This window comes from Chelonus insularis, unplaced genomic scaffold, assembly GCF_013357705.1.
Source record: "Chelonus insularis isolate UGA/USDA-ARS -01 unplaced genomic scaffold, ASM1335770v1 contig_44_pilon, whole genome shotgun sequence".
Lineage (NCBI taxonomy): Eukaryota > Metazoa > Arthropoda > Insecta > Hymenoptera > Braconidae > Chelonus > Chelonus insularis.
Genome location: NW_023276585.1, coordinates 872,779 through 944,867, shown reverse-complemented (window position 1 = coordinate 944,867; position 72,089 = coordinate 872,779). Strand labels below are relative to the sequence as shown.

The following is a 72,089-nucleotide window of genomic DNA, read 5'->3' as shown; positions in this document are numbered from 1 at the left end:
TTTTTTTTCTTTGTCATATTTAAAACATAGGATATTTTTAATTTATATTTAATGTTATTTTAATTTTGATCTAATGAATTCAACGCATTGATGCCTTGACACGCACCTTTAGTATGTCTTCCATTCAGCAACACGTGCATGGCTTGAAGGATATTGTAATAAGATCATTAACTAGGGATGTATAAAATTAATGGTGCTTCAAGATACATTTTTTTTTATTTTTCATTCATTTTATACATTAAAAATTCAATTTTTTTTATTATCAAAGAACTACACGTGTCTTTTTTTGTCAACCAGGAAGTGTTGGATCCAGGTAGCGTTGGGGACTGTAAATGTAATTATAAAACACGTGGGAAAATGCATTGATACAAATAGAATAAAATTTTCAGAATGAAAATCCTTTGGGAAAAAGAAACAAAAAGGTTTATCGATGGAATGTAGTCCATCTTTTAGAGATGCGTAAATTTTTTTTTGTTCAATGGATGACGATGAAAGAGGCGAAAAAATTTGACGGAATTGATGACTCCTTTCTTGTGATTTCAATTATAAGGCTTCCAGTACAAATAGACAGTAGGATATACCATAAGTATTTTATAGAATAGCAGATAGAAAACTTACAGTTTTCTTAAGGACACGGATAATCCTTCAGGTAGGTATCAAAATTTAGATTTCAATGTACGGTCTCGAGTATTTGATCACCGTGTACAAGCAAGACATGATTTCAAAGAAGATGAAAAGAATCGAGAAAAAAAGACCAAGATTTGAGAAGAAAAGCTCTAGACCTAACCACCCAGATGTCGAAAATCTCAATATCTTTTTTCACTTATGAACATGGAGTATGTGTAGGAAGGTATATCCAAAGAGATGGTATTATTTAGGTAAGTTCTTAACGGAATTTAAACGCATTGTGGTTATTACTTTATAGATTATATATTTGAAAATTTATTTTTATTTATATAAAAGTTTCAGTAGCACAAATAACAGCAGAAATGATAATACACCCACTAAAAAGTTGATAGTAAATTTCTTTAGAAAAAATATGGATATTTTTTAATGAATGAGTTTGAAAAAAAATGAATAAAAAAAATTTGATTCATCCTATGATTGAAGAAGAAAATACCCAGCTGTCTTTAATCTCAATACAGTTTTCTCTTTGCATATTTTTTTTTATTCTTACTGAGGTGAAGAAAAACTCCAAGGTTCAACTTTTTTATGATTAAACCATATGGACTTAAAAAAAGAGAATACAGTGGGGTCGCATTTTTTGTCACTACCGTCGAGACGACTTTTCAGACAGGTAAAACTTATTCAAGCCTTCAGAAAGAGGATACTTTTTTTGTTGAACTTTCGAGTATTGTATATATGCATTCAATCTTGAAACGAAAAATTTTCGTAGAAGTCTACCTCGAAAAATATTTACTTATGTCGGTAAATATATATTTAAAACGTATAAATATTTTAATTAAAGCAAAATGGAAAGTTTCAGAAGCTAAAAAATACCCAATTTTTATCTATCATCTTATTCTACTTCTTTTCTAGAACATCTAATTTATTAAGTCAAGAACAGAATGATCTTTTCTTCATGGATAAAAGAATGGATGTCATTAAATAATTTAATATCGATACGAGATGAGTTCATCCAATGACATGCATAATAATTTGAGCCATCAATCTTCAATTTCACTATTACTTTAGCACTAGTTTTTCAACTGACATATCCCGCAACTGATGACCTCCTTTTTGTTAACATCCACTAACCTTTCACTTTCCTATACAATCAAGACTGATCTTTATTCTTTGAAGTATTGTCAAAGTTCTGGTTTTCATTTGACGAATGAGATTTAGTGATAGAAACGTATGAATTGAATAGAAAAATAGATGTATTGTTTACACACCTTTTTCTGATACAAATGTTATTGACATGTGATGTGAGTCTTCACTTAGACTTCTAAGTTCAAGAGTTCAAGTTAAAGTGATAAAGTTTGATCAAGTGACCATTAAAAAATATGACTATTCATCAGTATGAAGAAAATCACTGATGGTACCACTTTCAACTCCAAAGTTAAGATATCTACATGAGAACTCCAAAAGTGACACTATCGAGTCTATAGTCATATAAAAATATGTTGTAAACTTAAACGTTTATCACGAATAGTTAGACATATTGTATAAACATAGATACCAATGTAAATACCTTTACGTCGACATGCGGTTATTCTTGTCTCTTTCCCTCAATCTCCTCACGTTATATGCGTCTAGAAAGATATATCTAATGTGTTTGTATAACTGTCCCTCCGTGGGTATTTACTTGGCACGATTGATTCCAACCAGGCTCAATGTTTAGCGCTGTGAATGCGGGATTGTTTATTCAATTAGCTCTTTCAGCTATATCATGAAGATTTCGAAAATGTTTGAAATTTTTATCGGTATCATTCAAATATGACAGACTCAAATCAGGAAAAATGAGGCTAACACAGTTGACTGTTGATTCATTCTTTCTATATCTATTTTTGCCATTTTCACACAGTGTTCTCCATACTCGATTAACTATTATCTCGTAAATATTTACATAATCTCCAGTAAAAAAATAAATACTGATTCTCATATGAATTTTATAAGAATCATATCTGAAATTAGCCATATATAAATCTTATATGAAAATTATAAGAATTATATATGAACAGTATAAAAATCATGTATAAAAAATTTTTTATCTTAATTTTATATGATTAATATCGAATTAATATCAAATTAACTTCATCATAATCATACACGTAATCATATAAAATTTAGATAGAAAAAATATTCATAAATGATTTTTATTCTGTTCGTATATGATTCTAATAATTTTCACCAAAGATTTATATATAGTCAATTTCAGGTAAAATTCGCGTAAGATTTAGTATTTATTTTTTTTTACTAGGGATTATTCTTTTTCTACTTCTACTTTATAAAATAGAAGAAAAAAAAATAAAGTAAAAACTTTTATTGAAAAATTTCGTAGTACAAAAATTTGATGATTGGAAAAATGATGAAACTTGCACGTAATTACTGTCGTTAAAATCACATTAGTAATTATAATTAAACCGAAAATTATCTTCACATTAAATACAAGTGAAATAAATCAATTTATTACTTTTGCCCCAATCAAATTTTTTTTCTTTCTAAAATACTGCGTAGAAAATTTGATTTTCAATCGTTATTTTTTAAATAGACGTTCATTGACATCTATTATTACTTTTACAAGAAATAAATAAACGTGATTAGATAAATATCGAACGCAATTTCGAATGCTCCAAAAATTGATTGAGAATTTAATTCTCAATGCAAATAAAAATAAAATTCCATTAAAACTTAAAAATACATCCAATAAATTATAATTTGAGCTCTCAAGTTATCGGATTGCTTCGATATTTATAAATATTATTAATCTTCTTAATTCAGCATAACCCATCTCTGCAATAACGAACATAAAAAATAACATAATAATAATTTCACGAGTTAAAACAGTAAATCTGTTCCAATAAAGTTTAATTGAATTTAATTTTATATGACAAGTTTAATGCACCTATGATTGTGAGTATGTTAAAGATAGAGATATTTTAAGTAGCTAAGCGCTATGTTTTATCTGAATTTTGCTGATCGACGGATGGCTTTAAACCAGTGATATGCACCATCAGACTATCTATACATATACACTGACGAGGTGGACTCGAAAGCAGTATCAGTCTAGCAAGCTTTTGAATAAATATTGAAGCTGTTCATGAAGCTGCATTGAATTTCATCTCTCTTGCATAATCTAGAGGCAAAATGCTTTCACTGGTGCGCTATTCGCTTTATATTGGTCCGTGGTCGATGAACGATCTGATCTGGAATCCATTTACAACGCTGTGCGTGTGGTTTTCTGCATTATCGCTTATTCGTATATTTTAAAAACTGCATTCTCTCTTTTTGTCTGTAGCTGCAATGAGGTAGTCCACACATCATTTACAGAAAAAAAATCACCACTTCAATACACGCCTTTGATTCCATATAATACACGCAGCTTTTAATTTCGGTTTTTAAAATATTTTGTTTTTTATTTGATCTGGTATTTTTTTTTCTCATGTATCCGTAATATTCATTTGTACTACATTCACAATGAACGTTATTTAAACTGGTATATTAATTAAAAAAGAATATATATTACAACAATTAAAATACACCAACAAATATTCAACTTTTTTTCTATGCTTTTGTATTCGATTTTCAATTATTTTTATCTCAATATTTAACTTGGTTGATGGGAAAAAAGATTGTGATGATGTGTAAAATGAAATGAAATATTTCTTTTTCAATTTTCATCTACAAGGTAGGCATATTTTTTTATCAGCAGAATTTTTTTTGGTTAATTATCGAAAAAAAAAAATCCTCCAAGGGATTGATCTGCTGAACAATAAAGATTTTCATATCACCCTACTGTAATTTGAGGAGAGGGTCGTGAAAGAAGATCTTTCATAGCTTAAAACATAAAAAAGTAAAGAATACAATAAGAACAAACTGGGGAGCATAAATTTAATGCACTAATATATTTGGCTTCAATTTAATAATGAAAAAAAGAAAAACATACAACTGATAATCATTTCTCACTAGTTTTACAAGTTTAAAAATAAATCTCAGTGAGAAAGTTCGAACCTCTCACTTGACATCTCCCTTTCGTAATTTAGAGAAATGGAGCAACAGAAATACAAAATTATGGTTTTCCTTCTTATAACTGAGTAAGCCAGTCAAAATTCACTTGTAATAATAAACAAGTAGGAAAAGTAAAGGTTGAAATCCCTAAAAAAATGGTAAAAAATCGGAAGAAAAATGAAAAAAAAAAACTCGTGAGATGCTTAATATTCTTATGCTCATAAATCAGTTGACATTCCCTTTTCGCACGACGTAATAAAATGCATGTTCTCGGAGGATTAATCGAAGAAAAACATTAGAAAAATTCCTACTGTATGTTCGAGGCTCATAACCATCATAACCAAGTTGTTGCTAAGAAAAGTCACACGTGAATTATGCAAGAGATGAAGAAGCAATCCAACCTATTTGTATTGTATCAATGAAAGAGACATGTGTAGTTATTAATCATCATTCATACTGCAAATATTTATCCATTCCATTTTCATAATAATTGATGATTTATTTATTTATGATTTTTTTTTTTTCAGAATTGTTTGTAGTTTTTTTTTTTGCTTACGTCAAATAGTCTGGAGAGGGATATCTCGGTGTTGGGTGTATGTATGTAAGTACCTCAGTGCTTATAAGTACCCTACTTTACGTCTCATTTACGTTAATTGAATAGTTATAATTTAATAAAATCGATTAGATGATAAAAATAATCCGTTGAACTTTTATTTTTAACATTTAATAACTTCGTTGAAAAAAAATATTATTTTTAATTTTTATACTCTCGTCGAAAAACTGGAAAGTCGTAAAAATAATTATTTAATTTTGGGTCATTTTCGAATAACTGCATCATGGATTTTTGCCAAGAAAAAGATCCGATTTCAACAAATGTAGGAATTTTTCTTAACTTTTTCTCTTAACACATTTTAAATGATTTCTCTACATTAACAATCACTTTTTCATCAATCCAAAAAAACCCTTTCACTAATCATGATGTAAAAATATATTTCAAGAATAATTTAATAAATTAAATCCAAAATTCTATTGTAAATAAATTGAAGGCTATTCCAAGGTCTGAATATGAACACCTCTGTGAATGAAATTACTCAATTCTCTCCGGAAATATTCACAAAAAATTATCTTAAAAATTTCAATCATAAAAGAGTCAATCTATCCATCTGGATATAACTGGAAGGTAATAAAATTCTGTACAAAATCCCTTAAGCTATTCTCAAGTAATTTAAGAAAATGTAAAAATATTTAAAACGGAAGGCTCTAAGTCCAGCCCTCGACGGTCAAACGACTCGCAACTTGTTTTAACTTAATAATTAACTTTTAAATCATTTTGTTCTCCAAGAACTATTCTTATTAGATTGTATATATGCGTAAATCCTGAAGCATGTTGACTGTATTAACATCAGTAATATTCGTTTTGTTTCCCCTATTTTTAACAATAAAAATGAGCTTCTTCCGCAATGATAATTACATAGCACGTAGCCAAATATCACTTATTCACAGATATTCGTATTCATTCATTCGTATTTCTTCGACCGTAGTGTCTATCAAGCAAATTGTCTAAATTAATCTAACATCTAAATGTAGGATAATAAGTGCCTAATAGAGTGGCAGTATGGCCACTAATCGTGATCAACAGGATTTTGTTAATGAGTAACGTCACGCGAACTCAATGTAGATACACTTGGGCTCCGAGAAAATATATAAGTGAATATATGAGGCACAAAGTAAACGCGAATTTGAAGGCAATTTAAATACACAAAGCATTTCATTTTAGTAATAAATACACAGCTTCTTATGGAAATGAACGTGAGAATAAAAAACAATACCTACATCATACTTGATCTTTACCAAAAAATATGTACTTAAAATATTTTAGCTTCAAAAGAAAGATACAAAAAAGCAAAAAAATAAATTGACAAAAGTTTTTTCCCCTTTTTTATTTTTCTATATGCTTGATGTGCACGCGTTTAAGCCGCCTTAAGGCCGAGTAAAAGATCATAAATCTTAATAGTCTCCACGTAGATTTGTCAAGAGTTCAAGGGAATCCTCGTTTCAAACGTGGAAGCAATAAAATAGGTACTGAGAGTAACTACAGATGCCGTTATTGAGATTTTTTGTAACTTTTTTTATTCTATATATACTCATACCTCCTTCTTTTTACTAGTACACTACAAACGGGTAGTCGGATTTCAAAACGTAGCTTGTAATAACAGATTTGGAGAAAAAGAGTCAGCTTGCAATTTCACCAAACAATATGTATACACATTCATACATGTATATAAGTATGAGGTTTGGAAAAGATCTTTTGTGTGCTCTATTTTATTTTTAGGTAGTCCCTATTAAAGAAAAACCATCAATATCTATATTGACATAGGATTTTCCTCAGGGAAAAAATTCCCAAGCTTGTTACATTCAACTCCTATTTTTTTTAGTAGAAAAAGACATATTTGTAATTTTTTATTGTGAAGAAAATGATGAAACTTAGAAAATCAAAAGAAAAAAATGAAATTAATAGTACAAATCGTTTGATTATATTTAAAAATAAATTTTTAATAATAGTAAATGATAGAATTTTCCTAACAATTAGGATTTTACAGTGATTCATTCATAATGTGAGCATAATTAAGGATATGGGAAAATAAAATTACATCAAATTTTTCCCATTGTCTAAAACATCATTTTTTATTAATTATTTATTTAAATAATTAGGAACTTCCTTTCGGCCTAACTTCGTTTTAAAATCAATTGTTATGCTCTGAGTGAAGTTACTTCGTGAAAGTTATGTAATATTTTATGTAATTTATTATTTAAAAAATTCATCATTCTGAATGGGTTTTTATCGCCTAGATCATTCTGATAAGTAATGAGGAAAAACCATCCAATGATTTCAGCACAGAACAGATCAGATTTCTCAACTCTTCCTGATTCATTAAACTTTGTTTTTTCACTTTGATGTTGTTTTCTGAAATTATATTCAACAATTGAATTTTTCACGATATTTAAAGAATTAAAGATGCTCGAAAAAAAGAAGAAAACTATATTTTATGATGATATTATAGAGTAGTATAACACAATGGTGATTTAACATTAAAAAATACTCAAGTTGCCAAACAACTTAGTCCGTAAAATGTAAGCGAGCATAAACTTGGATTGTCTTTGTTTCAAATTACTTTAAGATAATGAAATTCGTTAGTTTCACCAATGCGCTAAAATAAGCTGGCTGTATGGAAAAGGAAATGGAAAAGGGTCAAAGGAGTTTACTTTAAGATGTAAAAGTGTAAAAAAGGTGGGGTAGATGGCCTCGTAAAAATTAGCATATTATTTCAGAGTCAGTGAAAGTTTAGCTGCCAATGAAAAAAAAAACAGAAAAAAATTCATTTCAAGAAAAATATGAATAAAAATTCGTAAATGTCTTTAGAATAATAATTAGTTACTTAATTTAATAAGCAAGTTTTGAAGATTCCAAAATTGACACGTGAATTTTTCTTCTCAAATGTTGATAATAAAATATCTAAGTCACTAATAATTAAAATTTTTCATTCAGAGATTTTTGAAAAATTATTATCGCTGATGATTTTCCTTACATTTTATGTGAATAACTACTTGAATATTTTAATCAATGATATTCCACTTCATTATTATATTCTCTAGCAATTCTCCAACCTGACTTACTCATTTACGCACAAAAACTATAGAATTAGAAGTAGTTATGAAGGAATCGCTTTTATAATTAAAGATAGATATGTGCATAGTGTAAGACAATAAGCATTGCAGAAACCAGAACATCTGGCCGATATTAATACACTTTCACCTACTTAATAAACGTAGTAAGCATACGTCAATCCATTTGTTATTATTACGTACTTGAAAATATATGGATACATGACATACATCGTGTGTTGATACGATCCGTTAAGTCCGTTAGGCGTGCGCGTGTCGTGTGAGCCACGCGTCGATATAGCTGGAACCATGTTCACATCAAGAATCGCAAATTAACTATAAAAGTTTTCTGTTTCTGTAGAATAATGAGGTATGCAAAACATGGGAAGTAGAGTTGAAATATGTATTTGAAGACATCATTGGTTTAATAAATAAAGAAAATATTATTTCGTAAAACATTCGAGAGTTAAATGCATAAATTCAATGATGAGTGAGATAAATGATGTTTGTAACGAAGAAGGACGATGGACATGAGACCGTGACGTTTGCCGTACTAGCGAATAAGAAAATAAATAGAGAGACTGAATTTAATCGTGATTGAATGTGAATACGATGGAAGGGTTACATTAATAATTAATTAATTAATTTTGATGATGAAGATTAAAATTATTTATCTTTTCATGCTCGTAAGCAAAAAATCACTGCAGTGGAAAACTTTTTAATAAATTTTCTTATTAAATATTATGTTTGTTTCATAAATAAAATACATAGTAAATTAATTTTTGAAAAATACTTACTTTATGGTGCATATTTATTTTCATGAATAATAAAATCTAGTTGTTAAGATATTCATTAAGAACCAGTCTTTGATCTGGTTAACAATAAAATCATTAAGTGAAATGTAATGTGCTTAATTTATTAATTTGTTTTTAAAAATTCCATATCTCTTTCATGCAATCTTACAGACATTCTTGTACATTATTAACACTTTCAATCTCTTGTTAAATATTTTTTTATTTCTGTTGGAATTACAAATGTAACTTTTCATTCAATGGGGACTTTAAATTTGAGTAGAATTTAAGTCTAAACAGATGAGTAATTGTATTTGTTGAATTTTCCCAGGGAAAAATCTTTTTTTATTTCCAATCATAAAATTGAAGCTTATATTAGACATGTGGTTTCCAGGTTACAGACTATCCTTTGTTTACTATTAAGTATATGGTAAATGTAAATTTACCATACTTAAGTCTAGCTTAAACTATTTGGTTATAAACATAGTCTTGAGATAACTCTTGATCAGAAAAAATAGATCTTTCGTTTAATAAAATCTATTTTCTGTTTCTTGAATTTTTTACTCTTTTTATCTCATTTCTAATAATTTCACTAAAGATTAAAATTTTTCCATCAAAAAAGACATCTTTGGAATGAATGTTTAAAGACATCTAATTAGTTCCAGGTTATCTTGAGATGAATTAAAAAGTTTCAAATAAAGTTTTTCTCAAAGTATCTGCAGATAAAATTTTCGAAAAAAGTATAGAGAATTTTAAAAGCTCACAGTGACTTAACTAGACTTGCCCTCGGGGTTAAGATGACTCACAACTTGTTTTCTGATAGTTTTCAAAATCATTTTTAGTACAATATTACTGAGATAAGACAGGTAATTACAAGCATGATGAAGTAACTGTTTAAATGTTGCTGTTTTTGACTAGCATCACCTTGATCATGTCTTTTTTACTGTCAAAGTAGATAATCACTAATGCAGTATGCTTTCAAGTTCAAAAAATCATAAAAAAAAATTCATGTCTTTATCAAATAACTAGTGATATTCAAAATGACACCAGTGAAAAAGAAACAAGATCCTGATGAAGACAGAAACTTCAGTGAAAAGTGATATTTTATATACGTCTTTGAAGGTTAATTTAGCAGCTTTATTTCATTAAAGTTTAATTTTGAATAATTTGTAAGATTATAATTATCACTAAATTGAAAATAATTAAAGTTGCATAATATCAACAATAATAATGATATTAAACACTATCGTTTAACTTTACTATTACTATTTCACTTTAACTTCAATTTTGGATTAAATTCATTATTGACTTCAACTTCAACTTCAACTTTAACTAATTCATAACTCAGGAAACTAATCAGAGCTTTACTACTGACATAAATTTATTTCAACTATAGCACCCTCATTTTGAAATACCTTCTATCCCCTGTTGGGTTTAGTAGTGAAGTATGCATATGAGTAGAGATTGCAACAAGTACTTTGGAAAGAAAGCAGAGAGTGTGAAGAAGATTAATGGTAAATAATTCTGAAAACATCTTAATCGATACAAATTTGTAAACTTACGAAGATGAATAACCAATCGATAGATCACAAGATAAGTAAGAGATTATGAAATGATTGAGTGAAGTTTGTAATGAGTGAGCTGACAGAAAAAGCGAAAGTACGTTCAGTTGCATTCAAAATAGATGGAAAGATTTATCGTCCATCTAATTAAACACAACATAATTATATAGAAATAATTTGAAAATAACTGTAATATACATCTACGGTAAATAAGTAATTATAGAGAGATATGAAGAGTCAAGGTAATGTAATGAAATAAGTATATTAAGATTTGCATCTGAGTTTATTAAAAAACAAACTGGTAATGTATCTATTTTAAACTGAATATACTATTAACTAATACAATAAAATATTAATAATAAAGTTTTTAACTTTATATCAAATGTTAAAATTATTGAAACAACGTCATTAAAGCTTACATTTAATCAATTAATATTATTTATTGTCGATTCAATATGGAATACTTTTAATAATTAATTCACTTTGATCACAAAAGCTCATGAGAAATATTCAAAATCAACTTCAAAGTGAGTATTTGGATAAAATAATGAATAATTAATTACAGAGAGGAAAAAATAGAATAATATCAAATTTATTCATCAGTTGAGAATACTTATATAAAAGCTAATAATTAAATAATTGTTCATATATTATGTTCTAGTACATTTAACACGAATGCATTGAATTAATACTTAATGGATGCCATTAACATGTTAAAATATTTAGCATGTTCATTCCACAAAAGCTACGAAATGTTGATCGAATTTATGTAGGGTTAAATGTTGTACTTTCAATAGAAGTGTATTACATATAACAACGAGCAGATGAAACAGAGTGGTCATAAGTGTTCCTCTTTTACGTCCTTCACTTGTAGGAACTACCTCATACTCTACACCATCTATGGACAAACAAGTCGTCTGGATAAGCAGGCACGAGCCTTCATTTACCAACTTCACCAAGCAGGTGAAGCCTACAGCTGCTGGACAGCTGGACCGATATCGGTTGTATGTTCCGTCATCGAAAAGGTGATAACGTGATTTCCGCGGGAGTGATTGTGAATTATAAAACAAGTTTCCTTAAATAGCATACCTTTTATTTTATTTAGAAGAAAGGAATGTATTTGAAAAGTTTCTCGATCAATGAGTAGCAAAAAATAAAATAATTAATCAAATTAGCTGGAATTAATTACACATTTTTTGTTCATTATCTTCTTTTTTTATCGCAGAAATTAATGACTTATTTTGTTCATTAAATAAACTTTATAGATGTGTAGAAAAGAAGTTTTTAACTCAAGCTTTTATATTCCAACTTTGCAAAATGTAACTGTTTATTTGTTTCAACTTGTCATGTGTCTAATGTAATCAATAAAAACCATTCAAAGTAGTAATTCCACGTAATATTGTAATAATCAAACTTTTCAGCAAAATAGAATTTCTTGCATAAAAGTGCAATAGTATGACATATATGATATACATATATAATACAACACTAATAAAAAATAAGCATGAACTGTGTACATACCAATTCATCACACAAAGTAAAGCAATTTCTTAAAAAGCAGTATATTATTTAGCAGCATTTTTTCTTGTAATCAACATGTCAAACATGACCATGAAGATACAGAGATAAGCCATCTCAAACTATAAATTAAACTTTCGAAATACATTGCAAGTAGTTTTTTTTTAAAATAATTTCCCACACCGTTTCTTGCATAATATTTTGAAGCGTCACCTGCTTTGCCTGCGTCTTCTTGACCACATCCTTCCTCTTATGACCACGCTCATTTATACGGTTATATGATATAGTATACATCAAGCACGTATGTGCACAGTATTTCGACAACACAGATAAGATTCAAGAACTGTCTCGTTCACATGAATAAGGGCACGCGAAACGAACGTGGCCTAAACCTCCAATGTTGGATCACCTTTCATATGGTTCTCACAGAGTTCTGGAAGCTCAGGCTGATGACCTTCTCGAGCCCTTCAACAACCGTATCGGCATCAGAGTTCCTTTTCCATCTTCTTCCCGGTGGAAGTGGTTTTTTCGGAAGACTGCATTCGAAAGCAGCCTCAGATCTTGATTCATTGCTTGTTCAAGGATAATGCTTCTTAGTTCTTGGCTCAAGATGAGTCTTCCTGTGGCTGCGGTTTGCATCAGAGATTATGCATCAAGGTTATACGGATATTTCTGTCACAATTTTCAGCATGACCTATCGACTCTTATCGATATCTAATCGATTTTTTACTGTATTCATTATTAGTAATATAATCTATCCTTGACGATTGTTTGCTGCCATAATTTTTGCATTATCTCTATTCAATTATTTAGTGGAAAAAATTCGTGGTGAATTCTGAATTAGTTAGCAGTAGGCGTTCGAAGAATTGATTAATGTTTTATCAAAACTAAGCACGCGCAGTTACCGAAGTCCGAGCACATCAATCGAATGCATGCAAGCGTGGGTGATTTTGATACTACAGAATTTTTTTATCATTCATGCTCTAACATATCAATTATACAATGATAAAGAAATAAAAATAATAAAATATTGTATCGACTTTATCTTACTCTCTCAAGAGTAATATATTACAGGAGGTCAGATCGAAGTAAGCCACGTAAGATTTGCTTATGGAAAAATGATCGCATAATGCATAGATAACGATAAATATTTTATTTAAAGAAAACATACAGTTTATCACTTGGTATTATTCAAACGTTTTTTTTCCTATTTGTTTCATATGCTTAGCTTCAAAATAATCTTTTTTATTCTTTTTCTAATTCATTCGACAATTTCATTGTAATAAACGATTCATTTTTTTGTCAATTTCACATGTAAATCATTATAATCAATTTCTCTTAATATTATTGCTCTTTTATGTATGCAATCAACGATAATTACAGAAGAAAATATGCATAAAAAATCAATCAATAAACGAAAATAAAAATAGGAAATACTGGGGTAGTAAATAGGTGTCCTAAATATATAATATATAAGGACAGTGTCTCCCTATAAATTTCTTTATACCTAAGCAGTGAAATAAGAGGCCCTCATGAAACGAGAGTAATTTTGAAAAATTCTTTCGTTAGCAAAGTTTCATGTCGACAAGAGGAGCGAAGGTTGGACCTAGTAAAAACGTAAAATTCGAGATGCAGTCTCGGATTTCGTGTTTCAAAGGAAGTGGGTTGTCTATCTCTTTCTAACGTTAAACTGCAGTAGTTTCTATACATTCACTGCTTAGTAATATCAATGGTTATTTACGCCGGGAAATCTCGTCTCGAGAATCACGAATGTATTCGCGAAAACGATCGATTCCGAGGTTTTATGCGCGCGACTCTATTGACGCGTTGTGAGTGTTCGGAGCTGCGGTGAAGAGCGAAAGCGAAATAGGTATGATATAGCAACAGTAAGAAAGTAAGTTAACGAGAGGGAGATAAGTTGATACGCGAAACTGGACCAAGATATGAGCTGTCGATCATTTTAGTCGATTTATCGGAGAAGCATCGTTGCAGCTGCGCATCTCAGTAAACTTGGGGCTACGATAAACCGCTCAACTTTTATTATATTCGATAACAAATAATCGTATACCCCAGAACGATTTCCCGCGGGATAACTCTCTATTATTATTGTCGTCTCTTGAGAATGACTCAAATATCTGTGGAATTCCACCCAAATTTTACCACAATATTCTACACAGTTGAATTCATTCTATAGATACATATAATTTATTCTCGCTTATTCTAGTTTTAGTAGAAAGATGGCCTTGGTGAATTTCTATAGTAGTTTTCATCATCTTGTTTACTTATTAAACCAAAATATCTTCAATTTTCATTTTGTTCTTTCATGTTCGATATTCCTTGATATTTTTCTTTATTGAACTGAATTATAAATTGGCTTATAAATATTGACTCTAAATTCACTAGAATTATGAATTATGATCTGCATTCATTCGCATAGTAGCCGTTATATTTTACGATTTATTCTGTGTACTGTCCTGTAAACATTCAGAGTGAAAAGTAAATATAAGATTCGAAGCTGTATACAGCTGTTTTTGAAGATGCTTTATTGTTGCTCGTAACAAACTGATGAGTGCAAATATCATTAAATAATTTCGCATCACTTATATTTGTTTTGATTATAATTTTAAAAAAAAGAAATTCTGTTAAATACGATTTTATTTACTAAAATATTCATTATAATATTGATAGCAATAATTCAGTGTATAATAATTTATTAATATGTTGGCAAATTATATTTACCTTGTGGCCATATTTAATGCAGGTAACATATAATATAACTTGCAGGAAAAAAATCAAGTTCTTTACATATTCCAGAGATTATATTATTAAACAAGTAGATTTATAGATTAAAAATGAATATTTTTTTAATGTGGCTGCATTTATAATTTTTGCAGTTAGAAGAGAAAATATATATAAAAATAGTGGGAGAAAGAGGGAATAAAATAACGATTTCCGGCACTGTCGCCATGCGACCACCAAATTACACGTCAGGTGTCGGGTATTCTTGCATTGAGTTCTCGCATGTCTCTTGAAGAGCATCGCCGACCTGCCAGGGACACGTCAAAAACGTACAAAACTATTGCGATGCGTGTTGCACGTGAAAAGGAAACATTCATGAGTTACATATATATATCCATATGTACATATGTACATGTATATATATATATAATATGTATATATAACAGCACCATTCCGTATGAATGAAAAAATGAAAAGCGAGGACGTCTCTTTTACTTCTCTTATTTCCATCTCTTTTCCACCCTATCATTTCATCCTTTTTTTCACTTTACGTCGTTTCTGTAGCGACTATTACGCTAAATCCTTCGCCAAAAGCAGGACACGTCACTCTCAGTTGGGTTCACGGGCTCAAATATTCTCCCTTTGGTCCACCGGGAATACTGAACGTATTCGCTATAAAGCACTCGAATATATATAAGGTCTACTGGAAATTATCCGGATGCAGCTGCGACTCGTTGGACTTCTATCGTATGAGGATGATTTCCCAGAGCGTCCCTGGAATTCCAACTAACACACGAGTCATCAGAAGCTTCTTTTCCTCTTTATCTTGGACAAATCCGCAGACTCAAGTAAAGACCCCACAAAATATTTTTTGGTAATACGACAAGATGCGATTAATTTCCACCATGTGATGGAAACATTTTCTAGCTAGTCATTCTATGCATTGTGCTCAATGTAAATATTATTAAAGATGATAATGGACATTTCTTATAAGTTGAGATTTCATTTACCCAACATATGGTCCTTTGAAGATTATTTAACAATATAGCGATCTTTGAATATTCACTCTAAACCGCAAGTCACATGGCTTCCGTCCACAGAGGAAATGATATCGTGACTTCTCAAAGTCCATCGATAAATCATTTTTTATTGTATTTTAACAATTGATTTATTTGTTGATAAATTGAATGAAAAAATGTTTAAATTAGAAAGTATTTTATAAAGAAAAAAAAATTGAAATATTTGTTGAGTTTTTTTTAATCATTGAGGAAGAAATTCAATTGATAATAATATATAATTTGGCTTCTCTAGCTACAAAAAATGGGGAATTATTAATAAGATCTAGACTCAAAACTTATTCGAGTAAAAATCAATATCTATGGTAGTCATCAGGACATGGGAATCAAGTGTAAATATTTTATCAAAATCATAGAAAAAGTTAGGAATAAAAAACGGGATTTTTTTCTCCTCTGAGACAACCAATGACAAAAAAAATTAAATTAAAAAGCAATGTTCGTTTTATAAAATACTTTAAAAGGGTGAAAATGTAAAAAATGAAATTTAACAGTTCCCTCCTGATGTTAATAGAGATTTATGATTTTGCATAGACCTAAATGATGCGTAAAATATATCTGGAACAAAATAACATCGAAAATACGAAATGTGTGAGGGTAATTATCTAAAAATGAAAAACCTATAAATCAAACGGACAAGAATGATAATATGTAAGGTTACGTATATATAAGCATGAGGTTAGTGAGAAATTATTGATGATGTTTCAAGTTCAACCCTAATTGAAATAGGTGCATTTGACCCTTTTTTTAGATCATGACTCATGATGGTTGTTTTGGCCGTCGCGAATTAATGTTTTTGTTGGCCGTGGATGGGATAATGATGTATGCAGCTGGTTCTTTGGTCGATGAAAAGTGCCGACAGTGTAAAATTGAGGGGAAATTCGTTGAGATCCTTAGATGGGATCCGGTAAAGAAAGATTTAAAAGGACTCTTTTCTTGAGCAAGCCCATTCGAGCTCTACGTTCCGCACCGGCACGCTTTTCAATATCTTGACGTCCTCAAGGAACAGAAAAAGAAATAGCGGTGCACAGACCAGTGCAATGCAATACACAAATGGCTCGAGCCCTCTCAGCTGCACACTAAAGAGTATTTCGAATAATCGAATTGACATCCGTTCAAATCGTCAGCCATAAAAATTTCCCAATGGAAATTCGCTGGTTGGTCGGAGGCCCATAAAATTCTACGCCCCGGGAAGATCGATCGTTAACGTTCCATCAAAAGAGAAACGGAAATATGTTATGTTGTTTTCCCTTTCTTTCATCATCTTTTCCTACGTTTTTTCTTTATATGTCTACCTATTTTCTATTTATTTATCGGTGATAAACGTCTTACTTCTTTGCTACATTTTGTAATAAACGATAACTAAGGTCCATTCAAAAACTAATTCAACTATGGAAATGACAGCATTTAAATGTGTACAACAGAAATACATAATCTGCAACATGTTTTTTAGATTTTAACGGATTTGTTCTACACGTGGGTAATAATATAAATTTTTGGGTAGAATATCATTTGGATTTTTCTCTTTGGATTATTTTTAGCTCAAGAATTGTGTATACGTAGTAGTTTCTACAAAAAGGCCGATTTTTCCTCTAGGTATATAGACGCTTTTACACATCATTGATTCCAAACTATATCTGGTACTTTATTTTATTGTTCCGGCTCCGTTTGTACAATATTTTTCTACACTTTTATCACATTCACGTTTTTCAACTTTATCAATAATTCATAACTACTGTGAACTGACGTCAACATGTTAAAAATCCTTACTGACTATCAAAATCTGACATTTTTTTTCTTATTTGTGATTTTTTCATTATTAATTCAACAAATCTAAATTTATAATTTACAGTGATAAAAAAAATTTTGTCTTATATTTTAATTAACTTATTGTTTGAATAAAACATGATGTAAAATATTTAAAACAATTTTTTGTAAACGAAATTTTATTAAAACACGAGAATCTTTTTTTGAAGAAATTTGAAAAATGTTTTCTGCTCAAAATTATTATTTATTTTTTTTTGATGAACATAAAACTTTTTTATTTACTTTTTTTTTGTCGAGAATTTACTTTTAATAACATGCATATATTTCTAAACTTTACCAATTACCAACTTTAACAATAATATTTCACAAACTTTTCATTGCAACTCATTTGCTGAACATAAAAAAGCAATAACAAAGTAAAGCTGATTAATTATGCGCTAAAATAAATGAATATTAATTATAAAACAATAACAAAAAAAAAAAAAGAAATTAGTTGAAAAATAATTCAGGATTAAATTACACTGGTAGTTAAGATTAAACATCATTTTGGGAGGGTCAAGTTCTATAGATTGAAAGCAAGAGAAGCCTGTGACCGAGGAAGTAAAAAAAAGAAGGAAAGATAAAGAGTAAATAAGTGGAGGGCAAAAAAGGATATTGTGGAGGCGATGTTGCTAAGGCAGAGGTATAGTTTATTCCATAGGACTATAAGGCATACCATGGCCAGCAACAACGATCCAACCGGCCTTTACAGGTCACACAGCTGATATTTTCGCGTGTTCCTCAACAGATGCCCAGCCACCAACACCCTCGCGGCAACTCGAGCCTTTCGAGATCCCGGGCTTAAGCATGCTTCACAACATTCTCAAGAACAACGGAGACATGAAACGCTAACATGGCAATAAGTACCAGTATAGGTGAGAGAAGGTAATGCAGCTGTTTCTATACAGTATACTTACAGTCTTATTCCAGTACCCGAGTCCAATTGAAAAGATCTTTTTTGGAAAGTGTCTGATATCGATTGACACATGATGAAAAGACGTCAACCGTTGCGTGCTGTATTTATTAAGAATGGAATGTGGAACATGATGCTTTATTCGATCAGAGTTGCTTACTTCAATAAAAATAATAAGCTTGACTTAAATATTGGTGTATATTTCCTTTCTTCAATAATGAATTGACCATCTTCTGCTGTCAAGATCCGGTGTTTTGTTTAATAATTACATTTTCTTTGATGTATGACATGATGTCAGTTGTTTGATACCCTTTTCTATTTAAAGTATGTCTCACCTTTAATCCTTACAGATCCTTCAACTAAATGCGATATGGTCTTCATCCTAAATGTCGTGTTTCCGTAAAGTTTCCTGACTTTGATGGATCTAGTGAATATGAACGAAAAGTGACATCTTTATAATCGCTTTGAATCCACCTCTAGATCGGTGTGGATCAAGCGTGAGTCTGAGACTGTTGGTGGATTGTGTGTATTAGAGAGTCTCGCAGCAGGATCAGCATATGGTGTACGTGAAACAGGACCGCGACTGCCATGGGCACGAGACGGCCCGTACGACCAACATCGTCACCACAAATGCTTTTCTCTACATCCACAAGTATACACTGATGGAGCACAAACATACACGAGACGTACTACTACTGCTGACTCAAAACAACTGGGACTGTGTAATTATGGGTTTCAGGAGAGTTAGAGAGTGGAATAGAAGAAAACGGTGGTAGTTTGGAAATCATCAGCATTTGTACCAGACAGTTTAAATGAAGAAAATAGACAAATGTCCCCATTTTATTTTATTTTAATGATCTGTATTTATTTATATATTTTCAAATGTTTTGGGAAAAGAAAGTCTTTATTTGGAGATTGATTACTACTTCTTTTTTCTCATGGACGTCAAAGCAAATTAAAATATATAATTTAGGATAATTGAAGGAAGTTTCCCATTCTTTTGTGCACTAGTTATGTTTTTTAACAGTTTTTAATATAAAAATTTTCATTGAAATTATTTTAATTAAAAACTTATTGAAATTTGTATGAAATATTAAAGTGAAAAGTTTTAAAGCATTTTTGGGAGTGTAAATGAGTAATTAAACTTTTGAAAAAATATTTAATTATTGAATTAATAAATGAAATATTTCGATACAGTTCAGTGATTTATACAATCATTAAGGGCAGAATCATCATAACCAGAACCATATTGAAATATGTGTATAAAAGTAATTTGTTAAGTTTAATTTATGTTAATTATGTAAGTAGTGTTATAATTATTCACATTAATACTCCATTTAAAAATTTAATTATGAATAAATATATAATTTTTTATCTTGTCCTTAGATTTTATGAATAAATTATTCAAATTAATTTCCGATAAAATTTTGTTTAAAAATATAATCTCGTTTCATTATGATTTTTAAAAATTTATTTAAGGCTATTAAAAAAATACGTCAATTAAAAATTGCAATTTATAACCTGTCGTTCATTTCCTTTTAAAACCCTAAATCGAAATTTTAACTCATAACCTGTCTTTCATTTTCTCTTCGCTCATACACGTGTTATGTGACAATTTCGTCCCTTCACAAAACAATCAAGGCCTTAAAAACGTTTTAAAAATACCCTAAAAACCGTCAAGTACTTTTTTTTTGTTCATAAAAACACTCATAACATAAATTAGAGCGTTAAATTTCTGTAAAACTATTACGAACACAATAATCTACAATATTAATAACGTTCTTGGCATTTTTTGGTACAGACAATTATTATTATTTCACTCGAGCGTGCATGATCGATAGTTGCATGTGATGAGTGGAGAAAAACTTTTATAACGTGATTTTTAGTACAAAAAAAGTGGCTATCAAGTTTTGAAAATCAAGAAAAAAGTATAAAGTCACTTTTAAATTGTACTCTCAATCTCGTGTAAAAATAATCTGATGATGAGTGATGACATTAATTTTTTATTGAATATTCTTTTAAATTTTCCCCGGGATTTTCTATTTCACTTTTTTTCTATTCAAAAAATGTCTAAGGCGTTGTCAATACGTATTCCAGTAGTTGAAAGATGATTTATTATTTTTCTTTTTTTTTCATTTGATAGTAAATACAGTCACACAATAATGTAAGTATAAGTTAGAGATAGTATTCATTAAATTTCTCATTCAGCAGTTATTTTTCCATTTACGTGTGAATGATTGATCTGTGCGCACGTGTGAAGGGAGATGATTCTTGAGAATAAAATCTTGAATCAAGTTTCACGCAAAGCACTGGGAAATGGCTTGGAATACACATAAGGTCAGGACATAAATCTTGTTTACTGGTCAACGTCTATGCTATTATGTAGAGTCAATGGAGTCGAGACTCGAGAGATTTGGGCACCCATAATGAAAAAAAGAGTCACTTTGAGGTAAATTCGAATGTATTTTATTAACTCATGTACTATATATAACATAACGACCTTACTTCATAACAATATCTTTACTGGTCCTCATTCAGGTGAGTTTTCTTGCAGCAGACACCAGAACAAGAACGAAACAAAACATGAAAAATATCATAGATGTTTCACTGCAGGACATTTTTCAATTTTCATCAATGGGTAATCTTTTTTAAAATAGGAAAATCTCTTTTGAGAATATTACAAGAGCTCTAGAAATTTATAATAAACATTTTTAATATTAAGCCAACACTCAGTGTACTCAACGTATTGTTTGCTATCAAAAAGCCTTTAAAAATCGTTAAAATTTTATTTTCGAATCTTTGAACCGGATATTTTCACTACATAAATCTCATTCAAAATTTACTCATTCACAGTTTTTTCTCCATCTTTTCATCTGCCATTTTATTGCATGTGTGTATGTTTTAATAAAGGTTTTCCTGCGAATCAAAAAAAATCTCTTGCATAAAGAGAATTTTCTAGGAAAAATGCTTCGTGCAGTAGCATTAGATAAAATGTATTTTTTAAAATATAATCAATAGAATTTTATATCCTGCATTAATCTCATCCCTTATAAGATGAACATCTTTTTATTCACTTTTGAATGATCATTGTTTATTTTTTTTATTTGTCCTTTAATGTATACAAGTTGTATTTACATTCTCATGTGAGTTTTCCTTTCATATGACGAAGGGTCTCTTCAGGTCGCAGTGTCGTGTCGACATTGAATAGAAACTTTTCGCGACTTATACATACGATAATAGAAATTTTTTTCCTGAATCAAACACCTCTCTGTATAAAGGTTAAGTTAAGAAAATAATTCTGAACATGATGTACTTTTTCTGAGACCAGCTGTGTTGTCAGTTTTTTTGGTAGAAAAAAAATATTTCTTTTGGCAATGATCAAGGACATGAAAGGTGACTCAACGTGTCCTTTTTGTAAAAATACTAGAAGATGACGATGCAAATACTTTTAGACCTCGACGGTGAGCCGAGAAAAACGAAATTTCATGCTTCTTGGGGGTTATCATAATATGTACACACTTTTCTACGGTTTTGAATGAACTGTCAATTTTACACAAAACCAAAAAATCGATTTTTAAATAATATTCAATATAGAAATATTTCTTGCAGTCAATTTGGAGTTTTTTTTGGCTTTGTATTTTACAAAAAAAATATGTAAATGATGTTTTTGTTCAAAATTTGTTCTTTAAATGTTTATTTATGAGTATAAGTTACTCGAGCAAATTTTTCAAGAGTGAATAATTATTTATTCTTTATCGGTTTTTGTATTAATAACAATAGATAATTGTTAAAAACTCTGATTGATTTTTTTGTTTCGAGTCAAAATAAATTTATCTCTATTAATAATTAAAATTGACACACGTATATCAATCATTAAAATCGTATATGTATATGATGTAATTTCATCAATGTTCCATTGCCCAATTACATTTGTTAAGCAATCGGAATATCAAATTAAAGAGCCATTAAATAATTCTGAATTGTCAAATTTTTTGCATAATACTATATGAATACAAATGAGTTTTTCATCTAAAAGATAAGAATTTTCAACAATTTATATGACTGATAAATGGGATGAAGAATGAAGTAGATGAGACGAATAACAGTTTAAATTTATTCCATGTTAGAATATTTCATTCAAACAAAAAAAGTGACTTCATTTTTTGAAATTTAGTTCCAAATAGAAAAATGAAGAAATAATTAATAATGCTTCTTTCTATTTATAATAATCATAATAATAATAAAATATGCAATTCAATGTTGAAAAATCAAAATTACTCTTATATTTCAGGTAAATTGCTTTTTTCATTAGTACTTGACATATCCACAATAATCACAATGTATGATATCAAAGCCAGCGTTCCAGTTCTCTTTGAAAATTCTAATTCATTATTTATGTAGCAACAATTTCACTAAAAGAGCAATTTTGCATATTTCCTTCATTTATAGTGATGTACTTTGTTTAAAAAGAAAAAATAATCACCTGACCTATGACCTGAAAACCAACTATTGATAATCCACAAAAAGACTCGAACAAAAACTGTAGAGAGAAATGAGATGTGAATTTAAATCTTTATCAGATGTGTTTTTTTCACAATCATATATTTGCGTATTATTTATTTAAATATCGGTAAAATGGATCACGTGACTTGTGACCTCGATGAAATGATCGATGATTTAATCTGCAAAGTTATTGCGTAAAAGCCTTTTGCTTTTCAATTGAATTTTCTTATAAATAATGAAAAATGTTACGATTAGTTTATACACCAGATGAACATTTTAAAAATGATCGATAGTAGCAATATCAATATAAGGAGACCGTGGGTCATCGCTCATGAATAATATATGTATTACAGATATTGTCTAATAGAAAATCAAGAATTTTTTGTAATAGATTAAGTTGTTGACATTAGAATTCTATTCAAGTGGTTTCGTAAATTTTTCTCTTATCATATCAGCAAAAGTAACATATCATTTTTCTATCTCTACTTTGTCTTTGTATAATAATATTACATTTGTGTAGTAAAATATTCCAATGATAATCGTCAAGTTTGGAACTAATTTGAAAAGTGATAAAACGCAAATGAATGAAGTAAAAGTTATTTTTATATTAGTTACTTGAAATGTTTTGTTGCTTTTATGTATATTAAAGATATATTGTAGTTAATGACAAATGGCACAAACCACCAAGTGCGTATATATCCACATAAGGTAGAATTTTGTTTTAGCAACATATTTGAAAACATAATAATCTAAGAAATTACAAAAAAAAGTGTAAAAAAATAATGAGTTTCTTGACGAAGGAAAAAAAAGGCTAAATTAAAAAAGCATACGTATAATTTCAAGTTGAAGAAGAAACGGAAAAATATACGAGAGTTGGAGTAAGGATACAGATTGTGAACGTCACGGACGACCGGTGCACCCGCATTTCCAACATACTCGTGGCTTCTCTTGCGCTGGTATGAGGGCTGATATGTTCAAGGCCGAGGACGCGCGAAGTTACGTGCTACACATACTCAAGAGGAAAAGAGAAGAGAGAGTGGTGGAAGAAATAAAAAACAACTTAGCAGCAGCAATGACGAGGACGACAACTTGACGATGACGCTATATCACTGATGTTAACTCAGCCTTAATTCACGTACATTATTTATCGCAAAGAAAATGTTTAGTGGTAATTTCATTCCGAGGAATTGTCTTTAAAGGAGTTTGCGAATACATCATTTATTTAAATGCACTAAAGAATAATCATCTTTTAAATGTAATTGCTAAAAGGAAAAATTAGAAATACTCATTTCATTTATCAACTTAGAAATAAAAAGTTCACGTGAAAAATAAAAATGCTATTGGGGTAGCAGTTTCTCTCGTATAATTGACGAAAAAGGAATCATTTCAAGTGATGGTGGAAAAATTTAATGAGAAACAAAATGCTGTAGTTACCAACCACAAATATTTAAAAATGAAGTCTACAGAAACATTAAATAAATCATAGATATTTTTAGTGACGAATGATCTAGCGATGTTGATGAATTAAAATTAAAATAATAAACTTGAGGAAATATTTTTCAGAAAAGTAGATAAAACAATTACGAACAGAATATTAATAGAATATTGATCTCATAACTATTAAAAATAAAATCAAACAACAAAACCAAAACATCATTAAAAAACTAAATGAGAAACAGAACTATTTAATTACTGACCGAAAATAATGTGCCCAAAATAAGAAACAACACATTCATTAACATAAAAATAATAGTAATAACATGACGAGAAATATATGATTAAAAATGAATTTATAATGATTAAACTAAAAGGAAGTATAGAAAAAAACATAGAATGATAAAGGTCAATTACTAATTTATGGAGTAAAAAGATAAAAAAAGATGAGGTTTACAAGATGATAATTGAATTAAAAAAGGAAATTGGAAGTAGTGCATGACATTGCATGGCAGTTGCATGAAGTGTTAGAAATAACATAGTAGTTGTAGATAAATGTAGACGTAACTAGGTATTAGCAACTAGTGTGTGTTTGGCGTCGTCTTGTCTAGCAAGCTCGCGAATGATGTGACGCAATGCAACGCTCTAGCTCACAGCGCACACGTTGCAAATAATTCGTTGCGCGCGCGTAGAACTGAACCGCGTAACTTGTCTAGCAATAGAAATGAACAAACCACACTGCTCAATTACTTACTTTTTTGCGGTCATTAATCGTCGTGACTCGTTTCTTTTCTATACAATACTTATTCCTTATTATGACTGTCATTAACTTTATAACGTGAATTAGTATTAATATATTTGCAATAAAAAGTAAAATTTTCTGTATTCAACTAATTATTCTTGTTTTCGAAAAAAAATTTTTACTACATTCAATAAAATTCAGTGAAATACTTTACTCAATGTTTTATGCATATTTTTTATCTCAAGTATTATGTTGGAAAAATATAAAATCTGGCAAAAAGCCCTCTTTGAACAAATTAAAGCATAATAAAGTATATTTTAAATACATCACTTAATAAGATTTCTAAGAACATCATATCTAAATAGATTGTTCAATATATAGATACATTGTTTTTGAACTATCGCCAATCGCATGTCTACTTTGTATAAAAATAAATCATTCGATTTGGAATTTTTTCATTGCTGACAGTACTCGTTTTTTTGAACATAAGATAACATATTTTGTCTAAACGTAAATATTATAGTTTATAATATAAAAATGCTCATGTTTGTTATTCGACAATTTCATACTGTTTAAATAAATATTTAATTTAGACTTTCAACGCTATATTTCTATTACGCAAACTTTTTGTCGTTAAATATTTTAGTGATGGAAACATTGATTGTGTACAGTCAATTTTTCTATCGACCGTCACTCTATACTGTAATTTACGAAGAAAATAAAAACTCCGATTGTAGAACGTGGAATTAATTATGATCGTGTGCTAATAGCAGAATATTTACTATAATTTTCAGTCATGTTGATATATTTTCATTACACTTTTCTTCAATGTATGTTATACAGTGACTGATAAAATCTGAATAATAGAACTTTAATTGATTGATTGATGAACAATTTTAACAAATATTTCTAGAAAAATCTTCAATTCTTTAATAATCATTTCCAAAGTGTAAATAGTAATAATAAATGAATTAAGTAAACTCTGAAAATTATGTAATAAATATTATCGAGAAAATTATCTCGTCATAATTGTTGATAGATGTATTCAACTAATGTCAATATTTATTATTATTTAATGAATATTCATCATCATGAAATATTTTGGAGCTCTGATAATTGAAGGTAGATATTAATTGTAATTTACTGAAATAATTTCTAGATTTTTCTATGATATGAAAAATAATAAATGTTCATTATTCTTGACTATTTGTCTTTGAGAGTAGTTACATACTTTTATTTTTTTCCTCCTCGTAATTAATTTTCTTTGAAGTTGACACAGTACAATAATGATTGAGATGCTGAAATAAAGAGGAAATAATCTCGATTGTTATATGAAGCATGATGAGAAATCTATTGAAAGCGGAATGAACATAGTTTACCTTACGTCATGCCACAAAAGTAATTGCAGTTAGTATTAGCAAAGAACAGTAGGTGGAATGTGATTTGACGGCAACATCAATCGTTTCTGTGAATGGAAAACAACTATCCAAGAATCACAATGCACTCTCGTCATCCTAATTGTATGTCTTCCATAAAAAAAATATATCTTGGCAAAGTGTCTCATCAAGAATTCATTTCGACTAATAATAATTCTACTCCACAAATTGTTGGTTTTGGATTATAAATTTATTTAGAGACATATTTTCAGGTGAAATAGCGTGTGGCACTCGAGAATCAGCTGTTAAATTCTAGAAAATGTTTGTCGCTGACCGACTGTTGCTGTCGAAGGTTAATATTTATAGTAGATATTATATTATCTAATCTAACAAATATTTTTCTCTCAATTGGATCCAACTAATTTCTACATTATGGATGTTTCATTCAGTAAATATTATTATATTATTATAACTTTAACGAATTAATTTACTTAGGACAAATTGGATAGAATTTTAACAATAGATCGATTATCTGTAGATGTGATATTTTTTTGTAGCTCTTAACTGAAGAAAAAATAGTAAATACAAACAGTTTAAGCTATAAATAACAACTACGACAGTTCTATAATTTTATTTTTTCTGTTAATATACATCTGTTTAAAGTAAAAAAAATAAATTAAGTTGTTGAACTTAAAAAGAAGATGATAATAAAATTATTTATCTCATGAACCAGGAAAAATCATAAAACATGTTTTCGTTATTTAAGATTAAAAATCATATTTATTCCAAACAATATGATTTCTTAACTTTATCGATATTAATACACATTTGGATGATAAAATTTATCACTCATCGTTTGATTAATACCAAAATATTACAACGCATCTGTCATCATTGTTTACAAAAACCAATCGAGTGATTCGTCAGCAAAACACTATAAATAAATGAAAAATAATTATTTGTGTGAGAAATAAAAATCACTGAGAAAAATAAATGTATCTGAAGTACAATAAATAATCTTATCTATTTGTTAATTACTAGCATTAATTAGAGTAAGATTATGGGATATATTTTTCCAATTATTTTTCCCAAAGAACTCATCATCAATCAGAAGACTATTAGATTAGTTGCTTAACGATAGAATGATACCTATTTACGTGTGATTGAAGCTCATGACTCGACTGTCTTGATGTGATAGTGAAGAGGAAAATATATATATATATATAATCCATAATCATCAAAAACCATAGAAACTGAGCTAGAACACAAGAAGAAAGAATGACATGGTGATTTGCTACATCACCGGATGACTAATGGTTTTTGAGTTTGTTTTCTGGACACAGAATGGCCCAACTGATTCTACATCCAACTTACGGTGATGTGTCAACGGTCTTAAACTACCAAACTAATGTTTCAACGATATCCCAGAAGACCTCTAACCTCTAGACTTTCAACTTGGAATAAACTGAATCGAAAACGAGGGTTTTTTGATTTTTATCTTGACCATCTTGTGTTTCTCCTTCCACTTTTCTTCTCTATTACAACACGATCGTTATCAGCGCAGCATTAGATTCTAAATGGACTGGAGAGAACGAGTAGAATGTACACGTGACAATACTGGATAATACTGTTTTGTCTTGCCGAAAGCATTCGGAGCAGCCCTCATTCTAAGAAAAATTTACGATTGGTCAGGAAAAAAGTCGCGAAAAAATCGTAAAGTATTGGTATCGCTTTAGGGGAATCGGCAACAATACCACAATAAATGAAAGAAAAAGATTCATTTCAGACGAGCGTTCGATAATAATGTCGCAGACTGCTTGTCGCTTGGTACGCTCGAGCTTCACTACGAGTTGTGCAATCGTTTTCCTATCCTACTCTTTGGCACTTCACTACCAACGATAGCCGTCTATTCTCTAACTCTGTCGATGGAATGAGGCTGACTCACAGGCATAACCACCGGCAAAACGACTAGACCACGCGTGTCAACTTCCGATTGACGATATGGAAAGATGCAATCTGATGACCTACTTAACCAATATAAACAATGCCCTCACGAATTCATTAAATTCATGTACTCTATGTATTATTTAATTTTTAAATTAATATTTAACAGATACTTTTTCATGAAGAAAAACCTGTTATTCAAAAAATACGCGATAATATATTTTTCTCATTAATATTTAACAAAATAAAAATATCAGACCTTGACTTTTTGCAACAAATTATTCTTCATTAATTTTTTTAAACCATTTTTAAAAAATTACAAAGCATTAGACAATAGAAAAAAATATTCTGTTTCAAAAAAAAATGTTCTTCTGAGCGTTTTTTATCGTTAGTAATGTTGAAAATTTTTTTTATTTTTAATTTATGTAATAATGTAAACTCTTAAATGACTAATAATGTATTGATGTGCGTTGGCAATCATTGTTATCGATTTTTAAAAAGGCTATACCCATACATGTATTAGTATTAATCTTATAATCTGGTATCATGGAAGCTCACATTGTTACACTGTACAAATAATAGATAAAGTGGCAGTATACAACTGCCGTTCATACTACTTATATATATATATTTACTATCAGTTCTGAGTCAGCTAAGACAACCAACCGTATATACACGGATTTCGTAATCTTTTGTCTTACTACGTCCACTTTTACGCGGGGAGTGATCCAATCTGATGAAATCTGCTTGCAATGGCAAGCTCGAGTGGACCAAAGACATATAAATTCTAGTCCATTGTCTTAAAAAAGATAACGGATTTTATTTGATGAAAAGTTTTATAATTGAATTAACACAAAAAAAAACCAGCAATTCAATCTTATCATATTGAAAATTATGATTTATAGATCAACATCCAGTATTATTTGTTTTTTATTCTATTTGTATTTTAAAAATATTTTTTCGAACAATTTATTATCACTAAGCATATTAAATTTTACGCTTGCTGATAAATTTTCTACGTCTTTTACTAAAACTGTTCTTAGAACACAATTATCGTTATTCAGAAAATCTTTATTGTTAAATTCTGGTAACAAATTGACCCACTATAACTATCTTGGAAGAAAAAAACACCGCTAATTATGAATTATATTACATTAATTATATCTATACACGAGATCAAATCGTACTGTAGTTTTATTTGTTAAAAATTAATTAATAGATCATTGTTACTAATAGACTAATAATTATCATCATCGATTTGAATAATGAATGATGATTTAATATGATTAAATGTATTTTTTATCTTAAAAGAAGATTTCAAATATGATTATTTAGTATCTTAATAACCATAGAGAGAATATGTACTTTTTCATGTTCTATCTAGAAAAAGTGTATTATTTACATGAGTTATTTGCACAGCTGTACTTTAGTATTCGATAAAATGACAAACTCGATGAAATCATAGTATTTCTGGGTTCGATTTATAATGTAATGGAAAAGAACAAGAATATATTGAATATAAAATGATAGCGAATAAGAAGAGGTCAGTTAAGGACTCGCACAACGTGCAAGTAAGCACGTAAAACGGTTTACATGAACAGTAACAACTGTTGAATATTTATCTGATAAACTTGAAAAAATGGTTAATAAAATTATGAGACCCGTTACAATTTTCTGAGTAAGGAAAAACTCGATTATAAACTGCAAGTACTCGTTGATATAATAACTGACTTGTCATTCAATTAAATGAGCTAAAATGTTTCGACGTATTGCACGAGCGTTTTTGTTTCATTATTCAGCTTTAATTATTGGTTAAATTATTATAGTTATTGACATTTCGCGTTAGTCTTATCGTCAATTTTTTCCAATGAAAAATTAGATCATAAAAATTATGTTAATTTTTAAATATATTAGAATAATAATTGTTTAATTAACCAGATGTTAATTAGTAACACATTTAATTATATAATAATACTCAATTACCAACAAATGAGTTATGAGAAATATGTAATATAAATATTGAGAACGGAATTAATCTATTAATTAATAATGAGAGGTGCTTTATTTCTTATCAATTCGCAAAAATCGTGTATTCACTTAATGAACAAAATATTCCTTTTATCAACTTACGTAAATAACAACACCTTAATGATGCAACTTTAACTGGTACTTTTATCACCGGAAGACAATAATGTCTTCCTTGGAAATACTAACAATATAAACTTGTATATTTATAATGTCAGAAAATGTATGTTTATTACCATCAATAATCGGCGTTCTAATTGACTCAGTTAATGGCAACTTCCTTTCCTGTGATTTATGATCTAATGAATACTGTCATCAAACTCATACCATATGTGTGATTAGGAAGCTAGTTCAAAATTTTCTTCATTACCATTCAAAAAATCATTTGGTATCAATTATTTAATGATAGCCACTTAGTTTCGTCACTTTTTCCCAGTAATCAAACGGTTCTATTTCAATTTTTAATTTTATTTCTTTTCCAAGTATAAATGATTATGCGTTATATACCTAAAATTAGTGAGTTTGATTCGCTTTGATGGATATTTGTGGAGGAAATGAAAGAAAAGAAGAAGGAAGAGCATTAGCGTGGGCAAACCCGTAATTACCTTTATCAAAAACGACTCGCTATGAGTAGGTGGATTCACAGAAAGCAATTACATGTAAATGTTGAGCCGTCTTGCATGGTAAACTCATCTTCTCTAAGTCTTTTACCGAATCAGCCTTCATCCTATTTACTTGTTTAAAGTATTTGCTTTAGTCTAATTTACCTACGTACGTAGACCCTGATTCGATTTTTCTACTCTTTCCTTCTCTACTGACTAAAGAATCTGTGATGGCCAGCGAAAGACTGATTGCATATTACCGTTACCTTTGACTCGCCTTTCCGAGAAGCTCTAGTGTGCAGAATGTAGACGTGCACCAAGTCGTGTATTTAATTTCTCTTTTCCTTTTGCGAATATATACGAGATTGATAAATAGTGACGTTTATCTTCATCAAAGGAGGAGACTACATCAGTAATATTTACTCATAAATATTCTGATATTTCTCATTAATTATCATTTTTTATTTTTTTCTCATTACTGCAATTACGATTCAGTTTAACATTTATCGGAAAATTGTTGTAATTTATATTTAAATATAAACCCTCCTTAAATATGTATATTATTTGATTATCATGCTGTTTTATTTTTCCCTACATCGCTCGAATATTTTTTTTCCATATGAATTTATTTATTCCGCGTGGTTTTTCATCTGCAAAGCTAAAGATAATTAGAGTAATAATCTTCTTGGGGAGATGAAAAAACCGATTAATAAGAGAGAAAAAAAAAATAATAAGTAGATCGAATTTTAAATCCGAGTTACGAAATCATTCTTTTGTTTAAAATAGCTGACCCACATAGGTTATCATGTCTTTTCGTCATTGGATGATTCTAATTAATTTGTTACGGTGTATCTCTATCATGAGTTGATAACTCAGCAATAAATTAGCTATACTATGTCGTTTGAAGTCTGATTTTTCCGTGTAAGAGATATGTGTGCTCTCTTTCAATTGACGAGTTATTGGTGTAAGTGAACATATTTATCAGGCTTCCTATATGTGTTTATGCGAGTGGAGGTAATGTGATAATACAAATAGCTTACACTCTATGGAGTATGCACATAACGTATACATTGTACAATAAATTAAGTTTGTAAAACTGAATAAAAATTGTTTATGTTTTATTATTCAGTGAATTCATTGAAGATTCAACTGACAGCTTTTAAAATTCATAGATTGTGCTGGAAATATTTTCTTCAAAATTGCGAGAATTTTTTTTTTATTATTGCTTTCATTAACGAATTGGCGACTAAGTATATTACGATTACTAAGCATTCACTGATATATCGGCTATCATAACTATATACTCGGAAATCGTTTCAAGTTGTTTGAAAAATTTTTTCATGGCTTAAACTAATCTTAATTGTATTAACTGTTATTGAATAATTTGTTTCAATGAATGAATACTTTATAATTGTTTCGAAAGCATTTTTGTTTCCCATTTTCCTTATCATAATACAATGAAGAAAAAAAATATTGTAATATTTTTTTTTTATACGGGAATTTAAAGAATAATAAATCTTACATTTTAAAAATAGTAATAATTATAATAATATTAAATGAATTTTTAAATATTCTTGTTAAGATAAAGTTTAAATCGCGTTTGCATGCACATTGCTGCTAATTATACTTGAATAAATAATTTATTTAAAATAAAAACGCAAATTCTTATCTCTGACATTAAAAAATGGAATTTAACGATCGTTAAAAAATCTAGTAACTTGATATAAATATTTTCAACTATATAAACAATAAATAGAATTACTTTCTCGGCATAATTATAAACGCTGATTGCTTCTTTCACAATCTTTTCAGTGAATTGCTGGATGAAAGAACCGCTCTCCCAAATTTTGCCATTTTTAATTGTGAATTAATTGATTAGTTTAGATTGTAAGAGGAACAGCAGGAATAAGAGAAAAGCCTCAGATGATGAGATCTAAGATGAAAATTAAAGAAAAAAAAAATGTTACTATAGAATTGCTCAAGTGGTAAAGCATCATCTTTTTGTGTAATCATTTTTAAAAAACAAAGAAAAAGATTATTTAGAAACATTCGGGCTTACAGAATTTGTTTAATCAAACTATTAGATATAGGCGTGCTTTTTCGATAAAAATTCATTTTTTTTTAAATTGTAAATAAAAACAAATAAATAAAAAATAATTTGTTATAAAAAATTTCTTTAAAAAAAGTATATATATTTGATAGTTATTTTTATTATTCATTATAAATTGCTAGTAGTAAGTAAAAATAAAAATAAAAGGAGCAAAGGTCATTTTTATTTTATTTTTCATTATACTATAGCTAACTAAAATTATTTCGACTCAGTAAATTTTGTGCGCGTTCAGGGAGCCAATCAAATCTAAAGCAGCTAACTTCTCTCCGTGTCATGCACTTTAGTAGAATAGATAATGAGATGCCCATAAATGACAAATTGTCTTCAATGTTTGTGCTCAATTTTAGAAATATCTATTATTTTTCAACAACGATAAGAAAAACTATGCAAAAATATTTCCAGTCCAGGAATCGAAATTATGATCTACAATGCACCATTTAGACCAATCAGCAATCACTATGCAATTATACATAACAACGAGGACAAAATTGAATGAAATTAAGCCTACAATATGAATAATTTGACAACATGAGAAAAAGTGACCATCAATTTGTGGTCAACCATTTGTTAACTAAAGAATATTTATCAAATGTTCAATTATTTAATTAAACCAAAGCAAGCTGGCAAGTGGACAGTGATGTGAGATCGATAATTTAATTTAAAATTTCCTTTGCATCAAGTTTTCTACAATTTTGCACTAATTAAGCAATATTTGCAATTGAATTAGTATTCAACAATTGCATCAAGTAGATGAGAGCAAGCTATTCAATCTCTTTTTCTCTATTTCTCTATCTCTCTTTCGTTAATTTATCGTATGTCATTTGTGAATTGCACGTGAGCATGCCTCGTTTGCTCTAATCTTCAACGAATTAATAGCCAGCAAAGTCAGCCTTTTTTTATTTTTATTCATCAATTACAAAGTTTTTCAATAATAATACCCACGAGTATGTAAACAATTTACTTTTTTATTTAATATTTTAGTATAAATAAAAATAAACGTTGATTGAAGTTCTTTAAATGAAATATCGTTTCAAATATCACCCTTCAAAAAAAAGTCCAATTAAAACCCGATATGTTGTTGCAATTTTTTTTCATGTACCATACGATTCTGGTGTTTTTCATTTTGTATACACACAACTGATCTCTGATTAGCGGGAACTACACACGGGTTCGATATTATAAGCATCTCTCAGGCCTTGTTTACCGCGTTTTATAAGTTTTTTTTTACGGGTATTCAAAAAAATCTGCATCAAGATGGTGATTTGTAAAAAAATCTTATAAAAACTAATTTAAGAAAAGAAAAAAGCAGTAGGAAAAATTATAACGTCTGTAGACAAAAAAAGTCGTATAATTTTTGGCATAGGACCATATCCACACTTTTTCATACAGTCGTCGAACGACAAGTTGTCAATTAAAATACTCACATCCGGACGACTGTATAGACTGCATTTCGTGATGTGGGGTCATTCCCAGAAGTCTGTGGCGGATATCACACGAGCTGGTGAGAGATACGAACGAACGGATAATCGCATATATTGTCGAATGGTCAGATACATGCGTATATACATACAATAAATACGCGTTCATTCAACCGAGTTTCATAATTATTTTCCAAGAATTTGATAAAGTCATCATGTCAAATTATTCTCATTTCATTTTATATTTTCCTTAATCTGACGAATAATATAATTGGTTTGTATTACAAAGCTATAATAATCGAACAAAACTTTATGTATTATTAATATAATTGTAAAAATATTAGTCTTACGATGTGTTATGTAATAAAATAATTGTCTTGGACATTAGTAAGACTTTTATCTGTTAGAATAAAAAATAATTCTCGATTATTCCAAATTTTACGATCCCTTATTGTACCTCTCTCATGTCCTTCGATGTACGCGAGTGAGTGTCCCACGTGCGCGAGAGCCTTGAAATTCTCTATAATTGCTGGGTGATTTCATAATTGAGTACTCGAACGGTCACAGTCGAGACTTGGTGATATTTCACTGAGTTTACTCCAGCACAAGTAAACACAATCGTATCGTAAAATAATGTTGCAATCATCTTTCTTTCTTACCCTCGCAAATCACGCAATTGTTCTGGATCATCCTTGAAGGTTGCGGTTAGTCGATCAGGTAAGAAAAACGTGGGAATTTATTTCAAGCAATAAGAGGCATAATAAAAAGAATATTTGAAGCCTTTTTTTTCTGTAATGACTATGTATAAAAATAAAGATAAAGGTGAAAAAAATGAGAATCTACGAATAACTTTTGAATTCTTGGTATTCGCTTTACATTCGCATTCCCGATACGACACGCGTATCGCGCAGGAAGTGGCATGTTCGAACGTGACGATTGCCTTGGCAAATGAGCAAACAATGAGGGAGAATCCAATTCAATCGAGCTTCTCTCACGTGTTATTTTTTCATTCTCATCCGGGCCTTCGACTTATATTCAATTGATCGACTCTATCGGTTGTGATGAAGAACCTGCTGTTAAATCGTACCCACGAATGTCTAATCATTTTCTATTTTATATTTAATCTACTGTGTCTTTGAAGTGAGTATTGAATGTACCTGCTGATGACTTTAAATCACCATTTTATAAATCACTCTACCATGTCATAGACGGTTTATTAAAGAATAATCATCACCGTATGTGTGTGATCAATGATGAATGAACATAGGAAATATATAAAGAGAATGAAATTTAAACTTCACTCTGCTAAAAAAAAAAACACCAATGTTACATTCATGAGACTATTTAATTTATGTGTAAAAATCGGTTTATTTGTGATTGCTATTTATTTAAGTTAATAAAACATGCAATGGAATTTAAATTATTTACAGAAGCTTCTAATTTATCATTTACACGAGTTTATTATTTTGAATCATTGAATACATGGTCAATGGTTTGCTGATTAACAATTTACAGTTAAATTACTTTACATGAAAGTGAATACATTGATATCACATAATGATAATTTAAAAATATTTTTAAATTATAAACAAAACGGAATGTCGATTACAATCATCTCATGAATGTATACTTTTATTTTATACTACACGATTCAAACCTGTGCAAAAATTATTATTTCAAAGTACAACCTTTTTTTAGCTCACTGACGATCCATTTCAAGTGAATAAAAAAAAAACCTTCAAGTCACATGACTATCATTTTTCTATCGTGTACATAAAATAAAGAAAAAAAGAGCTGAAGTATCATTTCGTCTCTTGGTGATTGACGGAAGGGAGTTGATGGAGTTTTCAGAAAATGTAGGGAGAAACATTACAGGAGTAGATATTTATAAGTTGAAGAGGAACACTTTGCATATCTTTTTCTTCTCCCTTTTTACTCGTTTGAATTACGCAAGTATAATACTGAGTAGAAGTGTACAAGCGTGCGATGTACTTTAGTATCAAACCAGGACGTATATCTCGAATTTAACAGAGGCCTCCTTCCTGGCGTTCCCATTTCCTGTGGATCTCTCTCGGGATGCAGGAGGGCACCCTTCTTCCGGCCGAAAACTTCTGGCGCAAGGTACAAACACGCATTCACTAACTGACTAACACAAACACGCCACAGTTTCAACCATCTACCCGTTTAAAGTCCGATGTGCGCGCTTGGGAGGACATTTAAAGTTTAAAGGGACTCGCCTGCTGTCTCACTTGAAGGGCAAACCAGCAAAGGAAAGGTTGAAGCGTGTGGTGGAGAGAATTGGCACATTCTGAATACTAAGTTTCATTTCGTTACATTCATTTTTCTTTTTCTCTTCATCCTTTTTATTTATTTTTCTTTTAGCTTCACAGTACTTTTGACCTTCTTTCCTTTATATCCTTCAACATTTTTGTCACCTTCCGCACGTAGTAACGTCTCTTTTTGTACCTGCTGTTTATTATGTGGGAAGGGAGATGTTAAACTGAAATTCTGTGAAGGATCACTGAGATAATACGTAAGACCGGTGAGTATAAAGAAACTCATAATAAAAAACGTCTCGGTAGCTCAGTCTATTGTTAACTAAATTTCAGTATTTTTTCTAAATTAATTCGATTGTACTGTCACATTTCCATGAAAATAAATTTACATTTTTTTTATCAACAACTAACAGTAGTAACTTCTGTATCCCGTTTCGAAAAAAATTAACAATAAATAATAAAACTAGCTCTCTACCTATTGAATATTAATTGTTTATCTTATGAATTATTTTGTGCCAAGCAGCATCAGCTAGTCACATAAATTATGTTTCATTTAAATAATGATTTTTATCTAATGATTACAAATTAAAATTCGTAATTGTTAATCATTGAAAAAAAATAAAATATTTATTTAAAAGTAAGAGAGGAAAAAAATATTGAAATTTATTTTTGCAATTAGCGTGCATGGATAATGTATAAGTTGCAATTAAAAGTATTGTTGCTACCGATATTTAATTTAGATTTGAGAATATATTTTGATAAAAAGTTGTATTATAAAATAATAATTATCGATGAAGCTAAATGATAAAGAGTGGGAAAAAGACAAAAAATAGTGTTCCTCAGTGCGTTATTTGAAAATTACTAGTGACGTGCACCTGGGGACCGTTGATAACGGCAACGAGAATCGAGGAGAATGGTTGTAATCGCTTTGACAGTATGACAATGCCGGGTACTCATTAGCAGCATGCACTTTACTCGAATTGCATCGCATGTGCACGATTAATCATACTGATTCGTTGTGCATACACACACCGCCGAGTATAACAATTACAATTTAGTCGGAAATTGATGTCCTCAGGCTTCTCATCTCTCTATTTCGTTTCCTCTTTTCTATCTTCTGTTACTGAGTATTATCATTTCATTTTCATAAAATTAATTTGTAATCGATGATGGTACACATCGACGTCAATAAATAATTCAAGGACTGTCGAGTCCAATAAAATCGCTTATTTATTTACACAGAATAATAAACGCGTTGCAATAATGTCGCATTTATTTTAAAAAATAAATAATGAAAATGTAAATCGAATGAATTCATTTTTAAAACAATACCTACTCTGTCATTTATTATAAATCAATGTATTGCATTCTGGAGTTGAATTATTTTTTTTTAGCAGAGAATTTTATTTTTTTTAATGATTAAAAAAATTGGCTGAATGATTGAAGAAAAATTTACTGATGTAATTAAGTTATTGAGGTGCTAATTATATGAAGGACGTTGTTTAATGATGGAAATGAATGTCGAATGGGTAAATTAATCACCTTTACATGTGCTCAACGTGTTATGTTATACTTGAATGTATCACACGAAACGTGACCCACTGTTTTTATGTGGAAAACACGTAATTTTGAATATGATATCGTGGTAACGTGATCGAACACATTTAATTTTCTGACATAAACTCATTTGAACTTCGGAACACGTTTCCTAAAAATACTTTTTTATCATTAAGTATTTGTAATACTACTAATAATCAACATTGTGAATTATTTCACTTGTGTAACTCCAATAAGTCATGATTCAGTTTCACTGTAAGATTTAATCAACTTCTTACTATATTAACAATATTGTTTAAAATTAATATACTAGAAGTAAAGTCTATTTCACAATTGTCAGAAATAGTTATGGGAAAATTATTGCAAAGTACATCGATAGAGATAGTTAAATTGGCCTTTACTCACCGTTGAATTTTTAGAAGAATCGATTTACCAAGAATGCGAAGGAAACACAAGGGAAAAAACTTCTCTATCATTTGTCATCGTCCAAAGAATGAAATCTCTTCTCTGTAATTAATAAATCATTCAATTTGCATTAATTTAATTTATAAATATTGTACGGATTTAATAAATTTAAGAATGAACTTCAAGTGTAATTAACTCAGCATTTATTGATAGAAACAATTTTATTATTGTGATAAAAGTAAATCGAAGTTGATGTAAGATTACACGAAATCATGTAATTGCGTTTAATCGAAATGATTTAACGATTTTTTCTTATTATATATTAATTGCTTATATTATTTGCTTATGAAATAATTAAAAATATTTTTAGAGGGATCAAAGTACACTTCTTTTAATTATTAATACCTTAAATGGTACTAATTCCTCAAAATATCATCATTGATCGTTTTTACGTCTTAAAAATACATTTTTACCCAATAGTAGTTGTAAGTATTCGAATAAACAGATATACCTTAGTTCTTGGTGTGAAAAGTAGATATAAAAATGCAATTAATATTAAATTAAAAGACCACAAAATCAAAATTGGTGTGAACAGTATTATTACGATGTGAATTGTTTCTTTATTGAACATAATGATACGTGAAAAGTTATCAAAAGTTAATTCGACAGCACGCAATTGAATACTTTGAAGTAAACACATTACAGGATATTTAGTATTCTGAAGTTGCATTAAACATCCGGTAACCGCTCCCATCAACTTCACAGAGACATTTTCTTCTACGCATAAGCTTTATTGTATTGTCATGGTCAGTTTGCAAACTCCTTAATAATCATGGTAATTTACGTTTTGTTTATTGTTGCAATTACTAATAATTAACGGACTAATCCTTTACAGCATCTATTGAAATTTTAAATATGTAATGAATCGAAGAATAATGAATCAGGTATCAATATATTCATTCACACTTCAGATTTATTGACACTGAAATGCTATAAATCACTCAGTCACTTCTGTTTAACTTGAAAATAATTTTCCATAAAATAGTGAGAAAGACATTGAAAAAAAAAATACGTTCTCCCTTCAGGAATGATGAGCAATGTAGTCAAATATATTTTTGGATGAATTTCGTAAAGGTGGATTTACGCGAGGCAATCGAAATTGTCACCAACGTCAGATCTGATTCTACGAAAACACTTTGGCACGAGTCACATTTCGTGTCCTCACTTTGATGAACTACTCTACATTAATTGTTATTGTAGAAACACCTCTACTGTGTTTGCAGAAAATAAATAAGTAAAATAAATTGTAACGATTTATTGAATTGAAGATTATTAATTATATTAGATGGAAAAAATGAAATAATTTTTTTTTTAAGTTATACGGTGTGTCTTTAAGAACTTTTCTACACTTATTTTATGTAACTTAATGTGGATGAAGTCATGCTTAATTGTATACGCGCGTGACTAATCAATTTAACGCTTAAGTAAAATGAATGTGATACCCGAAAATCACGCGATTTCACGTAATATATTTTATTTTATTTCATTATTTCGCATTAAAACGTTTAGGCAATTTTTTTTTCTTCATTTTTTTGTAATTTAAAATCTCATAAAATTGCAATGTTCAAGTTCCACTTGAGGTCTATTTGAAAATCGTGAAAGCGAATGTTTAGTCCAGTCGCGACCACTTGCAGTAAACTTAGGTTGCGTGTATACTGCGCGAACCGCATTTTTTACGAGGTAAGCATACCCACTTTTATTATCTAACACTTAGAGGAGAAAAGAAAACAAAATAAAAAAGAATAACAAAATATGAACAAGTATCATATAAAGTTTGAAAATGAACATTTTAATTGTTTGCTCTTGGAGATTTATGCCAGCTGGTCATTGACTTGAGAACATTTTTTAAAATCGTTGTAGTTAATAAACTACTTTATTACTAATTTTTTTATGACTCTATAAATTATTTATACGATAAATTATTAATTTAGTCATTAAAAAGAAATAATATAAAACAAAATATTAATAAAAAAATAACGATTAGCTGTAAAATTGTTTCTTTTTAAACAAGGAAAAGTTTCAATTTTCTAATCAGATAATTTAATAGAAATTTTCCCAACAATTTTTCATTATTATCAGTGTAGTTGACTTTAATGGGTTAATCGAAAAAAATGGTCAATTTCTGACTTTTTAACACATGTTGTAAACAGTTTGAAAAAATGAAATAAAAAAGTAAATGTTTTAAATTTTTTATCAACACAATAACCCGTTCATCTTAATTAATAATTACTTTAAAAAAACGTCATTAATTTTTAAATATAATATCGTCACAATTAAATTCTTGTTTTAAACTTAATATAATAAGCGCATGCAAGATATACATACAAGTATGAATTAAATTCAAAGGTCATTGACAAATTTCCCGAGGGCATTTTGCAAAGGCGTCGAGGTCTCCTTCAGATTCACGGCCTCGAGGCCACCCCCATAGATATGAAAAATACGCGATCGCATGTGTTTGACACCGGCTGCTGCCCTCAAGCGTCTCCCAGTTCGTCTGCCAGGAAGGTACGTTGCACGTACGAACACGCATCTCGGCTTGGAATAGCTAAGTAAAATAGCGGTGGTGGGAAAGCACAGAATAAAGTGGTGGTGGCTCGAGTGTGCGCGTGTGTGTGCGCGAGGGAGACCACGAGCTCTCAAGGATGAAGTGAGATGGTTGAAGCGAGCACGATGCTTATTGGCTAAGCAGAGTTGTGCTTGCGATCGTGTTGTAGTGGGGAAACATCGCACAGCTGATGCAGCACGAAAGTGTAGACCAGTATAGACAGCAGACTCTGTAGATTACGATTCAGTAGCACATGAGCGCTCGTTTAGCGAGCATCGTAGCGTCTCGCCAGCGGGCATAAAATGTCATCCCATCAATCGAGATCGAGTGTGAGAGAATAATTATTATTGACTGAATTAGTCGAATTATTTAATTGAGATTGTCTTTAGCCGTAAACGTTTTTTTTAAAAATAAATTAAATTTTTTTTTTAAATTTATTTTGGCAACAGTCGATGTCGCGTAATATACTAGTTTTTCGTATTAATGTTTAGTGCGAGAGGACATTTGGATTTTTCAAATTTTTGCATTTAATTTGTCCACGTGCAAAGTTAAGTCGAGTGACAACTTGAGAAAAAATCAAATAAAATAGTTGTCAAAGTTAAGAGAGACATAAGAGACTTTGCCAAAGAACTCTCGTTGCGGTTGTTAAACGATTTAGAGTATTTTACGTGGATTTTCGAGGGAGTGACCAACCCGCTGCGTATCGACGTGAAGATTTATTAAGTTCGACAGACATTTGGGAAGACAAGTTTTTTTTTCTACTTCGAGCAACCGTTGAATATAAAAGCGAGAGAGAATTTTAGTCTCGCTTTAGCTACGACTCAGTGAAGGTCTGCATTAGGACGATCACAACCGTCCTTACCTCGTGGAGCCGCAGGCGAGTTCTCCAATACAATTTTCAACTTAAACACCGTTCACCACTTATTTTTCTCGTCACGTTTTCGTCGAGATTTATTCACCGAGATCAGTGAGAGATTTTAAGTACGATTACTTTTTTTTCGATAGTGCGACTGTGAATTAAACAAAAGTGAAGTGATTGATATTGAATAGTATAAAATACAAGGCCCAAAAAATGGTGCCCCAACAGCAAGATAGTCCCACTAACTCGGGCATGCCACTTTTTGGATCTCTCATGGTGGATAAAAATTCTACTACTCCATACTCCGATGCAACTCAGGTAATTAAAAAAAAAAACCAATCACCTCCTATCTTTCCAAACTATTTTTCTAAATTCGTCATAATTTTATACATTTCCGTATCCCAAGATGTCGAATAAACATAAAGTAGAAATGGAACTGCAAGATCGGGCACATTGCCGAGTTTTGTTCCTCATATTTATCTCGTGTTTATATCATCTCTTCTCATTTCATTTCGTGGCACTCAAGGAATAGTTGTGAAAACAGTTAAAATACAAATTGTGTGAAGACGGAAGCTAGGATTTTCTTCAAAGTAAAATTCTCGAGTAATTATTCCAATTTTTCATATAAAACCAAGAAGGTATTCTTAACAGCTGTAAGATTCTTTTTCTTTATTTTTATAATTTTTTTCTCAGTGTTATGAGTACGTCACGGTTTAGTTTGTCCGTGTTAAAGATAAGTGGAGAGAGAGCAAAATGAAAAGAATTGGTATCATCATAATAATCTGAAAAATTTTAATTGTCGGTAATTATCTTCTAAAATATTTTTTTTTACAAACTTTTCAACTCTTCAACAATTACTGTCATTACTCTGATCACTTTTTATAATTATTTTAATCAATCAGAATACTAAAGAAAAAGTCGTCTAACAACATCAATCTCTGATAAAAAGTGAAAATTTTTTTATCTTAAAAAAATCCAAAACTTACTGTATTTCTTAAGTAGAAAAAATTAATTGCGTATGATTAAATTCAAGAGATCAATAAACTTACGGTCTATGAACTTAGCGAATTCTCTCTAATAATCAGTTATATTTTTCCTTACATCATATCGATTCGGAAAAATCGTCTTGACTGAGGTATATTTTGAATAAAAGATGTGTGTTGGTAAAGAAAAAGTGCAAAAATAGTCGATAGAAATATCGTGAAATGTTTGTGTGGTTGAAAAGCCTAAATGAAGAAAACCTCGGGCATTGCTCGATTGCAATAAAATAATATACAGTGTTTGTAACAAAAATATACGAAGCAGGGAGTGAACGGCTATACTGGCGATCCGTGGAATACCGTAGAGTTTGCAGGAAACGGGTTGTTCGTATCTCCGGCGGCGTCGTGACGCTTCGTTAATTCCCCTTTTGCGACAAAATAAATAGGAACGAAAAGGACGGGATGATTTCTCGTGAATTTCGACAGTATATAGTGTCGGTATATGATGTTTGAAAGGCCGTCTCTGTTAACAAGTAAATGCTCTGAGATATGCCAATGAGAGAATTATATAGAATTAACATAAAACATATCGAGTTACACTGCAATGATCATTGATAAGATAAGTAACTAATGATAGATGATAGACGTTAGCATTTTTATTATTTATTATCAACTCTTAATCACGTAATTTATTTTATTCTCAACTGTGAAATATAAGCGAGAATTCACTCTTGGCAATTTGCTTACATTTAGCCAAATGCTTCCGACTCTCGTTAAGAGAACTATGTTGTTCTGGTATTTAATCTATGAAAATTTGTTGGCTCACACCCACCTGGAGAGCATGCTGTCAAAAAACTATACAAACAGGAATCTTTCAGCTAATATTCATAATTCTGTCAGTCTATCATTATTCATTGCTCATACATTCTGTTAAAGTTTGAAGTGTCAAAATAATTTTCAATTTATGCATTTTCTAATTTTTTTTTTTTGCTTTCACTAAATGTCTAAAGTAGGATAATATTTTATTTATTTTCTACTTGTTATTAAATAAACTTTGATAAGAAAATCAATTGAATATAAGTCGTAGAGTTGAAGAATTTTTATTGACGGTATTTCTTTAAATTTCACGGAATTGCGTTTCCTCTTAATTTGAGTATAAACATTAGAAATTATTGCATCGCTTGTGTACATAGGAGTGATTTGTTTACTTTTGAAGTATTAGTCAAAAAAGTAGAGTAAAGTAAAAGTGAAAAAAAAATATAAACAGTGACAATTGCTGACAGGCAGTTAACCCTGAAATCTTTGGCCAAATCCGATGCTTATCGATTCCTTTTTGAACAGCGATGACATTACCAGATTTTTTTTCTTTCGCTCCATTTTTATTCTCTCATTCTTCAATGTTTCTTTTTCTTGCATACGTCGGCTTGTGTTTGTTTTTAATACAAGAAGTATTATATCAAAGTTCATCGCGACGAGGTACAGTCTATGAGAAAAAATATTAAAGTCGCTGATATAGTAAGTAAAATGTTGGACACTTTAGAGAGCAAAAGAAAAAGTAGAGAAATAAAATATTTAGAGAACGTAGCAAAAAGTTTCAGAACATTATAGTTTTTTTATTATGTTCATAGATTTGACTGTTATTTTAAAAAGTTGAAACTACAATATCAAATATATTTTTTGCTTCGGTTAGTATATATGTACGAGCATGTCATTATTGCGGTTTCTGCGAATGCAGTAAACTCACGTACGTAGTTTAGGATTAAAACTTCTTTCTTCACCAGCCTCTGTTTCCTTACTTTTTATCTTAAAACTTCACCGTTCTCTGACTTCAACCAAGTTACGTGTACCTTAGACATAAGGAATTTTTCCTGAAGACATGCCCCCTCACTTCAAGTCACGAATTTTAACGGCATAAATTGAATAAATGGAAACCTAAAAGTCTTCTTCTGTATTTCAACATGCAGATCCATGATTATTACAAGTCTGAAGATTTCTTTTCGCGGTCAACGTGTTTTTCTAGCTGATTTGTTTCTCAAAAAAGACCAAGACTGGGTGAGTAAGGAACAGATACGAAAGAGAGCGTGCCAGACAGACCAGCCAATTATCCTTCTGGATTTTAATGGTTGTGCCTCTAATTCTAGACTTTGCCACGGCCCCAGGTAGTCTCGGGTCATGTATTTTTTATCGCTCCAGGGAAACCAAAACCTCCTGCACCTCGTACGTTTCATTTATTTCTTTCTTTTCTCACTCGCTGCTACTCTTCTTCACTCACACGTTGCTTCACGTCCTTTCCCTGCGGCTGATTAAATCAATTTTTTCTTTCTTTCTTTCCTTTCATATAAACTCATCTAAATCCATGTATACCCATCTGACCCATTTATTTCGAAATTTCAACTAAATTCAGGTTATTCAGATTTTAACGGAAAATAAAACTCCAAGTATTGAGTTTTTGTGACAAAAATTATTTGTATATCTATTAAATTTACATTTGTTTCGACATTGGACATTTTGAATATTTATTTCAGTTCAAAGTTTTTTTTTTCTATGGATTTTAAATCTATTAGAAAAAATTTATTTCATTTTACTAATGTGATTAAGAAAATAAAAATGTTATAGTGTATAATAAATTTCTTAGAGCTACCAGTAAATGTAGTAGACAGTTTTAAATTATTTATATATACATCAATTTCTTCCAAATGGTTAGTAACTTTAAGAATTGACCCTAAAAATTGATGACGAAGCAATATTTCTAATGCATTTTCATGATCGATGTATCTGTTGAGCTTCTTTTTCATATTAACAATATTATTATTGAATCTAAAAAAAGGAAAAGTAAAATTATCTAATTACCCATTGAATTCTCGATTAAACCAAATAATTTATCACACTAACAACATTTGAAAATTTTCTTAAAAGTCATTTTTAAGTGTTTTCCATTAGTTCTATTTTTATATTCAATTTATGAGCTGATCGATCAGAAGTCAAACTTTTTTACAGCAATATAAAAATTAGTAATCTAAGGGTCATCATACTCTGACATAAATAATATGTACCATGTATCTTAGTATAGAAACTTCTAGTTAACTGTACCTCAAGCTTAATATCTCATACAGATCTATGATAGGGAAAACTTCTTTTTATGCATGTTAGTTTAGAATTTGTTTATTTTTAAATCTCTTGTTTAAACCTTTCGAAAGTAACCAACACCTTACCTACTTGTAAAGACTCACTTCTTGTAAGCTGCGATAATCTCGAGATCGTCTGCATCCGGTTTACCAACGCCTGCATCCCAACAAGATTTTCTCGTTTGCATCTCCTGGGATTATGCACAAGTTGCGCGCCTTATTTACGCGTTATTTTACTATGATAACTAAAGGATTAGGACAAGTAGACTTGCAAAAGTAACTTTAAAGAAGAGTATTTAAATTACAAATGATTTTTGCACATTTTCGACGTTATTTCAGCATTTAATAATTATTAACTGTTAACTAGTAATGATTTATAAATAAGTCAATTAACATAATCATCTAGAAAAGACATATTGAATAATAATTATTTAATATCAATTTTTTTATTTGATTTGTAAAAAAAAGAAATAATCGATGTATAATTTTGAGATTGATGGAACAGATGAATAATTTATGAAATTTATAATCACAAGATAAAGTAAGATTTATCATAAATGAAAAAATTGTTCATCAAAGTTGCGCATTAGATTAAAGCCTTCTACCTTCTTCTGTCCTCTACATAGGTCAGGACCTCGTGAATGACCGTTGAATGGTTGATTGCTGTAATTAGTACCCTTGAAAAAGTTCAGAGACCTTTTTCTTTCTGGTTGTCACTTATTTAGCCAGGCGATAAGCTTACGGCAATTACCAGCCGTCTAATGTTTCGAGATTAAATCAAGTTGTAGAGAAGTCGTAACATGACGTTTGCATTTTGACAAATAGACGTGTATCGTAGGCGATAGGAATGATTTATCGTCGTCAGATACATTTGGATCTTTATAGTAAGAAAAAAAAAGAAAAAAACCATTTAAACTCAATTTATCCTTCCTTCTATTCACTTTCATCAAGTTATTTAGTCACGAGATCCATCTAAATTACTGTTTTTGATATTCTTTCCTACATAACTTCAAGGCCAAACGCTTTTAACTTCCGTTAAAAAATATTAGATGTTAAAAATTATTTTTGTGATTAGTTGTATTATGGAATTCATCAAAAAATTCTACTCTAAACACTTATATCAATTTTAAATGGACTTCTGATGAATTTATAATGAATCAATGATTAACATTTGATGTATTATACGTTCAAGAGAAATTGTATAATCATTATAGATTTATCACTCGGTTCGTAGCAAATAATTATTCTTAAAACAACTATCAATTTTGATCTAAAACTCTTTATGACTTCATTATGAGTTCATATAATTGTGTCAGATGATGACGTTAGCAAGAATCAGGAATTAATAGTAACATTACTTTGTATGTTAACATTTCGAATAGCAATTTGATGATAATGTTTTTTCTTTAATGATGACATAAAAAAAAATATTTCTTTTTATTTTTTATTTCAAGCAAGAAAGTTTCTCTTTCAACCTTTCAAATGAATAAAAATAATTGATATAGTTTTATGAACAATGCAATTTTTTTTAAATAGAACTTAATAATACTTTTTTTCATGATACCGTTTTCCTATTCCAATTTTTTCTTCTGATGGACGATTAACTTCCGGTTCGAAGATTATTCTATCAAACAACAACACGGGGACGCGTTAGAACAATTAGATTCGCAAAGTGTGGAGCAACAAAGTGTGACGCCTCATTCTATCGTATCACCGGCCTTAAAGCGACGGGATTTACGAATCATTAACCAAACGTGACACTACAAGAGTTGAATTTGTTGTCTTTCAATGTGCAAACATATATGTATACTTGATTCACACATCCATTCACACTTAACAGTTGTACACAAGAAGAATATATACTTCCGATTAAATCAGATTTACCCTCTATTTTCCTGCTTACGATTTAATTTCTGAAACAGGATCAGCAGGAAAGTAGATCAAATGTCCATCATACTGAGGGGTGATAAAACCTTGAAAAATTGGTCACGCATCTGAAACTCAATGTTGTTAAGATTCCCTACAAAAAGGGTTGCATTTGTATTGGTGAAACAACGGGCACACTTCAAAGGTTGCAACACTTGGAAAACGACGCGTAATTGTTGCAGCTGAGCCTGAGGCAATTCTGCAACAATCCGGCCATAGAATACAATGCCGCAATGCTATCCCTAGTGCTGAGTAGTCGCGCGAACGTCGAGTGTTGTTATAAACTCGCTTATGCGAGATACTCCCCTGCTTGTCTATATCACTCCAATCTACCTTTCTCCATCTCACTTGCGTTTGGACTCGATTGTTGCTTGAAAAATTGTATCAGCACTCACGTGTCGAGCTTTCCATCACTTGGTTATTGAGTCGTTAATTGAAAAAGTGGCACACGAGTGGTTTTGAGGGAGTGGTGGTATTGAGATATATTGTGTACTTGGTCCTGATCATCAAGAATTCTGTCTTTAAAGATCCATGCTGATTATTCACGACAGTATTACTAACTTTATTTATTGATTCTCTCATTTTCATTAGTAAACTTTAATAAGTCTACAAGTTTTCAAGTGTGTTGCATTGAGAAACTTCTCTTCAATTTATTCAGTCCTTGTTAGAATTTTTTTTTATTCTAAAATTTATTCATGTTGAGATTTTAACTTGTAATAATCATCATAATTATTTTAATAATTAATGAGAGAAGTTTTTATTTGTAACAATCATTAATATTTCATAAATATTTATTTTAAAATATATTAATTAATTAATTAAATAATATTATTTAATATCATTTTAAAATGATAAATATCATCAAATAGTAGTTTTATTTTGCTTTGTCACTCTATATTACTTCATATTTCAAGAATATTAATAACTAAAATATAAATATAAAATTAAAAATATGTTAATAAATTCTTTTCCTATCATGTTGCGGTATTTTTTACATCGTTTCTCTTGTCGATACACTTGAAAAAGACCAATGCCCTCAATGTGTGATATGACAATGTCATTTAGATAAGATTTCTAGATAAAATTCAATGCACAGATGAGCTGCACTCAAGGCTGAATCTTTTTTGATGCATCTAAAAGACTTTGGGTATTTGTTATCGGCCATGTACATATATTATCAGTATAACATTATCGGACCACACTATTTTCATCGTATCTTTAAACCACGTCTTTAATTCTCAGACAGTACTTTAGACTGTTTGTCGTCAAAAAATAACTTTTAAGATAGATAAGCTGCCTACCGGTCCTCCGCACTTATCCACTTACCTAAGACGACGGGTGTATCAAAGAAAAAAGAAATACAGAGGCATCACAATGCTGTATATAATATCATCTAAGGTCTTTTACTTTTTTATACCTAAGGCCTTTACTATTTTTTATTTTGTTAAACCTGTCTGATCATTTTTCCGAACTTTGCTTTTTTATTTAAAAATTTTTCCTCCAGTAAAATTCTAGATTATTTTTCTATTCCAATAATTCCACTTACTCCACTACCATTTATTTGAATGTTTTCATTTTGAATTATTTATTTTATTTAATCAATCTTTCAGTCAAAAGTACTTTTTTATTGCTACACTATTATATGAGACCCGTTATTTTTATTAGATAAAATAAAAAATATTTTTTATTAGACATATTTTGAACACATGTCATTTTTCTTGGTAGACAGACGGCATACAGTTAACATCTCTTTTCCTACTCAGAGTTGTGTTTAATAAATGCATTAGAATTTTTTCCTAGCAGACGAGTTAACAGACTTGTCGAATGGTTTAGTCAGAAAGTAGTTGAGCAAGTCCAATCAAAGTAGAATCAGAGCCATCGTAAATATGTATCTCTACACATGACGCGTATCATAATTATAAAGTAGCTTTGGTTTATTCTGTTACGCGAACACACGCATCGCTTTCAAGCGAGTGAAACCACACGCGCGCTCGCTATCTTACTGTCACTTTTGTAATACCGTTGCCCGTTACAAACACGTTACAGCATGATTCTTATCCTCAAGTATATACTTTCATAATCGGGTCTTGAGATCATCGTTTTAATCCACTGTTATGGATTACCTCTATAAGATTTTTAACACATATACGAGTTGTAATACAGCCAGAGAAATAGTAGAATTACATTAAAAAGATGTAGTTTTACTCTTCACATGAGTTATAAAAGGCGTTTCCTTCCGCTCGTAAAAACCCATAATTTTCTCTTAATCTTAGAAGCTCTGAGCAATCTTGTTTATAATATAGTTGTACATAAATACCCTTGAGTCTTGCAATTTCCTCAGAAGTACGACCAATTACACATCATATACATTAACAGATAAAAAATTCAATTTTCTTTCATTTCAACAAAAACTTTCTCATTTCCTACTATTCATTCTTTTCGTTCCTTCTTTTTTGAACTTTTTTCAATAATTAATTGTTCTATTGAAACTACTTAACATCCTTACTCCAAATCGTTTCGAAATATTCATCTTTATTTCACTTCAAGAAACTTTAACGTAATTTTTCTTTCAAATTACTCAAAAATGTAAATGAATTTTTTTTTCAATTTTCTTATTGAGTACAATTAACTTTTAAAAAAAATTACTTCATAATTTCGAAAAACCCATTAAGATGGTTCATTTTAAAAATAAAACTTCCACTCCGAAAATGAAATTTCGGAGTAAAATAATGAGCAATTGCTAATTAAGCATAATTACAAGAAAAGTCTTTTTCGATGATTAAAGTTGAGGTGACCTACATTTGAGCTATCGTAGTTGGTCAGGATGTAATGTATACACTCAGCTGATTGAGTCGCGTGTCAGACTTGAGTGGGATGCAGCAGCCACGAGTATAAGAAAAACGAGGAAAAAACAAACAATGACTATGAAAGGAGGAAAAAATGGAGGAGTTAAATAGCGGCCGCGAATTTCACCGTGTTATTATTGTTGTTCTTGCCAAAGTATCGACTCATCGAACCTCAATTGCACGACTTAACGGAACTAATCGCACGGAACGAGGACAAGCGCGATTCTTGTTTCGTTCCTCGATAATTTCCAGCTACCCGAGTCAGTAAACCACCTTTCTAAGTGGTAAGAAAAAGACAGACTACGAGAGAGTTACGAGAAAGCATTGGATGCATCGATATAAACTTGAGTTGATCCTCCCAATCGATTCTTCGAACGATCGACTCCCGTTATACGTTGTGATAGTCCAGCATTTCTTTCAAATATATTTATCTCTCTTGCAAAAGGATTTATTTCCTTGATGATTCATTCTCGATCCTGCTTCTACATAAAACAATCTCATAAATATCTCTCTTATAATCTTCAATGAGAGAAATTTTATTTATTCTATTTTTCATAATTTTTTTTTTTTTTTTACATATCTATTCAAGTACTTAACTTCATGTTGACTCTAAGAGCTAAAGTTTTTTTCAAGGGTCATCGAATAAAAAAACCTATGTGATCTGTCTTTCATTTCTTTTGAAGTTTTTTATTTTTTTTTTTTTTTATTTACTTCAACATATAAAGATTTGAGTTATAAATTTTTTTATTGAAACAAAAAGCATTAAAGTAGAGAAATATTAGAGACGAGATGCTTGAATGAGGAATAAAAATAAGTGAAATGGAAGAAAAAATAATAAGTTGGCTGATGTAATTATTTTTTCGAAGTAATTAATTCTTGGAATCCACTATACAGTCAATATCAAAGAGGTTGAGTAGTATCAAGTGCTCGAAATGTGCGCAGCTGCGTTTTACCACCGTTGCTGCTTGGTAACACTATCGGATACGAAGCGAGTGTGTTGTCGGCTTTAAAAGTGATGTGGTTTTCAACATTTCGTAATCGAGGATGCGGATGTGACGCGTGACGCATGTACACGCGATTCTCTTTGGCTTCATGGGCTGCTGCCACGCATTATTTTACATATCATCAACGTTGCATCGATTTTAGTTTTCTCCTTCACATTATCTTTTCATTTTTATTTCTATATGTATATATATATTTTTCTCTCGTGAAATTTATTACCTTATTATTAACATTACTCATCATATTAGTGTTTGGCGCACGAAACACACTTGTATACTTAATTTCTTTAGTAATCTTAACCCTTGCAACTCAGCACTTTCAAGAGATTTCAGGACGATCGTTAATCATCCAGTGGCCGTGGAATCGCGCTCGATCGGCGTGCTCCCTGCTCATATATAAGCTGTATAAAATACATATACACAAGAGTGAGAGGGACGCACGGTGAATTAATTACCATGCCGGGGGTAATTAATAACTGAGCGATATTCGTCCGGCAAGTTTGTACTCGTATACTCTCGTGGTATCGTTATCCGCGTGGGCAACACTCGTGTAAATACGTCGCACACTTCTCTCTCGACATTGATATCCCGTGTTAATGTACAGCATACTTTTGTGCATACATACGTGTTAATCGTAATCGAAAATTAATTATGCAAGCGTGAAATAATTAACACCCAAATGGGGGTAAGAACATAAAAAAAGGCCATGTTTTTAATGTGTAAGCGTGAAAATAATTATAATAATAATAATGAGGATGATAAAAAATAAAGCAAATATATAGTGTATATGTTAGAAAAGATGATCACTTGTGGAGTAGTGTGTGCGAGAGGAAAAGTGAGAGGAGAGAGAGAAAATAGTTGTCGCACGCGCCGTCTTTGCCCACACACTTCAATCTATATACATAGTCTATACGAGAGGGAGTCTAGCGTGCTCACGTTGAAGATTGCACGTGCATGCATTCACGCATTCTGACGCTTAGCAACTCCGCGTGATACGATGCAATATACGATATTTAGTAGTCGTCCAACAGCGATAACTTTAGCCTCAAAGTTTATATACAGCAAGCACGACTCCCTCAGCTACTTTGCATCTTTTAACACTATATGCCTTCGACGAAACTTCATGTACGAGTGATACGCATGCTTATACGTCCATCAGTTTAACGCGTTTCGCCTGTCCACTTCCTCAAGTTCCCCTTTAATATCATCATTTTTTTCCTTTCTATCTTTATTTGCCTTCCTCAGTTTCTCTTCTGCGATTCCATATCTACGACATGAACACACTTTCCGCCAACGCACTGTCTCTCTACTACGTCTAATGTTTGTGTTTTTTGAAAAATATTGTTTTAAATGATATTGCACTTCATGTATATATATATTTAATATATATGTGTAGAAGCCACGCCAAGCGCAAGTCACTGTCTCGCATTTGAAAGTCAATAATTATCTTACGAAATATCATCGTAAGCTCTGGTCATTTTCTTAAGTGCATTCGTATGTAAATTTGTGAGAAAATTATTATTTATAAAAATAATGATCATTTATTATTTTATTTATTTTCATTACGATTACGATATATATTTTAATATAATGTTGAGTGGAACTATTAAAGTTATACAACATTTGAAAGAGATATATCAGAAAATAGTTGGCGAGACGACGCGAGAATTAGAAACGAGCTATTTGCAACAGCGATTTTCCCACGATCTGTGGCATTAGTTTGCGCATACACTCCTATCAGATGTGATCTAAGTACCGAGAATTTTTACATCAATTCAAATAATCTATAACCCCACATACTCACTTATGAAGCTCTCACTCTTCACCTTCGACTCAGTTTTTTTTATCTACTAATTACTATACCAACTCTTTCGCTTCTTTTCGTGGAAATTATTTTACAAACCACTCTACTGTGTCATTTATAAACGATACTACTCCAAGGCTAAATTCGACGTTATTACTTCAAGGATTTTTCCTTAATAATGTACTCGATTACATTATTAGAAATATGATAATTTTCGTTAATAATATGAAACCAAATAATTGATCACAAAAGGTAGATTGAAAAAATTATAAAAATGTTTTTATATAAATTATCATCACTATTTTTGTGTTTATAATTTCTTAAATAGATATAATTATTATTATATTTTGGGAAATTAACTTATTAAAAAAAATGGTTTAAATAAATTTAAAAGTATAAAAAAAACTTGAAAATTGATTAATATTCAGAATCATGTCATTAATAAAAAATAGAAGGAGTATAGTAAGAGGTTTCATAACATGTTATTACATTTGAACAAAAATAAATGATAGTAATAAAATTTTTATTTTCAACATTTGTTAAACAAGTTATGTACTTTTGCACTATTTTTATGTTATCAACGTAGTAAAATAAGGAATTTGGTATGCTTATTACAATTGACAGTTAATGTTCGTTCATAAATATTGTCACTATGTTTTTTCATTCTGATGAATTTTTTAAAAATACTTCTAACAATAATCTACAAATTTTTGCATGAATAAATGACGTTGGATTGTAATTTTTTATGTCTTTCATAAAAGCAACTCATAAAGTCTACTTGATAAAAATTTATTTATTTACAATTGTTACTTAAGTTTCACATCAATTCACAGAATCTCTTTAATACTTCACAATCAATTTTTTTTTATAAACACAATCATTTATCTAATTATCTTTAATGCTTCAAAAATGACTACGCTGAGTATTAATTTCTCTAATTGACCCATACCACATTAAACAGTTTAACGGTTATGAGAAATAAAGGAATCATCAACTGATTAATGATGATTACAATTGATTACAAATAAAAAAAGGCCATTTGAAGGAAAAATGAGTGAGAAAATCTCATGAGTTTAAATGGAAGAAAGCAGATGAGAAGATTTGAATTTATTGGATATAAGTGGTTTTAATGTATTTAAAGTAGAGAAATGTTAGTGGAGAGTATGAATCGACGGATTGAAATCATTAGGTGCGTACTTCTAGGTATATTGGCATATAAAATCGAACGAGGCAATAATGTCGGTCACGCTCTTTTCTTTTCTTCTATCTTCTCCCTCTCTCTTTCCCACGTTTCGTGCAAGAGAAAAGTCCTATTTAGAATTGTTGTATCGTCTCTATGCGCACGCCCTTCTCCTCCTTAACCTACATTGATGCATGATCTCTCGTACGTCGACCGTACACATCTGAAAGTATAATGTCCTGTTGTTATGGCATTATCATACGCCGGTGTCTAATAAGCAACGCAAATCATCACGATAGATCGGAATTGCGATGCCCTTGCCCGCGCCTGTTTCGGTAATTGCATAATCGTATCATTACCTCCTGCGGCCGAAAGAAAAAAAAATTTTGAAACAAGCAAAAGAAAATATCATCGTCAAATAGATTGTTATTACCACTAATTTATTATTATCTTATTGAATCAATGTTTTTAATAATAAAATTAATAGAAATTACTAAATAATCGAATCGAATTGAATTTTTTAATTGACCTTTGATTGAATAAAAGATCAATCTGATCCAATGCGTCATCATTTCATAATTCGGTACTAAATCGTTTTTTTTTTTTTTTCTTAACCGAGCTTGAACAATTATACTTCATCACAATATACCCATCTATCATCAAGTTATTCGTGGACGTGTGTATGTGTGTGTGTTGTGTTAGCGAGTGAGTATGTATGAGGAAGAATACATGTAGTTTATCTTCCAAATACACGATGTATAAATAATTCATACGGAGATTATAGATTTAGTTTTTAACAGAAGTAAGGTTTATAATTAAATCGAATGAGATGAAATTCAATAATCATGTAATTAAACGCAGAGTAATGGCATCTATTATTCTGTAAATGATTTTGTTCATCATTTTCAGAGTTGAGAGTAGAGTTGAGCTAATCTCATTTAATTATAAACTCAATAGGAAACTCAGACAATCAAATCCAGACAATTTGAATGCAGTGTAACTAAAGCCAGTCGTGTTCACTGATTTCGAAGCAATAGTGTGCTTGATTCAATGAATTGCGAGTGATGCTTCGTGACGATAGGGGACTGATCGAGTGCTCAGAGTACGGTTCTTTCCATACGGTCACATTTGAATCAACTTTACTGGGGTATATTGCGCCTACGAGCGCTCGTGCGGCTAATGGCAGTCATGAAATGGCCATATGTCGAGTACGATTTCTTCTCTCGAGGGCAACAGCGAATAGAGCTCCTACCAAGAATCCGGCGGGACTCTTTGAGACTGAGAAAGATAAAATGAGAGAGACAGATTTTGTGTTTTCGCCTCAGTCACGCTTGGTTCGATGCTGTGGTACCTGCGATCTTCCATGGTAGCTGCGAGTATGAAGTCGCGGATGAAAGTCACTCGCTAGTCGGTCAAGGAAAGACGGGGCGAGAGGCAATCTAACGCGCTGTCCCGCCTACCCTCCTCGATATTAGCCGATTGTTAATAACAGTACACGATAAGTCAAGGAAGAAAATCAATTTGCAACGAATCCTAATAAATCCCACGGGTGTATCTGTAGTTGACCTCTTTATATACGCAAAAAGTCACGATTTATTGCTAATTCTATTTGTGCAAATAGATAATTAGTTGAATTTGAATAAAGTGGGAATAAATTAGAAAAAATAGCAAATCTTGCAATAAATTTTCATGAGTTGAAAAAATTTACACGTGTCAATATTTTTTTTTGTTTATTTTCAATTATATGAAAATTATCTTATTTTCAACAACTCAAATGAATGAATAAAATAATACTTAAAAATGAATGACTACATATATCAGTATTTTTATTTATTTATAATCTAAGTTTCATGGAAAAAATGAAATTTCATTGCTATTAGATATTGAATTAATTAATGAAATGTTAGAAATTGAAATTTATTTCTAATTTTCATATTCAAATGTTGTATTTTTTTTTAATTCATAATTTATTATAAGTAGATATCATCATAATTTAACTTGAATCTTTTTTAACGTAACAAGAAAAAATTAATTATTCTTTTCTACATATTGAATCTTGAGAATTTCTTTGAAATATTTTGATTTGTTTACTTATTTGTTTTTACTTGATCGGAATACATGAATTTATTAATCATCAGTGGAATTAGGCCCGCTCACACCTACGCAATAAGTCCTCATTTCACATATGCACTGGTGTGAAATATAATTCAGGCGCGGTAGAAAAAAAGCAACGATTACAGATTCAAGGCCTCGACCAAGAGTGATTAGTTGTAATACCACAGGCCGCGATCACTGCGATACGTGTTTGATTTCAAGTTATATCGTGACACTATTTCATGGTGACAGAAGTTACTATCTACCGGCTTTTTATATAAGAAACATGCGCTATTAAATAAATTATGATTTTTCTTTTTAAAAAATTCTTTCAATACTTTGATTGAAAATATTATGTTTCATGTGATTGACGTTAATTCTAATTAACATTTTGGGATGGGTCATATTATCTCTTGACCTTCTAACTCATCTATTCACTAAGTGTAGAACTGAATTATGACATTGATACGTAAACTATTTTATAAGATTAAATTCATTGAAATGAAAAAATAATGTGTTTCTCTACGCTGCGGGTGTTATTGTGATAGAAGAATGATTAATGATTAAGTATTTAAGTTCATGCAAACAGAGCCGTCAATATGTTCATTAACATAAAAGCAAGTTCTACAAATGAAACACGTGGAGAAACATAACAATATAATAGATTTTTTTCCAATATATTTTAAAGTAATTTCAAATGATTCGATTGAATTTTTTCCCATTCCTTTCATTATTAATTTTTCTATGTACCATCTGCTTATGTCTAATTTACTCCGAAAATATCAATTAAATCAATGTCTCTATCGTGGAATTTTTTTTTCCTTTTATTTGAACAGTGACTCAGAAAATTTTTTTTCGATGATTTTATCACAAACAAGCTTAAACTTGTTCTTTCTCTTTCTCTCTCTTAATTGTCTCTGATTTTGTATATGAGTTCAGAAAAAAGTTTGCTCCGTTTTGAGTTATGACGATTTTTTTAGCTCCAAAGAAATAAAAAATATGAAAGTCCAATCGATTTACTCACGCGATTTCAAGGTCTGCGAAATGAATTCATCCTCAGAGATTCGATCGCGGGTGATAAACGATTTCATAATTTTTCATACTCATGTTGATTAGTCTGACGAGATCGGAGTAAGAGATATATGCCACTAATTTTAAATTATCTCGTTAATTTTTTTCAATAGCGATAAGACAAAAAAAATAACTATCTAGTTTCAAGGTTAGAATAATTTTGTCACTGAATAAAAAATCAGAAAAAATCTATTTTAATAATATGAAAACGTTTTTTCCACGGTTATTTAAATAAAAAAAATTACATTTGAATATTTAATCCCGTTATGGTCTCCCGAGCAAGAGATATAAAATATAAAAACGTGTGAATTCGTAATAAAATTCACAATTGTGTTTTATTTATTAACCAATTTGTAGTATTTTGTTTGTTTTTTTTTTCTTGATTATCACGTTATTATATTTTTTATTTACATCTGAACTGAAGTACCATTTCTTAAAACAAACTCATTAACTACAGTGACAATAATTCTAAAAAATTAACAGTTTCTCACTTATCTGTCATCTTTCAGCAACTCTCTTATCAAAGAGTGTTTTAGTACTTCCTGTGTTGCATATACACAAGCCCCTTTACCATTTATGTGAGTATCGATACCTCGATTTACACTTCTATGACTTCTTCTCATTACTAAAGACGATGAAACTAAGGAAAAAACTCATTCCAAGCTTTCTCACGTTCTCAAGACAAAATGACGATTCCGTGTTTGCCATGGACGTGCGTCGCCCGACTAGGAAGCGACAAAGAGATTCCAAGAGCGCGCGGTTGGTTGCGCAAACGCCTTGATCCTTGCCAGTACAATCTAGAGGTACTTACAAGTACTCTTGAGTTGCTTTCCGGCTTCCTATTTCTCTTAAACGCAACCTCGAGTTCAAAAACATGGGTCTATTTCATTAATTAAAAAGCTTTCATTGTATTATCCTAATTAAAAGTCTCATTCACGTTGACGGATAAATGACAATAAAGAACTGACTCATGTTAGCTTGAAATTACCCATACATCTACAGGTTTACAGCCAAATCCAGACGGTTTATTTTTTGTCTAGTTTACGTGGCGAATAAAAAACGAACGAACGAAAACATGACAAGTACCAAGTATTATTATTATATATTATTCACCATTAGCCTGCAGCTGACGGAAGTGAGGAGACTAAGGTCGTGTTGAGAGGCAGACCTGCATCTCAACTCGGTATCATGGCCTTCGGCTATAACGTTAACAGAGTGTATAGCTAAGCCATCGTTGCAAGCGAGTAAAGAGCAATTGTGCGTGCATAAATGCGTGTGTACAACGAGCTCTGAGGGACGCACTTGATCGCATATATGGTATTAATCCTTATAATATAATTTCAAGTTCGATAGCTTAGATAGATTAATCATTTTTTTTTTCATCGATCAATCTTCTTATTCACATACTTATCCGATAAAAAATTATTCACATTGACTATTTAAAGACTCGATTGTGTGCAAATGTTTATAGAGTTGGTATATAATAATCTCGATATTTAACTCTGTGGAAATCCGATCAGTATAATAAACAGCCACATGTGCGTCCTTTACAACCGCACGCTCTCTTTCTCACTATCAGCCTAATTGCTAACCAAAGCTAATATGCCCCTGAATATGTATGCACTTGTTGCTGTTACGAATTTGCGTTTAGTGTTTTGTGGCGTTGCATACGTACATTGGATATATCAAGATACCACGTTCAATGCATAGAACACGAGTAACATTAAAACAAAGGTAGATACGCATTCTGTGAGCTAATAATTATGTGGGAGACCTTGCAAGGCGCGTCATTGTAAGCGTTTTAAATCGTTGGCAAGTAGTAACTCACGCACTTGAGCACAAACCATCATCAGTCTATCCTCAACATCGTGATAACAATTAAATAGAATTAAAAGAAGAATCAATCTAACATGATCCCTGATAATGTGAGAGAGTAGGCCAGGTGGTACTACATTTATATACATGTGGGGTTAAATCGTATTCGCCTTGGCACACATCTATTTAACGCTTTTCATTCTTTTTTTTCTTTCATCTTTGCTTCATTTTCCCAGTGCATGATGATCTGGGATCTGGATCGTGTCTGCTCAGGGTATATCTTTACGAGTTAAATATATATATATATATATATATATATATATATACATAATACAAGAAAGAAAATAAAAAATAAAATAATTCTTTTGATCGAGATCTATGACTAAGATTTATACAAAGTCATTTAAGCGTTTATGTTACACTTGAAAGATATGTTCTTTTTTCCTTTTTTTTATTTATTTCTATTTTACGATTTTTTTTTGTCAATTAAATCGTGATCTCAGTATAGACTCCAGCACCCCGTTTTCGCTTTTCTTTTTATCCTTGATCCGAAGGGGGAATTGAATAAAATCTTAGGACTTTAACACCTATGTTAAAAGTACCTTTTTCTACTTTAGGGGATGAAAAGAGATGATTTAACACGATACCTTTTTTATTAATGCACATACATGAAAAGGAAGAATATATATATGTATATAAAGATGTAGATCAAAAGACTGAAACACTATTACCTTTTTCTCTTTTGTATCATATCATCTACCTTGGGGAAAGCCTATGCAGGTGTCCTGTAATCATAAATGAAAAATATGAAAACGGTTGACTTTATAATAATAACAACAATAACATACAGTATAATTGATAGCAGTTTGCCACAGTTGCAATAAATTACACATAAAGATAATGTACAATAAATATAAGATATAAAAAAGATGTTTTTTTTCATAAAGTTCTTTACCCTAATGTGTTAACTACAAAGATGCTCTTGTTATTAAATTGATATAAAGAGAATTTTCGAGCACATTCGGCACCTTTTAGCCATTAACTTTATGACTTGACTTTTTCTCTGGGTTTATTACTCATACCGTTATGAAATAAACTCAAGGTGATAGAAAATAGTTAAAAAATTACAAGAAAAAATATGAAACATCTTACAGGGAGGAGCGAACCTTGGCCTGCATATCATTCATCATGTAAAGCAAGATAGGGGTTTAGAAAGTCTGCAGGAAATTTAGCTGCATTCAACTTGTTGGATTTCTTTCCTTAAAGTCACGACTATTGATCAGAGAAGGGCAGTCTCAATCGAAAATAAATCAATCATTTTTTTAAAATTACTTTTTTTTATTTGTTGCTATTTATTTATATAAATTCAGATAAAGTATAAAATTTATCATGTTACTACAAATTTATTATGTAGTAGTAAATTTATTTCATCATTTAGTCTTATTTATTTTGCAAAGTGTAATATAAAATGTGTGATGTAGTGCATATAAAATAAAAAATATAAAAATAGTGTAATGATACAATGAAAGATGATCCGGATAAGAAAACTAGAAAACCAGATGTATCATCCACTTGTGAAATCCGTATGCGTTTTCTCATTATATTGAACTGATCGTTGTGTTTATCTTGACACCAGTATTTTAAAGTAGCAACAGAGAGAACAAGAAATGTAAAAAAAAGCAGTTGAGACAACTAACGATTATTTATACTAACTGTGCATGTGCAACGCACCAGCTTGACGAGTTTTCCATGAGTAGCGTCAAAGGTGACAAAAGTGGTCGTGAGAACTATACTCAAAGAGTTTAACTGGTTAAGAAATTTTAGAATATGTGAAAATATTATCACATAATATTTTTAATTAGTGAATTTAGAATCACTAAACGACCATCTGGTATGAGTCAAAATATTTATGATCCATTCAAAATGTAAAACTAATTAAATTGAGTAGAAAATGTTTAGTTAATTAAATCTGAAGAGTTGCAAAGTTGAATAGTATATGTAGATAATTAATGACCTTAATTGAGTAAGTGGAATAGTCGACTGTTTCCTAGACTTTTGAAGAATATACAAAATGTACGTTGATGACATTCTCATGTCGAATTTATAACGACTCGATGACATAGAAGATAACAGAATGCGCCGTGAGAACGTGATCTCCTGGAGCGATGAGAGAAGTCCACTCATCTCAGCTTGTATTCGCGACGGCGGAAGAGCACTTTTAACACGAAGCTCGTCAGTGAAGTCGCGACGTAGAGTCGCCAGTAGCAGCATCAACGATAGGCTTTGAATGCTCATGATGCTTGCACTGGCGCCGCGACGCTGGCGCCTTTTTCTTCATTTCTTCTTCCTTGCCGCTGCACTTTCGTATCATCTCTTCCAAGAAATCTCCACGTTGCTCATCCAGTCATTGATCCCTAATAAAATCACTCTTAATTTTGTTTGCTTGTTATATGAACATGAATCTCGCGTTGTTTTCGGCAGGTGTGTCTGAATGGGCTCAATAAATTTCAACTTAATAGCGAGGGTGGATCTCTATTACCAGATGATATGAAAGTCAAATTATATCCAGGTGCTCGATAAGACCAGCAAACACCCTCTTTTCGTTTTATTTTAGGTCATACATTCCTTTTGTAATTCTCACGTTTCATTTTTTTTACATCGTATCTCCTTGACCTATATTTTCAGTTCAATTATCAAGCCACTTCTTATTAGGGTGTGTACGCTAATGAAGTATTTAGATTGATTACTTGGTTTTTATTTTTCATTCTAACAGATGATTAAGTTAATGCAAATAACGATTAATATTTTCCATTGTATTTCTTTTTTCTTTCTTCATATAACCCTATTGTTAACAATGGCAGACACTAATGGTTTCTTTTAATATTTTTGTTACAGACAAAGAAAAACAACCCTAATCACATCAAACGGCCAATGAATGCATTTATGGTATGGTCTCAAATAGAACGTAGAAAGATATGTGAAGTCCAACCTGACATGCACAATGCTGAAATCAGTAAAAGACTTGGTAGACGTTGGAAGACATTGGATGAATCAGAAAGACGACCTTTTATTGAAGAAGCTGAAAGGTTGAGGCAGCTGCATATGATGGAGTATCCAGATTACAAATATAGACCAAGGAAAAAAGCATCAAAACCAGCATCACCACCTAAAACAAAAGAGGTCAAAAAATCGAAAAAGTCGTCATCATCATCACCATCCTCATCATCTTCATCTCCAACGTCTTTTGCCTCATCTAATCCAACGATAACGACCGCTACTACAACTGTATCCTCTGTGAAATCAAGAAATGATACAAACAATAACACACACTCTCCTGTCAAGAGGCTTCAAGCTCAACCTACCACGAATCCTGTGTCAAGGCTCAAAGTCAAGTTGGCATTAGATAAAAGGCCTCCTGTCTCCATGGACTATCCTCCCGTGCCACCTATTGTTACGGCCAAAGTGCCAAGTAGTCCATCATGTGACACGCCTGATTCTCCAGAGTCAGCGAGCTTTTATGAAGACAACTACCACGACTGTCCATCAGGGCTAGTGAATACAACGACCAACGTACCTGGTGCGACTTCAAGAATGATTAATTCTCCAATGAAAATCAAAGAAGAAATTGACATGGATTTTTCGACAGACTACACGAATGATAGACTTTTGGCCAATAGTGATTTTCCTCAAATAAACACGCTTGGCAGAAGTTTTCAATGCCCGTCCACCAACTCTTGTCACATTCAAAACTATATAATGGTGAAGGAGGAGCCGAATGACAGAGTACACACAGCAAACATGCTTCCGACAACTCTTTCACTTAGTAATTCAACGATCAAGATGGAAGAGTCTGCCAATCCCACTCCCGCTGCTGTGGATGGAAGTTTAGCTGATCTCGATTCTATTACGGACCTTCTTCAAATCCAACCGTCCGACTTTTCTTCTGGCCTCGAGCTTGATATGGATACTATTGCCAATGAACTCGAATCATTTGATACCGCTAGCTCAAATAGTACAGAGCATTTTGAATTCACCTGTACACCTGATGTCACGGACATGCTCTCTGGCATCGATGGCAATGGATGGGGCGCTAGTGAATTGAATTTTTGAAGGAAGAAAAAAACTTCCTATTTATTATATCTAACTTATGCTAATAAATCGGGGAAATTGAAAAAAAAGAAGAAAAGAACTCGGTAACAATTTCCAGTAGTCTTCGATTGTGGGTTGGAAAGAATTTTTCATAATTTGTTAATAAATGATTCACGAGTTTATCAAGATTATTTAATAATGAAAGAGATAATGATAAAACGATTGTTACTTCCACGTCGTTTATTTAAGGAATGCATATTCGTGCTAAAATAATGCATGAATAAAGTCCAATTACAAATGTGCTGCTCGTGCTTCAACGTCTTTCACTGCCGTCTGCCGTAATTTAACTCGGCCAAGTCTCGAAAAAAACAAAGAATACAAATGTTTCGAATTAAAAACTCACATTTGGTTTGTTTTTTCATCCGAGTTCGTCATCCTTGTACGATAATTAAAAATATTTACTTAAATTCTAGATTATAAATAAGAGTTTTTGTATATGTATTGTAGTATACTAGTTGATAAGAGACGATTTTGTACGAAATATGAGAGAGGAGCTACTGATGAACGTGATGGCATCCGAAAACAGGGCGATTATTAACTTTTCAGTCTTCACTTTTTCCAGATATAGTAACTTCTTCGCTATAGTTAACGGTAATTGCGCTTTTTGTATCGCCTTGTTTTCGGGCTATTTATGATCATTGGCCAAGTCCTTTTTGTTGTGTATATCGTTAGAATCATATTCATTAATATATAAACTAAACTTTTCAAAAAAACTAATGGAATAAAGAGCAATCTTAAGTTTTAAGTTTTTTGAATTTAAAAGAAAATAATATAAATAAAACGGGAGATAAGTGAAAGAAAAAAGTCAAACACACTCAGAGTGAATATCTTTCTCTTTTTTTTAAGTGGCAAATAATGTAAAAAAATCAAACAGCCGCTTCAACGCGATGCCTCGGCATGATTAAATCTTTTTTTTTTTGAGTATATAATCGAGAGATAGAACGTGAATTGAGAAAAGGAGATTATAAAAGAATAAAATTTCTGAATATGTATATTCTTGATATAAAAAACATTAAAATGTTACGGTAAGGGTTGTAAAACACAAAATATAACGGTTTTTTTTATTGATTAAATATTTGCGTTCATAATGGGTTTATGTGAGTAGCAATACGGAAATAAATTTACATTTCCGCTACACGTACTCTGTCAATAATTACTGCAGAGTTTTAATTCAACGTTATCTCTTTAATGAATCATTTGATTTTGGGTTTCTGTTTGTTTATCTGTTTTTATTATTATTAATATTATTATTCTTATATTATTATCATTATCATTATTGCTATTATCATTATAACTATTATTATTATTAATAATATTAATATTAATATTCATCATATTAATATTAGGATTATTATTGCGAATGGCTGACCTTCTTTTAGTTTGTTTTTGAAAGTCTATGGTAAAAAAATAATCCCGAGACTATGGAAATATGTTATTAAACTTTGATCTCATATTCTTTACATTTACTTAATAATTAATTAATTAATAATAAATATTATTATATTATGATGAATAACACTAAAAATAAACAACCACCCCACAATCAATCTTTCTTTAACTATTAATGACATTTTTTGAGTCGGTTCATATTGGTCTATTCGCATTTCTACTGGTGTGCGTTAAGAGTGATCGTTCAGTAAAGGATGTTAAGAGCATATTATATGGTCATACATATTTATGACTAAACTATTTCTATGCTTATTTAATTAGCCTTTGATCAAGCTTAACAATGCATACCTTTTTTTTACAAACAATATTTTGACGGTCGAACTCGCGGATGTTTATTAGGAGAAATAATGGAAAATAAGAGACACGAAAGAAAGAGACAAAATAAGAGAGAAAGAAACATTTTGAAAATCATGAACGAAGAAATTAATTTAAACAAATAGTAATAAAAAAAAAACAAAATAAAAAATATATAAAACAAAAATAGTGCCTATCATTCCGGTCTTGAAACTTTTGTACAAAATTAAATACAGGGCCAAAAAAAAACAAAGTGATGTTAGACGTCTATTTACAAAAAGAGGAAAAATTAATTTAAAAATAGTATTGAATATTACAGATCAATACAAATTTTCATTGAACAATCATGTTTGCTATTTAAAAAATTACTATTTGATGCGCGAGATAACGAGATAGTTGATTGAATAAAAAAAGTTGATCAATAACAAATGAAATTATAAAAAAATATGCAGAAAAATACAAAAAAGTAAAATTACATTCTTATAGAGATGATGTGGTGGAACAGTAACAAGAATTATACAAATACAGGCTGTGACTTTCTCTGGAAAAAACACAATAGAAACAAAATAAATCAGACGATCACAGGCATTCATAGACGCAGAATAGTTGGTAGATACGTGTAGTTGATGACAAGGTTTATTAACAAAAACAATTGCAGTCTTAATGTAATAACTATTATAAAAATTAAAAGTTTACATTGTCTTTTTGGCAAACAAAATAATTATTCCTACACTTATTCATCAATTATTGACACAGTGTAATAAATTGTACAATTTTAATCATTTCGCGAATTCGTAATTTTAATGTCAGTAGAAATATATAATTAATTAAGATACCGTAAAAAAGTTACGATCGAAAGAATGGACACATATCAATTTAATTTCGCGTCAAAAATAATAATTAATATTATATTTTAATTAACTAATTGATTTAATTTTAATTTTTCGTGCTTTAATGGAAATATATTTGCTGATGGTTATTGCGTTGAAGATTTGTTTAACTGGCCCTTATATAAATAGTTATAAAAAAAGGCCAATAGGATTTTCGTTCATAAAATGTCAATGCTATAATGTTGGTTCGAGAAAAGTAAAGTTAGATAAAAAATTATCAATCATGCAAGTTGTTTTATGTTACACTTGTGCGTATTTTAACGAAATGTTAGTAGTCAGTGGTTTGTTTGAGGTTTGATTCAATATCTGATATTTGTGACAAAAAATTAAAAAAAAAAAAAAAACATTTAAAGGTTTTCATGCGAGAGCAATAAAGAAAAAGCTATAATTTTTTTGAAATAATGTTAAAAATTATAAGTGCGGTTTTCGGAGTAAAAATTGTATTTTCAGGGGATTCTGGTGCCAAAAAAAAAAAAAAAAATGCTAAGGAATATTTCAACTTGTCACAAGTGGTAGAAATTTGCAAATTTTTAGCATGATGGAGGATTCAAAATTTTTCAAAATTATCAAACACAAATGTTTGTCATTACATATTTATATAAACGAGTAAAGCAACATAAAATTAAAATTTTTGTGGCTTATTTGTCTTTGTGAAAGTGGTAATTTGCGCAAATTGTGATTAGAAAAATATAATTATCCCATAATTATCTATATGGTATTCATAAATAACAATTGTAAAACAAAATGGAGAAAAAAATTAATCACTTTAAGATCACGAAACTTTTTTGATATTGCAAAACAAATTTACCAATTATTGTAGGGGTGGAATAATAAAAAATTGACAAAAAAATTTGAATTAATGTTAAACAAGAAAATATATATAAAAAAAACTATTACTCAGTTGAATACACGAAACTGTTGAGAAATAGGAAAGGTGATTGGTCATGTAAATGAATGGTCGTTTGTGCTTCCTAAATCAATCCTCATTGCAGTAATTTTCCATTCATACTGCTGATGCAAGCCAATACAATATCACTAATTAGAATATTGTATTTCAATTAAAATAAGTATCACCTTTCTTTTCTTTCTCGTTGAGATTCGTATTATTTATTATCACGAACATCAATTGAGAAGTATCTCAGTTTGTGCAATTTAAACTGACGTGAAATCGTTCCTTAATCACGATAGTTTAAAATTGATGCTCAACCACATGTTACTATGTACCTAAAGTTTTTCTCAATTTAAAACTGAAATATTTCTTTATGGTTGTTCATAATTAGGTTTTTCAATTTTTAACAACTTAAGCTAAAGAAAGTCACAATTGCCATGCAAGCAAGTATATTACTCAGTTGATATTTATTAAATATTTATCAATTATTATATATTTGTTTGTATACAAGACTTATTGAAACCTAATAGGTGTGTAGTAGATTTGAAAATTTTTTAGAGTGTATATATGTCCAATTGAAAGCGATTTGTGAAAAGTAATAAATACATTTTTCTAATGCAAGAAATGCTGCTTCTAAATTTGTAATAATACAAAAGAAGAGAAGAAAGTTTAAAAAAAGTTTCGTTTTCTTTTCAACGAGTCCTCTGACTATGCAAAATAATTATGATTATCGTACACTATTATTAATTATTAGATTCACCAAGTTAAGAAGAATTCAATTGATTAATTATCAATTATATTATTATTATTATTATTCTTATGATTATTGATGTTTGTGGTCACTATTACCTTATTTTAGCGTTTACTTTTGGTATGAAGATTTGAAAAAAAAAAAATCGAGAAGAAAAAAAATTCAGATTAAAATTTCCGTCAGTTTTCACGTATCTTAATAATACTCGCAGAGTATATGCATCATAGAAATTAAAGACTTTTCCCTAGTCGAGGTTTCTGCAATTACCATTCAAAATATATCAATACATCGTGACACTGTTCGATTTACGACTCAATATTATGAGGCAATAGGATTTATTATTAACTTATAAATTGATCTATGAGTTTAATAAAAAAAAACTCAATGCAATATAACTTGTCTCATTTCGATTTCGAACAGTGAAATGATTAAAATGTAATATGGAGTATACACCAAAGTGCAATATAAATGTTTCTGCGAGGCTTGCTAATTATTTGGAAAGCACTTGAAAGAGATACGTAAAACAAATGAAATTCCCTTTTTGGCAAAGGTATCTATTTTTTTGCGATAAACTTATATTTTCCAATTAATAAATAATTACAAAAAATGAGTAATCGAAATATTTAAACGCCGTCGTCAAAGAGCTGAATGAAAAAAAAAAAAATATAAATGAAATTGATATTAAAAAAAAAATATTAAAAAATAACTTGACAAAACGTAGCAATATTTTTACACAAAGAAAATTTGCAATGCCTATGACTGTCGTTCATTTATCTTATCTTATCATTTATTAAATAAATTACTATCTATCTTTAATTCGTATTTCATTTTCTTTAGCATTTTTTTTCTATGCTTGATTCAAATTTCTCTTTTGTTTCTTTCTCTCTTTTATTTCTGTCTAATTATTTTCGTTATGTTTGTTTTTTTATTTTTTTTTTTTTTAAATATAAATCAGAGCGATCAATCGAATTTACGTTATTATTCATAAGCAAGTATTCGTACTAGCTGGAATATGTCAGATTTTATTATCATTAAACATAATAAAAATATCCATTAATGAAAAGTTAAAAAAAATATAAAAAAAAAGGTGTCTCTAAGTTATGAATTTTAGTATATTAAGTTATAATTATAAATAACAAAAAAAGAAGTTGTGCTAACAAATAACTTTAATGAAAAAACCATTGTACATTTGTATTTAGTCCTCTTGTTTATAATACTTATTATCTTGTTGTTAAGTACCCGATTTATATCATTTTTTATCGAAATAATTAAAAAATAATTTAAAAATAAATCGATACTAGTTTTGCAATTTTTTCTCCTCTATCATCCTCATTACCTTTCCTTTCAAATCCATAAAAATTATAATATTACACCATCTTCTGTAATACGATTATTATAATAACGCTTACAATTTTTTGCTTTACATGAATAAATTAAGTGCGATTAGTGGCAATTATACATTTGATTTATCGTCAAATTGATGACGAGTAATTTTTTTTAAATAAATTGTTATTACAAGTTATAAATAATTTTGCACTAAAGTCAAGTGAAAAATAACATTCTGACGTATATATGATACTAAATAAAGAAATGAAAGATTGACATTCGAATATTTAAAATATACGTGGTTATTCTTAGTATTTATATTGCCGTTGCCTTCACAATTCGTCGGAGGTCATTATGCACGTTGATATGTATATCGCGTGGAGGCATCGTCCCACGTTATCGTGGAAAAAAAATATAAATAACGAGAATTAGCTGTATCGACCCCGGTAGAGGTACCTATCACTCTTGGTTTTTTTTTCTCATTGCCACTTGCAAACACGACAAAAGTGAAGGTATATGCAATTAAGTTGCCCCGTACGAATACATTTCGCGACTTGATTCATGAAGATTAGTGACTCCTGACTTCTTCGCACGGCTATGCATGAACGATAATGCGCAGCAGCTATTAATAACAAGTCTATTATGAGTACAACATGCACGAAGAAAATTATACCAGCTTCAGATTTCAACGAATTTATTTGTCGAATCACTTTTGTTTAATTGTCACAATGCCAACCGGCCATTTTTTTCTAATACTTTATTTTTTCAATTTCTTGCGGCTATTTTATTTCATTTCTTTTCCATGTTACCGGCTTGATAAAAAAATTCGCAGCATGTTTTTTTATAGTGGAGAAAAAAATTACATTCTACATGATTGCTCTTGGGACATGAGCCAGTTGATTTCTGTCGATGTTATTTTATTACGTCTGAATATTTTTATCGAAGTTTTTATACACTACACAAACCCAGGAAAGTATTTATACATGTTTTTTAGTATTACATAGGTGAAAAGAAAATGATCATTCTGAAAGCAATTTAAAAATCTACCTCTTGAAAAAAAAAAAAAAAATTTTAACATTGCATTTAGCAAATGTTTCATGCAGTAAAAGAAAATAAAAATAAAAAATATTCTGTGAAAATAAAATTTACATATCAACTCGTTAATAACGGAAAGTAGATCATTGACCTGTCCAAACAATTTACGTTTCATTCAGAATCTTGAATTTAAAAATATTATTGAACTTGGTTTTTCTTTTGGTATTGAAAGAAAAATTATTTTCTCTTAGATAAATTTAAAATGCATTGGAAATTTTCAATTGTCAGATGAAAATAGATAGGGTTAATTACGAATTTATGGCAACTACAATTGGATAGATATCCCTAAATATAAATTACCTGTAGATAAGGAAAATAAACAAGTGTTAAATGATTGATAATACTACTTATAGATAATGTTATCGATTATGAGTTTTTTATGTATATTAGTGAGAACAAAAAATCGTTAGAAACAGTAAAAAAAATATATAACTTTATGTTCATTAACATACATAAAGAAAAAAAAAATTATCATTAAAAAAATATTGATTACAGTGATGTAAATAGCCTAGTGATATTTTTGAGAGTCAAGAATCACTTTTAACTTGAATATATCGCTTTAAAAGTCTACATATGATTGACTCATGCTTAATTTAAACCAAGTCTTCTTCGTTGGCCCCGACATTCATTAATCATTTCTAATTTTCATTTGTTACATCCATATTGAAATTTTTCATTTCAAGAATCGCGTGCGATATCGTACGAGAATGTCGTATGAGGTGAGAATGCATTATACAAACGTTCATTTACGTGTTTAGGAAAATAATACATTATTTATCACTTTACACTAGACAGTTCTACCAGACAGTTGA

The 72,089-nt window shown here is 30.2% G+C and overlaps 1 protein-coding gene across 2 annotated transcripts; it reads left to right on the top strand.

The window, feature by feature from the left end:
• Positions 1–41,933: 41,933 nt before the first annotated feature.
• Positions 41,934–69,608, top strand: LOC118069881 (transcription factor Sox-11-like). 2 transcript variants are annotated; one of them, XM_035088225.1, is made up of 2 exons: positions 41,934–42,910; positions 63,330–69,608. In XM_035088225.1, exons 1-2 carry the CDS (start codon positions 42,806–42,808, stop codon positions 64,542–64,544), a joined length of 1,320 nt encoding a protein of 439 aa, XP_034944116.1. In that variant the 5' UTR covers positions 41,934–42,805; the 3' UTR covers positions 64,545–69,608. The 2 variants fall into 2 exon arrangements, with proteins under 2 accessions (XP_034944116.1, XP_034944117.1); XM_035088226.1 differs by lacking the exon at positions 41,934–42,910 and adding an exon at positions 42,947–43,195.
• The last annotated feature ends 2,481 nt before the right edge of the window (positions 69,609–72,089 follow it).

What these genes read in the sequence shown, in the direction of transcription:
- LOC118069881 (XM_035088225.1), top strand. Translation starts at nt 42,806, where the DNA reads ATGGTGCCCCAACAGCAAGATAGTCCCACTAACTCGGGCATGCCACTT. An exon ending in CATACTCCGATGCAACTCAG is followed by an intron (nt 42,911 to 63,329) that starts GTAATTAAAAAA and finishes TTTTTGTTACAG; the next exon opens with ACAAAGAAAAACAACCCTAA.